Raw genomic sequence first — 72,089 nt, forward strand, 5'->3', positions numbered from 1 at the left:
TCAAAAGCAATCAAATTTGCACAAAGTGAAGTGGTCTTAATGCTTTCTGAATCCACTGTGTATGGTTATATTATCAGAATTTAAAATGGCAGATATCTTGCTCAAACACTGTTGGGACTTTTCAGAATTACCCTTCTCTATCTCTGTTTTCAAAATAAAAAAATGACATATTTTACATGTATATTATTGTTGCCATTGTTCAGAACATGACTTTGTGTACCTTTGCTGTTTGCATTCTTCAGAACTGGTCTTATATTAACATAGCTTTCAGAATTTCAAAATGGCAGAATTCATAAACGCGTGCTGCTGGGTTTGTTATGAGATGAACTAATAAATCTCTGCTTTTAGGAACTGAACACAGTAGACGGTGCATACACATGTTTTGGGGGGTTTCATAGCTGGTCTCTAATGCATTGGATTTCAGTATCTGAAACTGGTTGATGGTGTGTCCAAATGCTGTTGGTTTCTTTTTCAGAACTTAATAACAACAGACGGAATACTGTTCTTCATAGCTGATCTTCTATACTTTTGCTATTCAGCATTCAAAAATCTCAGATGTTTGTACCTCTGCTTTCAACAATTAAACATAGAAGATCATACACACACACAAAAAAAAGGTGCCGGGGTTCATTAGACGTGGCCTCATATTGACTCGGCTTTTACTGGGTTTATGTTAGTTACACATTTGAGGAGATGTCATAAATAAATGCTATCAGTGTTATTAAGAGCTAACCTTATATTCCCATAATTTTAAGAGTTAAACACAGTAGACAGTACATGAATCTTCCATTAGGTTTCTTTGGAACTGGTCTTGTATACATTTAATGTCAGTATTTAAAACTTTCAAATGGAGCATGCAAATGCCATTGGGGTTCGCCATTGACTTCTTTAGAATACCCTTAAATTTAACAAATTAAACAGAGCAGATGCTATGCATGCTTTATAAAGAGAAGTAAGCTTTATCATTTTTGCCTAGGCTTTCGGTGACACAAGAGACATTTTCTATAAAATAACAGATATTAGGTACACATACAATGATCTATTATTAAGAAAGGCATCTTTTTCCCTTTCCTCTTCTCCAATCTGCATTTGTTAATAGGCAAAATAGCTGAAAAATGTTTTTGAGTTGCTTGGCCCAGATCAAATATCTGTAGACTGTTGAATTTCATCAAACAAATATCACCAATATTACCTTGGAGACCAATACATTTCAAGAATATCCATCTTCTGGGTGCCCTCAGGCACCTACAGTATAAACTTCAAAGAAATGAACTTAAACCAGAACCATGGAAGAAAATCACACTCATCGTTGGACTTTGGCTCTATTTTAAGAACTCAGCAGAAAGAATAGTAAAGTAACTTTGTGCCAGAATTATGCAATGTGAAAGATAGATACGTCAATCAGGAGATACAAACAACAGCAGGAAAAACAAATGACACTATTCAGAATGCTGATTTCACATCAAACACTAAAATCTATTGGTCAAACCAAGGTGTCGCTCCACCACATCCATTAGAGCTCTCAATTGAAACCCACATTAAACATCAAGGTGTGATTCCAGAGAACATCACACTTCACACTGTTAGTGCGAATATCATCAAATAATCTATTTTTGCCAAGATAATGCATTTCTATTGGGAAACACATTCAAAAACAGTGCAAGATAGGCTGACTGAAGCCTGAAAATTGGCTCTGTGTGAGTAAGCTGGTGTGTGTGTGTGTGTGTGTGTGTGTGTGTGTGTGTGTGTGCGTGTGTGTGTGTGTGTGTGTGTGTGTGTGAATCTGTCCAGCACTGAACTAGTACCTCATCAAGTATTGCTTCTTGCCTTGCGCCCAATGGTTCTGGGATAGGCAGTGACCCTAAACTATAAAAAAAAAGGTATAAAGATGGATGGGATAGCTTTATAGCTAATAAAACACCCACACAAAATATTATTGTTTTTGTTTTGTTATTATGCCATATTTTATACAGGAAATGACACCCTTATGTTAAAAAATAAACCAGTATTTTCAGCAAAAAGGACTTGAAGTTGTGAATGTTACATCAGCTGACACCAGGGGTTCACCCCCTAATGGGATACTAGGGGTCAAAATTACTCCTTTTTACAAAACTTGGAAAAGTGGAGCATATATGCATTTGGAGTGCCATTTTATGCTATTTCAAAGTTGTTGATCATGTTAATCTTTTTGATATTTGATTCTTTACTTGTGGTAAAAGTCCTTTAAGAGTCACTCTCAGAAAGTTGAAAACATGAACAAATTCAAATATAGGCATATTGTTTATTGTTTTACACTATTTCGTGGTTAGTGATTATGAATATGATGTTATTTTTGATTTGTGGTTCTTTAATAGGGATCTAACTCTCTATGGACCAATAACAAAGGGAGAAAACTGACATATTTCTATTACACTCAAGAATATTTAGACTTTAAACATTTAAATTGAAGCACACATTTTAATAATTCAAATATCTGATGCAACTGTTTCTTTTTTATTCTGTTCTTCTACCTCATGAAATAAATCATTTCATTTCTTATGAACATCCTGAATTAAGGCAGCTTACACTAATTCAGGCTTTTAGAATTGACAACAGGACTCTTAACCAATGAATAGGGGACCAGGTAAGTCTTCAATTTTTAAATTGCTTCAGTTTTATGTTCACAATTTGTGCTGTTTATTCCGGACGTACCTAATGATTATGCATTGCAAGAAACTTGAGATTTTTTTTTATTTTATCCATGGACATTTTTCACATCATTTGCTATTGTCAGTACTGACCACTGTTGGGCCCAGTTCTGTCAAACTTTATGACTTTTCTCAACAAAAACAGCAGAGTAAAAATTTTCCTTGTCCATCAATACAAACAATGGGTAAGTAACTTTTATAAAAAATATTTTTTGTTGGGTATTCCTTAAAAAAATATTTTATGCTATAACACACTATAGGTTTATGTTTAAAAATAGTTATAAATGCAATTAAGTGATAATTCATATATTCATAGTTTATAAGAGTTTTAATTAATAAGTCAACAGCAGAGTTTCATGATGCATACAGTTCCATGCCATGTAAGGATATATGGGGAGCTGGCAAAATGTGTCTTGCCACAGGCAGCATTATTTAACACGCCGGCCCTGGATATAAGCAATTATCCTTGTGTTTACTAACATTATTCTATTTCTTAAAATAAGTGCAGTTTCAATTTCATTGATTTAATTTAAACTAAGAAAGATAAGGAAAAGTATTGCAGGAGCCTTACTGAAAGTCTCATTAATTACAGGCTTTGCCACAGCTGAATGCATGGGCCAATTTCACACTTTGTACATTCACTCATACAGAACCCATACAGGAATACTGATTAATGTAAGAAAAGACTGGAGTAGCTGGCGATAGCGTACACAGACACAGAGAGACTATGCAAACGCAATACAAAAACTGGGAGCTGAAGCTAATTTCCCAGGCCTGTGAGGCAGTAACATCAATCATTGTGCCATGGGGCTTCTAGCAAATTTGGCCAACTTATATTATTTTTCTGACCAATTAATCTTTGGCAGCGCTCCCAGTCATCTTTTGGTGAGTTGAAATTTTCTATCTCAATTGTAATTATTCTCTGTACTCCCTGCAAAATAACACCCGCCTGGGTAATTTAATTAGTTTGGTAAAGATTTTCTGTGCAGTCTCATTTCATAATTAGTAATACTGTACTTTGCACCTTCATAATGCTGGGAATTATTCGAGCGTAGCATACAGAAGATTCAGGACATCCAAATAATGTTTGCTCTTCCCAAAATTCTTAAATGCTCTGCAAAATACTGGCCGCCTGCTTTGGTCATTGCTTTACTATTAATCAGCCATGACTCACTGTCAGTATCTGAAGGAGAAACACGTGGAATTGTTTAGCAGACAATCACTATTTTTTGGCTGGAAATTTTCATATTTTGTAAGCCACTGAAATGGGATCTGGATTCATCCATATTGCTAAATGCTGAAGCAGTGTGTGATGGTGTTTTTATGCTGCTTTACCTACTTGATGATATGTAGTAAGAATGAGAAACTGGTCCTGGTGTGGCTCTAGTTCTTCATATTCTGTAGCAGCCTCTCCACCCCATGTTTTAGTGTGTTTAGTAAGAATTACAGTATGTGTCTGTCAATTGTAACATTTGTAGATGTGAGGAGTTGTGTTTATTGACCCAGCAAGTATTAAGTGCTTATCTACTTTGATCAAAATTCATTTGATAGGTGTCTAACTAAAATGCTTTTATTTACAGGCAACTGACAAGACAAAAAGAAAACACTTGAGGAAATGAAAAATAAATAATGCATTTGAAAGCAAGTACTTCCATACAGATTTAGTTATTTAGGTAATAAAACATTCATTATTTGTGATCATAATTTTATCAAAGAGATTAATAGTAACACATTTTCAGCACACAATGCAAAATAAATAGGTTTTTGGTTAAATATAAAAATATAAGATTTAAGAAGTGCTATGCTGGAAGAAACAGAATAAAGTAGCAAGTACTCACTGCGGCCACTTCCCCCAATCCCAAATCCTGGGGGTGCTGCAAGATTGCAATTTATTTAATAATAATATGAGGATAAGTTACAGCAGAGGAGCAGCTCTTAATGTTTGTTTTGGTTGATCCATTGATTCTCACAGCTGAAAGGGAATTTAGTTTAAAAAAGGTAAAGGAAAGGGTAGATAGGTGGACTTAGGGATTAAAGAATCAAGAAGGTGAATCAATGGAGAGGCAACCCAGCCCCATAATGGATGCAGAATGTAAGCACGATGAAGTCCAAATCATGCTGAGATAAATTTCATTAACTCCATCACAGAGTAATGTGTAATATTTAATGTGTGGGTCTCCAACTATTTCACAAACATGAATGAGAAGAGAATCCATACTTGCCCAGTATTTTCCAATAGGAGGTGGGATCATGGAATTGGTGAAATTTATGCTGGAAACAATTATCTTTTTTTAAAAAATAGCTTAATAGGAAAGAGCGATAATTGGAACCAGTTGGATAGTGAGGATTTCACACTTTTATGAGCATGATTGTAGTTTAAACTAAGTAAATCCTGTATTGAGCTGGAGATGGATTCCAAAGCATATGATTTTATTTTTTAAGAGCTTGAAGGGGCACAAATAACATATTGTCAAAGGTGATTCAAGGAGAGATTTGACGAGTTTACTTTATAAGTTAAGACAGCTTCATTGGATGTTGTAATAAGGACACAAACAATTATGAAAGTTTGGGGTTTTTAGCCCCGCATACTGTAAATCAAAATTCGTCAATCGTTTTCTCCAAAACACAAAAGACATTGAAGGAAGGGAGGACGGACATTTTATGGTGGTGGACCGGACATTAACGTGAGGAATGCTGGGATAGTTGTGGTGGATTCTGGGAGCATGACGTCATCACGGGTCAGCAGAGGGAAAAAATAGACCCAGAAGTGTGTGCTTTCTAGAGCCGTCCGGGCGCTCTTTACGGTTGCGACGTCTCTGCCTTTTTAAGGAAGTAAAGAAAGAAAGATTAGTACACTGCAGTTGTCCCCCCGCGGGAGGTGTTACGAAGCAAACCGGGTCGATCAGCTGTTCCCCAAGCACTCGTGCGTGACAATGTGAGCAAATTAATAATGTAATGAAGATAAGGGCTGCTGTCCTGGCTGAAATTCATTTGTTGTTTATTTTGTCTTTTTGTTGTTAGTTAAATACAAAATTTCATATTCTGTAATTAATTCTTTTAATGGTTTTGTATTCTTTATATTTACTGTATATAATATAAAGATTTATCTATATATCTATATAGTGTTATCTACAGTACTTATTTTTCAATTTCGTATTATGTTAAGTGCTTCATTTCTCTCTATTATAATAAAAAAATCCAGGGACAAGACGAGACTTTTAAGCCTGGGACGAGACGTGACTTTTTCAGAGAGATACTTTCACGTCCCGTGAGACGAGACTTTGTGTCAAGAGATTTAACCAGGCCCGGGTCTGGAAATTAAAAACAAAGAGTAGATGGCAAAGTAGAACATTGTAAAGAATTAAAAAATGTTGGCGTGATACACATGAAGTGCAGGTTAGAGATAATGAAAGTATTAAAATTCGAAAGTCTCAAAAAATGATAGGAAAAATCGCATTAGCACAAACGAGCGAAAATTATTACTCTGTGAAATAACAGAACAGCGAAAAGAGATTGAATATATTATATTAGTCGGAGACTTGTAGATCGTCTAATTCGTGTTGCTATCGGAAAAGTAGTATTTCTTCCCAATGAAGAGGCATATCGGTGAGAATTAAAAGATTTGTTGTTTGGTGAAAGTGAAATCCACATGCGTGAGCGGCAGACGCGAAGTGGCTGGCGCATACCGCAGGCCTGGTGGGTTTGGCGAGTGAAGCGAGGAAGGGGAGTCCTCAATAAATAAATAAATGATCTATAAAATCAAGTAAGTGGTGGATGTTAAAAAGTTCAACGAAACAAAAAATAATCCTTTAAAATGAGGTTAAAATCAGGAGCAATATATCCTTCTTTTAAAATCATGAGCCTCTGTTCGTCTCTCTAAAGACAATATCTTCTCAGCTTACCTTTTCCATATTCCTTAGCATGATGAGACATCTACCAACAGGCACAGACCACCCCTTAAATCCTACTTTGTTCCTGTTGCCAGTCTCTCGCTCTTCACAGGTCACCACAGTCCATGAGCCCTTAGGGTGCTCAGCAGAAGCAACCCCTCTGCCCTCCTCTTGAACGTCTGACCATATGCTCCTCTCATGAAGCTCACTTTCCTGTCTGCCTTCTTCCCCCTTCTTTCCTTTCCTTGAACCTCCGCTCCTTAGTGTTCTCATTCTTTTTTTGACTCTGGATTTCGCGGTGTAGGCTACCTTTATAGCACCAAATGGGTGCAGATGTGGTCCTCCACCTGTTCTAAGGTGTGAATGAAGCATTTGACCGACCCTCTAGCATTTACACGTGACTATACGATCATCCAAGCACCCAAAACAAGGTTCCCACATGTTCCTGCTACTCCTGGATACTGGATGCTCCGGGACTATATTGATAACATTATTTATTTAAAATTGTGCTTTGCCACAAAACTCTCTTATAGGAGGCTTGACCCCACTCTGATGGTGGTGTTATTCCTATAAGTATGATAGATGGAAAAGCAGGGTGGGGTGAGTAGGGGTCCACTATGGAGTTTTCACACAGTTGAAGAGAAGGGGTGGATCACTGTGGAGTTTTGTATGAGTCGCCCATGCATTTCAACACAGAATGGGAGGAAGGGGGAGATTGGGCCCTTGAAGATCATGGGATGGATGCCTTAAATCACAGGATTGGGGTGGGGTCAATCGAAGATCATTGGCTGGACACTAGAGATCCACTACCGACACCACTGGGACTGCTGTATAAAAGGAAACACTTCAGTTGGTGCTGAGGCTTCAGAGTTACAATTGTTTCTGACATTCGGTTTGTGTTTGTGTGTGTATGCTTTTTCTGTATTTTAATATTTCTGGTTTTGAATCCCTGCATGTAATCAAGGACCTTTATCTGGTTCTGCCTTTGGATTTATTTGTTTGAGATTTGCATGTTTGGAAAACATTGATTTTTGTTTTCTTGGAAATTCTTTGAATCCAGTAAAAAAATTAAAGAAATTCAGTTGTGTTCTTTGGGTTAGAGGATTTTAGTAGTTTTCTCTCGCTTAAAAACTTTTTAGTCCATGGCAGATCTAAAGCCTTTCTTTTGAATTAGGGTTAGGCTTCCAGGGAACAGAGCTTATACAATGGGCCAGCCCTGCAAAGAGTGAAGGTCTGGTCTTTTTGTATGGTATTTGGAGGTCTGCTCACCGTTTTTGTGCTTTGTGTGGCAGGATTTCACAACAGATGTGGCTAGATGTCCAAGAGAGTCATAAAGTTGGGATAGAATAGAATAAGTGATGACAGAAGCAGAAGGAGAGGAGTAAAGAGTTATTATATTATATCTAATTATATCTTAATTCCATCCTGTCCAGAACATGCCTATTAAAGTGCCCAGTTGCAGAGTAAAGTGGTCAGAGAAGAATCACAGCAGTATCAATCACATAAAGGAGATGGCAAAATTGTCTGCCACAAACCAGGATTGAATAAAGCCAGTCTAATCTGGATAAAGCAACTTGTGGAGGGCCTGCAATTAACATGGAAGAAATCTGGCTAGGAAGTTGGCCTTAGCATTCATTAGAGATATTGGATGACAGAACATAAGAAATTTGACAAACGAGGGGACACCATTCATTCCCTCAAGCTTGTTTATTTAGTTAATAGCTAAGCTGTCCCAATATCTCATCCAGATACTTCTTTTTCTTTTTCAGCAACATGGCTTGAAAATTCAGAGGAATCTTTATCTTGTTTTTGCAGAAGGGTAATTAAAACTGTATTTATAGATGTAATCATATTGGTGAAAATGGTAGAATTTAATATAAAAAGAGGGGCAGATAGTTGCCTTCAAAACGCAGACATGACCTTAACTGAAAACCCATTGGGGCCTGGTGATTTTCCCATACCCTAAGAGTTTAAAGCCTCCTTTAGCTCTTACAATTAAATGGAAGTAATAATAAAGAAGCTTCTTCCGTGTTGAATTTTTAGGTATTTATCAGATAAGGGCATTTGTGAACTATCAGAAAATAACTCTTAAAAGAATTCATTGAAGCATTTATTTTTTTCCTGAGATTTATTAATAGCGTAGCCAGATTATTTTTCATATTTGAGTCAGTGTTACTTTACTGGAGAGCTATAAGTCTACTGGCTTTTACCTCAGGCACAGAAGTAGTGAGGTCTTGTGTACTAAATCTTAAATTCAGCTTTTTGTAGCAAGACAGAGTTAAACTTAAGTCTAGTTTGGATAAATAGAGTTTCATGCTTAAGATTTACCACATGAGCACATGAACTTTCCAAAGATATGAGACATGACTCAAACACAATAATTTGTTCCTCATTTTAAACTTGTTAAACTGGTTGTGAATGAAATGGAAAAAGTAAATGTGAGTGTAAAAAGAGTTTTAGACAGAAATTTTGAAGAACTATTGAAGCACCACCGAATTGCATGTGAAGAGAATCAAGGAAGTTAGAGAGCTATGATAGCATACATTTATGATCCATTAAACAGTTTGAAATTATAATGCAGTCTATGAAAGCTTAATAATGCTATGTTTGAATACAGAATGGGAGATCTGAAAATCGAAAGTACACCTCATGAGCAGGATATAGAAGTTGTAATGGACTCATCACTGTCAACTACAAGACAGTGTTCAGAAGAAAGCTAACAGAGCAGAGCACCAGTCCAAGGAGGTTATGCTCAAGCTGCATAATGCACTGGTTAGACCTCATCTGGAGTACTGGTTTTGGTGTCCATGCTACAAAAAGATGCAGAAGCGCTAGAAAAAGTGGACTGAGACAGTTACTTTAAAATGAGTTCATCAAGAACACAGGGACACTGCTGGAACTTGTAAAGCAGAGGTGTCCAATTCCAGTCCTGGAGGGCCACAGAGGCTGCAGGTTTTGATTCTAACCATCTTCTTAATTAGTGACCATTTTTTGCTGATAATTAATTTATTTTGCCTTAATTTTAATTGACTTGACTCACAGTGCACACCTGAATCATTTCTTTTTTCCTTAATTAGCAGCCAAACAATAATGAGACACAAAAGAAGCCAAAACATGATGCTAAACTGTGTCCATCACACAATAACTGTAAATAAAGAAAGGTGTAAGTCTTAGTAAGGTTGATCTGCATGGGTCACCAAAACATTTTGATGGTATCCTTAGGAAAGAAAAGAAAATCAACACTTTTAGAAATGTCTGCTGTGGCAGATTAAGAGTACCAACAAGCCATGGAATTAAATAACGGGTTTAATTAACAACACGAGTCTGCTTCTAATTAAGAAACTGGTTGGAGTTAAATTTGTTGGAGTTTGAAGCTCCGTTTTAGCTGATTATCTGTTGGCTCACTTCACATCTCATTTCTGTTTTGCTGCCATTTAATGAAGAAAAGAATCAATTCAGTGGACTTGACTCCTTAAAAACGTGCCTATTAAAATGAAGGGAAAAGGAGTTAATTAGCGGTGAAATTGGTCACTGATTAGGAAAAGGGTTAGAATGAAAATCTGCGGCCCTCCAGGACCGGAGTTGGACACCCCTGTTGTAAAGTGTCAATTTTGCACAAACATTAGGAAGTTTTTCTTTACATAGAGAACCATAGACACTTGGAATAAGCAACCAAGTAGTGTGGTAGATAATAGGACTTTAGGGATTTTCAATGATGTTATTTTGGAAGAATTAAGTATATAGGACTGGTGAGCTTTGTTGGGCTGAATGGCCTGTTCTCATCTAGATTGCTCTGATGAACATCTTAGAAGTGAATATTTAATCGCATCAGGATCGAGTATGATAATAGAGTAACAAGTATTTTTTAAACACTGGGATTTATAAGGTGAAATATATTGAATAAACGTAAATCAAATGCAAATTTACAAAAGGCGCAAGTACACTGAGGGATGCATTGATTTAGATGTGCATGGAATTAATGTAATAAAATTGTTTATGATAGCATATTTGTGGCAGTGCCAATGATTATTGTATTGCCTGTAAATTTTCAAAGTTGTTGGGTAATTACAGGCCATAATGCAGATTGGAAGGAAGAGAGCTGCATACATAATAAAAATGTGAACCTCTGTCAGAGATTCTAAGGGTTGAGTTTCATCTCACTGTTAATAGCACATCAAATTTATGTGAGCTGGCTAATACAGTAATGTGGTAGTGTTTATTCAAGAAACGTATCTTTCTAAAAGCTTAGATTCTTGTATGACAAAAAGAGATAACTGAGCTGATGTGAAAAGATAATTTCTATCTCATTTATCCCTTCACGTATATGTTAAAAAGCACTCACAGGAAACCAGCTGCAAACCCCAAAATGCCTAAAAGTCTAACAACAAACTTAGGACAAGTTCTCCACAAGACCTATCATCTCATCCTGACAAACTGGGAAGAAAAATTCAGAAATACAATGAACAAATAATGCTTTGCCCCACAGTGCTCACAGATACAAATCTCACCCTTACTGTTTCTGGATTCACATTGAAAACAAGGCTCTGCAGAGTGTCAAGGGGAGTGAAATCCATACAATTATAAACAACTTAGCTGATCTGTTATACAAGAGTACAGCAGACCCCCCAAGTAGAAACACAATCTGAATTAAAGAGAGAAGGGCAACCAGGGCACCCCACAGACATAAACAAAAATTCAAGTAAAATAATAAAATTGTCAAGTAAAGTTAGTCAAAATTCTGCACTAATCACTGTTTGGCGAATTCATTCCTTCATTTGGAAAATGAAGAAGCAAGAGTCTCAACCCAGTGGGAATACACCTGTGGATATAGAGTTATCAATAGCCATCACAGCTTGCTTATCAAGCTGTGATGGCTATTGATTATCAAGCGTTCTTGCTTATCAAAGGACATGTTTACAGAGCCTTAATAGAGCTTTAGACATGGCGGGTAAATGTCTGCAAACCCACTTCACAACCTTCTTCCATGAATGCGTAAAAATCAGGAATATGATAAATTCGGTGACCTTCATTTGATAAATTGCAGATTTGATCCCAGAAGCACAATTTGGTGATCCAGATAATTAACTCTTTCAGGGCGGATGTCAACTTTTGTGGAAATTCAGGGGTAGAGAACTGTAATCAGCTGTAATCTACCACACAATCTCGCTGTTTTGTTTTAGTTTGACTCTTTTTGCGAGAAGATAAAGTTAGCTTTGTTCATTTGACCTGAGTTGCCTGCATGTGCATGAATAACAAAGAGCAAACAACCTTTAAAATGGCATCGACAACTGGAGAGTGACCAAAGTGAATATGCAAAGCAAAATACTCCGTGGATGACGTTTTGTGTGTTATCGCTGAATTGGACCATGACTTGCCGGACTCAGATTTTGATGCAAGTGATCTGGAGATGGAAATTGAGAACAAAAGTGAGGTACTGGCAGCAACTGATCATGGTGATCGTGAACACATTTGTGTAGCTGATCTCCCACCGCAACATTTGCCTGGGAGGACAGCCACTTACAATGACAAGAGGTAGAAATCAGATTCGTCACACTGTGACTGCCACCGCTGCACACCTGCCATACAAAGACAGCCAGGCAACCAGCCCGCCGTGCGTTTCTGCTAGCCATTGAGCCGCCCACCACCCTCCCACTGCTGCCAGGTGCGCCAAACAGGTGCCAACACCAGCCATAGCACACAGCAGCAGATGTTTTATGTTGATTTTGATTTATGGGTGACACCACTGCTTTGTGTGCTTTTAAGAAAACTGAGTTTTTTAGAAAAAATATTCAGCCCTCAAAGAGTTAAGAAAGTGCATTATCAAAGGTCTAGGATGCGCAGATCTATGACATCTTTCAGTTATGACCAAAACGTCCAGCAGTCTAGCAAAAACTGCTGGCCAGAGAATCTACATGGAACTGTATGGGGTCTCCACATTCAGAATTCTCCCTGATGTCCACAAGGCACACAGTATTTCTGCTATTTCTAACTTTTAATTTGGTTATCTTATATGAGAGATTCTTCTCCAATGTTTGAATCCTTTTGTCTGTTGGCTGCCCTAAGTAGAGGAAAACATATCTGTTCATAATTTTATCTATACTAATAAAAGGCAAAGCCCTCACTGACTCACTGACTCACTCATTACTAATTCTCCAACTTCCCGTGTAGGTAGAAGGCTGAAATTTGGCAGGCTCATTCCTTACAGGTTACTTACAAAAGTTAAGCAGGTTTCATTTTGAAATTCTACTCGTAAACGTCATAACTGGATCCTACTTACATACATATATACGTCCATAGCCTGCAGCTCGGTCGCCGTATGAGGCGGCGTTGCGTCCCCCATCCCCACACCTCCCACGTAGTTGGCTGCCTGCCTATATAAGGCCGTCCATCGCTCCGGTCTCTTCATTTCCTTCCTTGCTTCACCATGGTATTCACGTCTCCCTGCTGATAACTGCAGCCTTTTTATTTAATCCACAGCTTCTCTGCTGTTTTATTGTTCGTTTATTACGATTATAGTTATTGTGTAGGTCTTTTAGACTTTGTTCAGGTACCCATTTCCTTTATCGTTCCAACCGTACCCCCATTAACATGTCTATCGAGGTGATCATCATCGATCAAAGAACTGTCACTTACCGAGTGGTTTCCATGCCCGGAGATGGCGACTGCCTTTTCCATTCTCTGTGTTACATATTGCACAGCCATATCAGGCTCACTCTTGACATCCAGAAGAACATTGTGTCTTATGTATTGAATAACTGGGACAGGTTCAAGGTGTGGACTGATGATGGTACAGGAGATATTTATACTACACAGGAGCACTATAAGAGTGAAATGCTTAAGCCCTTCACCTATGGTTCTGCATGTGAGTTGATGGCTGCCGCTGAATTGTTCGGTTGTCGCTTTCAAGTGTACCGAAATGGCCAAATATTTTACACCTTTGAACAACCGCCAATGCCTCTTAAACATCTTATATTCACAGGTGACAATTTGAGTAGTGGACACTTTGAAGATTATGAATGTTTCAACTCTCAAAAGCTGGATGCGAAGTTATCAATGAAACCGGTTGTATGCTTACAACGCTTGACAGATGCCGAATGTCACTTCAACACAATAAGTCCTGCAAATACTAACGTAATTGAAACAAACCATGAAACTCAAACCGATTATGACAGCAGCAATCCAAGCTATGAGAAAACAGTAAAAAGGAGGCGTGTCAGACTTTGTGGTACATTTTCTGATGCAGCTAGACGGAAACAACTTTGTGACGCTGCCGCCAAATACTCGCAGAAAAATCCACAAGTTTATAGAGATGCTGCCGCTAAATACTCGCAGGCAAATCCACAAGTTCATAGAGACGCTGTCGCTAAATACTCGCAGTCACATCCACAAGTTAATAGAGCTTCTGTTTCTATGTATGATCCCAATAATGAAAGCAGTTCATACGAAAACAACAGGTTTAGCTCAAAAAAGCCGATTGTGGATTTGCGTACGACCCAAACATACATTATGAATCTGACAAAACAGTACACATTGGATCCATGGATGTTCACTGTGAGTATTGTCGTGCTCATAGGTGGAAATGCGAGTCTCCTGGTTTGTGCTGTAATGGTGGTAAAGTCTCTCTCACTCCTTTACATAAGCTTGCTTCGCTACTGCGAAGCGCGGGTATTTTGCTAGTATGTAATAAAATGTGAAAAAGTAAGAACATAAGAGATTTGCAAATGTGAAAAGAAAATTTAGTGTACCAAACTTATTTTATTTAGTTGGGTATAACTTAGATGCCCCAATATCTCATCCAGGTGCTTTTTAAAGCTATCAACCACACAAGTCTGTAGCATGATGAAGAGCTTCTCAGATTCCATTTTGAGTAAATATTAACTTGTACCAGTGCCTTTGAGCATGTAATCCACTGTTTAACTTGGAGAAGTCTGCTGGATAAGCTTTATTGATACCATTGAGAATTTCAAAGTGCTGAATCAGGCTCTCATGTAGTCATTTTCTTTCTCTCCAATTGTGAGTGCATTTCACAATTTTACTAACTATATCTGCATATGTATGAAGTATAGCAAAATATGTCTGCTGGCCTGAACAGGTTTTGCTGGCTATCCTATACATAAAATGCTTCCCTATGAGCACTAAGACAACCGAGGTAAAGGTACTTGACAATAAATATAAACAACGTTAGATTTAGCATGTTAACCTTACAGCAAGGTATTCTAATCTTACTGGAATGGTAATGTACTCAGCCACAGAGATCAAAAGGTCAATAAAATGAGCAAGACAAGAACAATCCATGCACCCATGGCAAGCCTGGTCACTAGAGCGCAACCCTATGGAGCACGTCTGAAGCACTAATGGAAGCATAGTTTTCCACAATCTTCATACCATCCCTTTTTTGAAGCCTGCTTAACTCTTTTAGGGATAATTTTTTTTTTGTTTCTTTTCTCCCAGGGCTGAATATTTTTCCAAAAACTAACATTTTTTAAAAAAGAACACAAAGCAATTGTTTAACATATCAAATCAACAAAAAATATTTACTTTTGACAAATGTTACTGTCTTGCATGTTGTATGAGCCTGAATTCTCTATGATTTCACATACATATCACATACATTTTACACAGCAAAGTCTGATCTCGCTCAAAGCAGCCAGTCTCAGTCATTGCCACATTGCACTCCTTACAATATGTGTTGTTTTGATGCCTATTTTTCAATTGTCTGTTGCTGCACTTTCTAACATATATTGTTAGTGTGTACTGTAGAGAGACAAGTCACCCATTTGCCATCGTGCCATGCCACTGCCACCAAGTTTTCTGCCTGCATGAAAACCGTATTGTCACCTCTTTTCATCTTCTGAAACTTTATGAACTTTATGTATGGCATTATAGCCTGGCTCACCCCATGGGATTTGCTTCTGTTTATTACAGAAGTGAATAAAACTTTGCAGCAGCACGTACCTAAGCCACCAGGGGACAAAACACGTTTGGACCAATGCTCCCTGAAGTTATATCACCAGTTCTGTCCCATCTCTATTTGTAATGCCACAGCGCGCTTCATCTCGTCTTTCGTTGTGGGTTTCCACTTTGAAAAACGAGAATGCGATGCAAACGCAGCCTGCGATTCAAAAAAAATCTCTGCCTACCTGTTTGTCTCGTCTGACAGTAGCTGAAAAGCAGCATCAGGAGAGAGCAGCCTGAAGTACAGCAGCTGGTGATCTGTCGTGTCCAACAGCATGCCATGCCGTCTTGTAAACTCCGGTAGCCAGATCGGCTCTCAACGGTTCAATGTATGTGTATTTATCCCATGCGAACCTTGCCGTAGATGCATCGGCTGCGCGAAGGCACTCAACTGGCAGCAGATCCGCTCACGCGGCATCGGCTGGTGTCTGATCAGCTGATGCCTGCTTCTAACTCTCTTGCTCGATCTCCTGATCACTGCCAATAAAGTCCGATTCTGAAAAATCAAGAGTCCGACTCCGCAATAATGCGCAAAACAACGTCTGCCATGTGTTTTCTTTTCTGCACTTGCTTCGCTGCCTTTTCACATGTCGGTGCCATCTTGCCTTTGTTTACATTTCGCAACTCACGCACACGCAATGTTTATTTGCAGAGTCAACGAGTCTAGCATTCCTCCAAGCACAGAGGGAATGCCTGTGACGTGACAGTGAGATTTGTCGCCATTAACAGCTGATTGTCGCCCTTTATCCCTGGATGTCGACTTTTGTCGACATTCGCCTTCAACCCCTCCTGTCGACAAAAGTCGACATCCGCCTAAGATCGAACAGGATCATGGAGGATCTGGAGCCTAACCCAGGAAGCACAGTGTTCAAGGCAGTAGCAATCCTTGGACAGGGCACCAGTCCTTTGTAGAGAATAATCTTTAAAACACCAAATGATGGAATTTGGTATGTTAGAATGGTGTGGCACCCCTTCAATATCAATCCAGACTCTTGTAGAATTCCAAGGCACATTGCAGGCTTGAGGTGGTCCAGCCTCTTATAAAGACAACTTACATAGGGGTTTCTTACATTTTGTTTTCTTCCCTATTCAGGTGGAATTAGTTTTACACCAGGAGGTAGGGTAAAGTAATTGTTACTGGAAGACCTCTATAATTTTAGTCCCGTTCAAATTGGTCATGTGAGTATGTTCTCATGAGCTGCACAGTTAAAACTTAGTAAAATTTACAGAGTTGTTTTCCTTCCAATAAAAGTCCGTAAAAATAACCCCAGACTAAACTAGTCCTGTGTGATTTGACGTAAGTAAAATGCTCTCATTTCCTCTGTAAATGGCATTTCCCCCAGATCACAGGTTTTTGTGGAAAAAATGAAGGCAATCAAAAGAACTTTGTGTGATCCACATCAAACCACTTCAGACTGATTTATACCACATCATTCAAGTGGAAGAGTCTGCAAACAAAATTCTTATCAGAAGACTCTGCTTGTGGCATTGTTCAGTAAACAACCCACTTGAGCCTTCTAGATCTAGACATATGGCTGAAAGTTTATCTCTCCAGAATAGGGCTTTAGTTACCTGAAATATTGGTATACTCACCACAGAGTTGGAGGTGTTGGCAGCCAGGTGGTGGACACAGCGCTGTTAAATATTTTTAATGATCTGAGGTTTTTTTTGTGAACATTCTATCTTTTAGTTGGCATATTTTTTAAATAGTTTACACAAATGTAACTCTTAACAATGGTTTAAGAGCTTACCCACGTAAACTTACTCTTCATGTTGAGAACTGAAAGCATTATGGTCGACTGTTTGCTGGGATGTAACCATTTCATCCCCTTCAAAACCTCATTCTGCAACTCTGAGCATGCCACTTAATCTGCCAGCACTGTAATGATAGGAATTTGGAAATGATGGTGGTGCAAACTTGTGAATTATAAAGGACTTTAGATGACAAGGCCATTGACAACAACATTTATTTTTATAGCACATTTTCATACAAGCAATGTAGCTCAAAGTGCTTTACAAGATGACAAAAGCAATGTTATATGAAATGAAAAACAAAAAAGATTAGGTAATAATATTAAAGAATAAATAACAAAGAAAAAGAAAAAAACACCTTATCAGATGGTTGGGAGGACAGAAAAAGCAAAAAAAAAAAACTCCAGTTAGGCATGAGAGAAAAACAAAATCTGCAGGGGTTTCAAGGCCAAAAACCCTGCCCAGTCCCCACTCTGCATTCTACTTAACATAAATGTTCTTAAATCAGTCTTCTTGGTTTTCAAGCTTCACATAATTATATTTGATGACGTTGGCCTTGTGGACAAATACACATTGACAAAAGTGTAAAATGTGTGAGTCAGGTACACGATAGAGTCGGCTGGTTTTTAACGCAACTAGATATTTTGGTCTGACAGAGGCATTCAGAATTCAGTTATGATGGTTTCAGATCCAAGTAATATGACTGCTTTGCCAACGTATCATTTAAGGTTCAAGAGGAACATTTAGTGAGACAGCATGTCTTCTGAGTACACTGATGACAACATCCTCTGGGTTTCTCTTCTTCACACATCATTTTCCAGTTTACCTGAATTAAGTTTTTACTTTCCATAAGTGCCTCATATACTGTATATTCCACCGACTTTCACTCGTACAACTAAAGTTAATTGATTCATTGATTCTGCTCACTTACGCAAAGCAGGATTCCCTGCTGACAATGGATCTGCTCTCATCACATCATTCATCCAACCATCCTGGCTTACTTCTCCTGCTCCAGGCATCTAACACACTGAATTAATTAGGTTTGGAGTATATTTTATCTAACAAGATGCTGGGTGAGTACATTTTCATTTTTTTTAATCAGCTGCTGCACAGCTCAACGCCCTTATCTGTCCAAACTGGAAGAAATTGAGTGATTCTGATTTCCTGGCTCAGGTTACCACATCACCATTAGATAATTGTTTGCCCTTCAGATAATGGAGCAGAGGGGTGATATGACAATGATTGATGTCTCTTTCCCTGCTGGTGTGCTAAAAGGCAAACATTGACACTTATCGACAGAAAGAAAAGAGAAATGTGTCCGACATGCCCGGGTGGGCAGGAGGCCAGCAATGCATCACCAATCATCATACTGCTCGGCGGTCCTCTTAAAGAACCCCTCAGCTGACTCTTTCATAAATATTGACTGAGATTTCCACTAATCACAGCACCATTATCACCAAGGCTGGCAGGCAAAGTGGACAGAATCTAAGTGATAATTAAACATCTCCAAATCAGTGCAGAAGAGTGCTGCCCTTTTTTAGTCATCATGTAGGTTTCAAAATGTAATTCTTCCTTGGATAACATACAGTTGTTAATTACATCAAAGTAAATTGAATAGATATCAGAATCAGAATCAGAATCAGAATCAGCTTTATTGGCCAAGTATATGTACACATACAAGGAATTGGACTCCGGTTTTACCTAGTATTGTCCCTGATGCTGTGAGATTGACTTGTGTTCATGAGAGTGATGGCCTGAGGAAAGAAACTGTTCACATGTCTGGTAGTTTTGGCGTACAGTACTCTGTAGCACCTACCAGAGGGAAAAAGTTGAAAAAGGTTGTAACCAAGGTGTGATGGGTCTGCAATGATGTTTTCTGCCCGTTTCCTGACTCAAGATCTGTATAAGTCTTGAATGGAGGGCAGATCAACACCAATGATTTTTTCTGCAATCCTGACTGTCCGTTGAAGTCTGTTCCTGTTCTGTTTTGTGGCTGAGCCAAACCAGACTGTGATAGATGAACAGAGAACAGACTGGATTACTGCAGAGTAAAATTGGATGAGCAGCTCCTGAGGCAGGTTGAACTTCCTGAGCTGGCGCAGGAAGTACAACCTCTGCTGGGCCTTTTTAACAATTGTGTTTATGTTTAGTTCCCACTTTAGGTCCTGGGAAATTGTGGATCCCAGAAACCTAAAGTTTTCCACAGCAGACACAATGCTGTGGAGTAGTGTGAGAGGGGGCAGCACTGGGGGGCTCCTCCTGAAGTCCACTGTCATCTCCACAGTTTTAAGCTTGTTCAGCTCCAGGTTGTTTTGACCACACCAGAGGGCCAGCTGTTCGACCTCTCGTCTGTATACAGACTCGTCACTGTCCTTGATGAGGCCAATGACTGTCATATCATCTGCGAACTTCAGGATTTTAACAGACGGGTCTCTTGAGGTGCAGTCATTTGTGTAGAGGGAGAAGAGCAGAGGAGAGAGGACACATCCCTGGGGGGCGCCAGTGCTGACTGTTCGTGTGCTGGATGTGATTTTTCCCAGTCTCACTTGCTGCTTCCTATCTGTCAGGAAGTTTGTGATCCACTGGGAGATGGGAGCTGGTACAGTGAGCCAAGTGAGTTTGGTGTGGAGGACTTCTGGAATGATAGTATTGAACACCGAGCTGAAGTCAACAAACAGGATCCTAGCATATGTCCCTGAAGAGTCGAGATGTTGCAGGATGTAGTGCAGTCCCATGTTGATTGCATCATCCACTGACCTGTTTGCTCGGTAAGCAAACTGTAGGGGGTCAAGCAGGGGGCCTGTAATGTCCTTCAGGTAGGTCAACACCAGTCTTTCAAAGGATTTCATTACCACAGACGTCAGGGCGACTGGCCTGTAGTCATTTAACCCTGCGATGGAAGTTTTCTTTGGAACCGGGATAATTGTGGAACGCTTAAGGCAGGAGGGAACTTCACATAGCTCTAGGGATCTGTTGAAGATCTGTGTAAATATGGGGGCCAGCTGATCAGCACAGACTTTAAGACAGGAGGGTGACACACCATCTGGACCTGGTGCCTTCCTGATCTTCTGTCTCCTGAAGAGCTGACTCACGTCCCCTTCACAGATCCTGAGTGCAGGTATGGTGTCAGGGGGGAGGTGCAGGGGCTTGGTAGTGAGTGCTGTGAGTGTATTTTGATTGGCGTGGGTGAGAGGTGTGAAAGAGGGATTATCAAACCTGCAGTAGAACAAATTCAGCTCGTTGGCCAGTTGATGGTTCTCTTCAGTATGGGGGGATGGTTTCCTGTAGTTGGTGATGTCTTTCAAACCTCTCCCCACTGATGCAGGGTCATTGGCTGTAAACCTATTTTCCAGCTTTTCAGTGTAGCACTTCTTTGCTACTCTGATCTCCTTTGTCAATGTGTTTCTGGCCTGATTATACAGGATTCTTAGCCTGACGAAGCTGCCTGAGTTTTGTAGTAAACCAGGGTTTGTTGTTGTAGTATGTGTGAAAAGTTTTCATGGGCACACACATATCCTCACAAAAACTGACATAGGATGTCACAATGTCAGTAAGCTCATCCAGGTCTGTCGCTGCAGACTCAAAAACACTGTTTAATTTTTTAATATAAATAATAAGCATCATAGTATTTTGCACAGTTTTTTATGTGAGCAACAGTGAGGGCAAATAATGATGGAAATGTCAAGTTCATGTTGTACCTACTGTACCATATGTAACCAGGAAATCCTCATTGGGTGAAAAAGTGGTACTATAGCAATCTATAAGGTTTTTAAAGTAACATGGCTAACTTTAAATACTGCACTTACAGCTCTAGAAGACTGTCGCTAGTCTCTATCTACATGCAGATTCTTCTTCTCTACAGATTCTCTAGTTTCCTCCCACATCCCATATACTGGCATGTATGAGTGAGTGTGCCCTGCAAGTTTCTATCGCCCCTTCCAGGGTCTTGTACCTTTTGTAGCCTCCTACAACCTTGATTTGGATTAGACTGATTGATAAACATTAATCCCACTCCCCAAAAATTGACGATGCTGTAAACTAACCTGGTATGCCATTTCTGTGCCACTTTTATAGGAAAATGTGCAAGCTTTTCAGGCAGTTCAGGCCCCTTCTAGCGAATAAAAGGTGTCATTTTGCTTGATTTCTTCATAATGGCTAACACAATACAACACCCTAGTACTATAGGAAAATGTGCAAAGAAATAAATGTTGTTGTTTTGACCTACAGTATTTCCTGTGATGAGCAGGTTTCAGACTTATGCCCGACTCTGCCAGGGTAGACTCCTCCATCCAAGAACCTCTTCTCCATTAAGAAGTTTTACTATAGAGATTACTACATTTATTTAAACAACACTTCTAATCAACAATATGCAATAGGCCAAAAGGCAGACACCTCTTCACCTAATGACTACAGACCAGTGGCAGTTACATCTCACAACATGAAGACCTTTGAGAGACGCCCTGGACTATTTGAGTCCTCTTGTGGTGGACTACCTTGACCCACAGCAGTTTGCATATTGAACAAAGATTAAAGTGTAAGATGCAATTATCTATCTGCTATACACGGCTTATTCTCACCTAGACAAAGTTGGCAACTCTTTGAGGATTCTTATGTTTTTGATTTCTCCAATGATTTGAATAACATCTGTTCATTTCTGTTAAAGGGGAAATGTGCAGGTGGATGCGCCTGTGCTGTCCTAGATAATGGACTACCTGTCAGGCAGACTCAAGGAGTGTGTTTCTTAGCAATACTAGAGCACTACAAGGAACAGTCCTGTTTCCTTTTATCTGTACACATTGTACACCTCAGACTATAAATATAACATCAGGTCATGACACTTGCAGAAATTCTCAGATGACTCTGCATTTATGGGGTGTATTGATAAAGTGGATGAGACAGAGTATAGGAGTAAGATGGAAAACTTTGTTTCTTGGTGCAAAGAGAATTGTCTGCATCTTAACATCAGCAAAACCTCTTTTGCCACACCAAAGAGCCTCTATGTCCAGTCAGTATTCAGGGAGTGGATGTAGAGGTGGCCACTCTTACAAATACTTCAGGGTCCACATCAATGACAGGTTGGACTGGTCTTGGAACACATAGGAACTATAGCACAGCTGGCTCTTTTTCCTCTAGTAGACTGTATTTCTTTAATGTGGGAAGTGACATCCTTCACGTCTTTTAAAGCTCTACGATGGCCAATGTTATTTTCTATGCTGTGGTGTGCTGGGCTAAAAAAACATCACTTCAAGGGAAGCCCACAAAATTAACAAACTCTTTAAAAGGGCAGGCTCAGTTATGGGACACACTCTGGACCTGTGGAGGTAGAAGTAAAGGAGATAATTAAAACAAAACTGAGTACCGTTATGAACATTGCTGCACATCCTCTGTCAAACACACAAACACTGAGGACTTTCATAGAAAAAAAAATCATTCAGCAGAAGTGTGTCAGGAAAAGCTGCTGGAGCTCCTTTATATGAACAGTAATACACCTTAATGAGAGTGGGACTGAAAACTAAGAAGTAAGAAGGCTCCTGTAGGAAACCATTGATTCCTGGGAGACATTGTGGTACATCATGTAGCATTGTGGTTTCAAATTGTTCAAACTATTTAGTTGTGGTGGTTTGCTTGCTTTCTTCTTGTTTGAACAAGTCTCCTTTTGCTCTGAGATTTATGCAATTGGAGAAACAGAAAATGAAATATGGTTGGCATGGTGGCACTTTGCTTAGCACTGATATTTCACAATGACCAGGATTGACTGCCATCTTGATTAACTGCCAGTATGAAATTCTCATATTGTTGGTAAGCCTTGCCTCATTTATCTTGTCTTATCTTGTTTATCTTCACCATAATGGTATCAAAAATCTATTCTATTCCTTTTTCCATATAGTTGTCTTCCATACATTAATAACAACAAAAACATTTATTTAAATAGCACATTTTCATACAATGTATTTCTCAAAGAACTTTGCAAAATATCAAAGAGAAAGATACAAGAATAAGATTATCAAAGAATATTAAAGAATAAGTAAGAAAGAAAAACATATCTATACGATCTTATAAAACATATAACTTATAGAAGAGTGGCATCCTTATATACAATATCATTAAGTAAATCTTCAAAGATGAGTCTTGTGATAAGGTCAGAAGGCTGGGATGACAGAATAAACAAAATAAAGTAACTCCAGTTAAGAGAAAAAAAAACAACAAACAAACATAATCTGCAGGGGTTCCAAGGCCAAAAAACCACCAGACCCCACTGGACATTCTACCTAACATAAATGTTTTTAATTCATTCCTGTTTGTTTCCAAGCGTCATATGAGAGGATTCGATTATGTCAGTCTTGTGGACAGCTGAGGCACCCGCCTTCATTCCAGCATCTCAGGTGGCTGCATGGTGCCTCGATCAGGTGATGGTGCCACCATAAAGGAACTGGAAAAGACAATAGAGAAAAGTAGAGGTTAATAAAGATAGCAGATCCCTGATAGAATGATAATTCTGCCTATGTATTCTATTACGAGTACAATTAATATGTAACTACAAAAAAAGCCAAATTAAAATAATGGATATAAAATAATATCTGGAAAGGGAAGGGTGATCACCTGGATTGCAGCAACTACAGGGAGATAACACTGCTCTCGGTGCCGGGTAAGGTCCTTGCTAGGGTCATCCTCAATAGGATCCGTGATCACTTGCTCACCTACCAGTGACCGGAACAGTCTTGTTTTACGCCTAAGAAGTCTATCATCGACCGCATCCTGGCACTGAGGGTTCTCATGGAGCGCAAACGCGAATATTGGCAGAGTTTCTTTGCAGCCTTTGTTGATTTTCTCAAAGTGTTCAATTCAGTTGATCGAGCTGCCCTGTGGGACATCCTGAGGATTCGCGGGATCCCCTCAAGGTTGCTGGATATCACGGCCGGCCTGTACACTGGTACTGTGAGTGCTGTGCAGAGTGAGGCAGGGCCTCTGTGTTTTTCCCAGTTGATTCTGGGGTTCGTCAGGGGTGTGTTGTTGCTCCTACTCTGTTCAGTGCTTGTATGGACTGGGTGTTGGGCAAGGTCGTGGGGTCCAGCGGCTGTGGGGCATCTGTTGGTGAAGAAAGGTTCACGGATCTTAACTTTGCTGACGATGCTGTGATCTACGCGGAGTCAATGGAGGCTCTGATCGGGGCGCTTGAGAGACTAAGCGAAGAGTCTAAGTGTCTGGGCTTGCGAGTGTCCTGAATGAAAACCAAGATCCAGGCCTTTAATAACCACTTGGACACGGCCATCAGCAGTGTGTCTGTTTGTGGAGAGAGTGTCGACCTTGTCGAGAGGTTTACTTACCTTGGCAGTGACATTCATGTCTCTGGTGCTTCTTCCTATGAAGTCAGTAGACGGATTGGGACAGCATGGGGTGTGATGAGGTTGCTGGAAAGGGGTGTGTGGCGGTCCCGATATCTATGCAAAAGGACCAAGGTCCAAGTCTTTAGAGTCCTGGTTACGAGACATGGACGCTATCCAGTGATGTGAGACGAAGACTGGACTCCTTTGGTACTGTGTCTCTCTGGAAAATCCTTGGGTACCATTGGTTTGACTTTGTGTCGAATGAGCGGTTGCTCATGGAGTCCCGAATGAAGCACATTACCTGCATTGTGAGGGAGCATCAGTTACGGCACTACGGCCATGTGGTGCGTTTCCCCGAGGGTGATCCATCTCATAAGATCCTCATTGTTGGGGACCCGAGTGGATGGACCAGACCAAGGGGTCGCCCGTGTAACACCTGGCTGCAGCAGATAGATCATTTCTGGAGGGTGGGACTGGACTGCGTGTCTGCCTGGGCGGTTGCAAACTGGGATCCCGAGTTGTTTCATTGTGTAGTGGGTGCAGCAATGCACTATACAAGTGCATGCTCCCCAACTTGACTTGACTTGTTTTTATCAGTTTTTTAAATGTTCCACAGTATTAGACTGGTGAATTTCTACTGGTAAAGTATTCCAGATTTTAGCTAAAAGGCCACCTGACCAGTTCTTATAAGCCTGGCTCTTGAAATTATAAGCAGATCACCATCAGAAGATGTAAAGTCTTACGTTTGCAATGTAAGGGGACTGGCATTCCATAATATAGGAAGGGGCAAGATTATTTAAGGCTTTATTAACCATTAGTATCATTTTAAAGTTAATTCTAAAGGATACGGGTATCCAATGTAACAATACTAAGACTGGTAAGATGTGCTCAGATTTTATTTTTCTAGTTAAGATTCTTGCTGCTGCATTCTACAGTAATTGCAGCTGATTGATGACTTTCTTAGGCAGTCAGTTTTTAGTCAACTAAAAGCAAAAGTGTGAATTAATTTTTCAGCATCTTGTAAAATTATAAGAGGTCTAACTTTTGCTATATTCCTTAAGTGAAAAAATGCCACCCTAGAGTCAATGATTACCCTTAAATTCTTTATCTCCACCCGGACTTTTAAACCTAAGGGATCAAGTTTATTTCTAATACCCTCACTATTTTCATATTTGCCAATCACTAAGATTTTTTAGTTTGAGAAAGTAGCTTGCCTTGTGTTTTGAGATAATCTGACCTAGTGGAAGCATGTAAATTGAAAAAAGCAGCAGACCCAGAATCCTTGTGGAACACCATATACAGTATCCTAGTCAGGAGTTGAAGGGTGACTGCAGCTCAGCAGGGTCTCCTCCTAATACAAGATCCGACCAGGATCAGTGGAGGAGACAGCAGGTTTTAGAAGGGAGGATTGGGGCTCATATTGTGAAGAAAGAACTGACTCTAAATTTTAACCTTGTTTTTACTGGATTTCTTTTTTTACCTCCACTGGATACAATGACTACACAAATTTTATGGATTATTTACTGATTTATTAGAAGAACATTTTCAGGCAGTGCACTTTTTGAAAATTGTTTAGTTTTAATGGTTTTTAATAGATACACTTGACACTTTTGCTCCTATCCCTTGCTGTAAGTGTGTGTCCTCATTTGCCCAGTTAATTTTGGTTCAGGACTACCAACAGTTCAGGTTCAAGAGGCTCCTGAATGCAGCAGGGAGCATGGAGCTGACCCAGACTGTCACAGGTCTATATTTTGCACAGATATAGCAATGACGCTATTGTTAACAAGAGCTCATACACCTTATAGCAAGTCATTGCAGTAAATGCTGTGTACACTAAAATGAAGATCAATGTTATTAATGACAGATACACATATAAGTTGTGTCATTATTTACAATGGCCACACACAAAATTATTGCAAGACCCTGTGTCATGCATATGTGCATCAGAATCATCGCGTCTGGTAACTCCGCAAGTACACCTCAGGGCAAGAGCGAAAGTGATCACTAACAGTATCTCCTACTTTCTCCACAACTCCAAGCAGTTGCCAGGAGTGAAGGCATAGCCTCACCCCTAATAGGCTGTGTCGATCCCACCCTCTGTGGACTGGGGCCTATAAATAGGGAAGGATGAAATGGGAAGTTCGTCTTTTTTGACCCTGGAAAACCCGAAAGAGAGAGAATGAGAGACATTTTTTTAGAGGTGTGTCACCCAGCTAGCACTTGCACATTTACATTTCGTTCTGTACATTTTTGTTTTGAAAATACCAGTTAACAGTGGAATTGCTGGCTTGGCACCCCTACAATTGCACTAGTGTCCAGAAACTTTATAACACCTCATTTATGATAATTCCAATCCTAAGCATGTGTCACAAGTTTATTGATCCTGGTTTGCTGAATAACTTTGCATACATACACATTTCTTGGCCTTCAGTAGTGAATATGAGGAGAAACTACGGGTCTTCAGTTTCAAAGCTCAACCCCACGTGAACACATTCCCTCCACATGTACTGCTCTTATTTTCCAGTAGTATTCATTTAAAGAAATTTTAGAAAAAGAAATGACTGTGATTGTCCATTGTGAGCTTACGACTGGATGACTTAAGCATATAGATTATGTGACACAAGTCATGTAAGATTTTTTTCTTGGGCCAAGGTCTCCACAGACACCCTGTGGCATGTCACACCACTGAATTAGTAGTTATATTGGAAATGCCTATTTGAGAAAGAATAACTATTATGAAATACTTTAAAGGAAGACACACCTTTGAAAACATTAAGTGCTTCTGCAAGTGAAAATCAGCAGTGTGGTGGGTATGTGTTGCAATGCATGGGGCTCCAGGGAACACATGACGTAAATGGGAGTCTAAGTAGCTTCATGTGTCTTGTCGAAGGGAACAGCCCGGACACAGACAGGCATACACGTTGCAGTCCATCACCACACGTTTATTTCACTACTCACTATTTACAGTTACTAAGTGCACCGCCACCAAACACCCCCCACAGTCTTTTCACAATCCTGGCTTCTCCTCCAAGCCGTCTCTTCACTGCACACACACTCAGGGCCTCTCCTTGCTGCCTCCTCTGACCTCGTCCACCTCCTCACCCGACTCCAGCAATTGATTGTCGGGAGGCGGACCCTTTTATACGCAGCTGATTGAGGGCCACACCCGGCCACCTGCCATAGTCTCAAAGGTTCATGTTCCGACATCCCCACAATGGTCTGCCACTATCAGAGAGTGATTAGATAGCATGTCGACATAATTTAGTTGAAAGGGACACACAAAGACAGTGTTTCAAACTTACTACAAAGATGGGATGAGTCGGCATGCTCATACACTACAGTTCCACACACACATGTGCATGAGGAAAAGAGCTGAAATAACAGCGGCCTCACTCTGATGTACTGTGTGAGCATAACATCTGTCGCTATTGGTCAGAGGGAATAGATGCAGTAGGGGATTGGCTGTATAATCCTCAATTTAATATAATGTGGGTTTGTATCCAGTAGAGGTCATCTTTTGATCAAATGAGTCTGAACTATTGCATTTTTGTAAGAATAGTAAGGGGCATTAGGCTTGTGCTGTATTTATATAAAACCTTCCTAGTGTTAGTTTTACTGAAGGTATTTTTGAGATGGTGCTTCCATTCATCCATCCATCCATTGTCCACCGCTTATCCGAAGTCGGGTCATGGGGGCAGTATCCTAAGCAGGGAAGCCCAGACCTCCCTCACCCCAGCCACCTCCTCCAGCTCCTCTGGGGAGACCTCCAGTGTGTCCTGGGTCTGCCCCATGGCCTTCTCCCAGTGGGATATGCCCAGAACACCCCCCTAGGGAGGCGTTCAGGGAGCATCCTGACCAGATGCCCAAACCACTTCAACTGACTCCTCTCAATGCGGAGGAGCAGCAACTCTACTCCGAGTCTCTCCCGGATAACTGAACTCCTTACCCTATCTCTAAGGGAAAGTACAGCCACCCCATGGAGAAAACTCATTTCGGCTGCTTATATCTGCAATCTTGCTCTTTCAGTCACTACCCAAAGCTCATGGCCATAGGTGAGGGTAAGAACGTAGAACGACTGGTAAATCAACAGGTAAATTGCTAGCCTTTTTGGCTCAGCTCTCTCCACCACGAAGGACCATTGCAGAGCCACCATTACAGCAGATGCCGCACCAATCCGTCTGTCAACCTCCCGCTCCATTTTTCCCTCACTCGTGAACAAGACCCCAAGATACTTGAACTCCTCCACTTGAGGCAGTAATGTGTTCCCAAACCGGAGAGAGAATTCCATCCTTTTCCGGCAGAGAACCATGGCCTCGGATTTAGAGGTGCTGACTCTCATCCCCGCCGCTTCACACTTGGCTGCAAACCGGTCCAGTGAAAGCTGGAGGTCACTGTCTGTTGAAGCCAACAGAACCACGTCATTCGCAAATAGCAGAGACGAGATTCTGAGGTCACCGAACCAGACCCTCTCCACTCCTTGGCTGCATCTAGAAATTCTGTCCATAAAACTTATGAACAGAATCGGTAACAAAGGGCAGCCCTGGCGGAGTCCAACCTCAACAGGAAACGAGTCCGACTTATTACCGGCAATGCGGACCAAGCTCCTGCTCCTCTTGTACAGGGACTGAATGGATCGTAACAACGAGCCTTGTACCCCGTACTCTTGTAGCACACCCCACAGGATGCTTCGAGGGACACGGTCGACTGCCTTCTCCAAATCCATAAAGCACATGTGGACTGGTTGGGCAAATTCCCATGCCCCCTCCAGGATCTTGGCCAGGGGTGTAGAGCTGGTCCAGTGTTCCACAGCCGGGACAGAATCCGCATTGTTCCTCTTGAATCCGAGATTCGACTATCAACTGAACTCTCTTCTTCAGCACCCCTGAATAGACCTTACCAGGGAGGCTGAGGAGTGTGATCCCCTTATAGTTGGAGCACATCCTCTTGTCACCCTTCTTAAAAAGGGGGACCACCACCCCGGTTTGCCAATCCCGAGGCACTGCCCCTGATGTTCATACGATGCTGCAGTGATGTGTCAACCATGACAGCCCCACAACATCCAGAGCCTAGAGGAACCCAGGGTGGACCTTGTCCACCCCAGGGGCCCCGCCACCTTGGAGCTTTTTAACTACCTCGGTGACCTCAGCCCCTGATATGGACAGGCCCCTGCCGGAGTCCTCCAGCTCTGCTTCCTCTAAAGAAGACATGCTGGTGGGATTGAGAAGATCCTCGAAGTATTCCTTCCACCGGTCAATAACGTCTACAGTTGAAGTCAGCAGGGACCCATCTCCACTGTACACAGTGTTGGTGGAGCACCGATTTCCCCTAATGAGGCGCTTGACGGTTTGCCAGAACCTTCTTGGTGCCAACTGAAAGTCGTTTTCCATGGCTTCCCCAAACTCCTCCCATGCCCGAGTTTTTGTCTCTGCAACAGCCAATGCCGCCACACGCTTGGCCCGCCAGTACCCCTCAGCTGCCCACTGGTCAACCAGACCCGATAGGACTCTTTCTTCAACTTAACGGCCTCCCGAACCTTAGGTGTCCAACACCGGGTTTGTGGATTGCCGCCACAAAAGGCACCAACAACCTTGCGGCCATATCTCCGTTCTGCTGCTTCGACAATGGATGCTCGGAACATGGCCCATGCAGACTCAATGTCCTTCGCCTCCCTCGGAATGAAGTTCTGCCGGAAGTGGCAGTTAAAGATCTTTCTGACTGGTTCCTCTGCCAGACGTTTCCAGCAAACCCTCACTATATGTTTGGGTCTGCCAGGTCTATCCGGCAGCCTCTCCCGCCATCTGATCCAACTTACCACCATGTGGTGATCAGTTCACAGCTTAGCCCCTCTCTTCACCCGAGTGTCCAAGACATAAGATCGCAGATCCAATGACACGATTACAAAGTCGATCATCGAGCTGTGACCTCAGGCATCCTGGCGCCAAGTGCACTTATGGACACCCTTTTGCTCGAACATGGTGTTCGTTATGGACAATCCATGACCAGCACAGAAGTCCAACAACTGAATACCACTCGAGTTTAGATCGGGGAGGCTGTTCATCCTAATTGCACCATGGTGATTCATTTTTGTATATTCCCTTTTCCTTTTCAAGTATTTTTACATTATTTTTGTTTACAGGAAATCTTTTCCTGAACTGTATTGCCAATAGAAGAAGATTGTCTTTTGTGTTTCTTTGTATCATTTTTGGATTTGTGGGAGTGCACTGTAAATATTGTACATAGTTAATATTCTTGCTTTTTGTCCTTATTTATTTTTGTAACACTGTCCTAAGAACTTAAGGAATAGGAATTACCCTTACTTCTGTAAATCTGTAAATAAACTGCACCATTCTTTTTGTCTGTGTCTGAGTCTCTCTCTTGAATTGCAAGATGCCCAGAGTCTATTTTGGATTTAATATAGACTCAGACACTGATTTAATCAGAAACTTTGCTATCTACATTCTCCATGAAAAGTGTGATTACATTTTTTTCTCAACCATCACATAGAAATCACTTGGATTTAGTAACATGTATCAAAAATACATTTTTATGATGTTGTATTCCTTGAACATAATATCAATGAATATAATTTGAGACCCTAGTATTATTATTTACTTATTTCAGTTCAAATACTGCAGTAGCTGCTGGAAGGTAAGGCAGGATCAAGCAAGGGTCAAACGCATGCCGAAAGAAACTTCTCAGTCCAAAAGTTCATTTTAAAAGGTTTAGTGAAAATTCAAGCAAACAATCCACACAAGAATAGAGATGAGTTGTTACACATCTTATATATAAACATCTACGCGTGGAAGTGTGTGTGTGTCTGTCTGGCCCAAATCCACCTCAGAGGAAACAGAAACAGAAACTTGCTTAGCTGCTAATACAGAAGCGAGGCGAGCACATCTGTGAAATGATATTCCTTTTACTTTTCCTTCCACCGCTAATACACAAGCAAGGCGAGCACATCGGCAAAATGAACCCTCTGAAAAAAGAGTCACTTGCTTAGCCGTTAATACAGAAGCGAGGCAAGCACATTGGTAAAACGATATTCCTTTTACTTTTCCTCCCGCCGGTAATACACAAGTGAGGCGAGCATGTCAGCAAAACGAAACCTCAGAAGAAAAAGACACTCGCTTAGCCGCTAATACAGAAGCGAGGCGAGCACATCGGTAAAACGATATCCCTTTTACTTTTCCTCCCACTGCTAATACACAAGCGAGGTGAGCATGTCAGCACAATGAATCCTCCGAAGAAAGACAAAGTCGCTTAGCTGCTAATGCACAAGTGAAGTGAGCATGTTGGCAAAACGAAACTTCCTATGAGGGAAATGCCCAGAGTGGTTCCTTTCAATTACCTGACATCTCTACATTTCAGTTTTTTTTCTGACAATTTCAATAGTTTCTAGGGCCACAGGCTTTTTACAGCATGGGCTAATGTAGAATTAAAGGCAATAAAAAGAAAAATGTTTCTTCTTGTTAAACCTCAATTGTTCCTATACTTAAGGATGAATTGTTTCACTATGGTTTACTTCACATTCAGTACGTTCTAAACGTACAGCTCTGTACATACATCTGGCAAGGCAAGTCACTAACTGAGTCTAACCTATGGTCAGAAGGACAAGAAATAATTAGAATATACCGATTCAATTCAGCTTGTGTGGGTTATAAGACACCTCCCATAGACTATCCACTAATTTATAGGCAAACATTTAATATAACTTAATTAATTAGTAAATGGCTCTTGTAGGCTCACCTACAATAGTAAGAGGACAAGGAGAAGAAACTTCTCTGTCCAGCTCACCTCAATGCTAGGCTCACCTGATGTGAGCACTACTTATATATTTTTCTTCTCTTATCAAGATGAAATTCTCTGTTGTATACTTTTAACAGCTGGCACACCACAAATGTTGGCACTGCTACACAGATTCCTATTCCAAATGCCACACAGTTGAGGATACAAAAAAAAAAAAAACAAATAAATAACAATAGAGCTTAATAAACGTTAAATGTAACGATTAGCCAAGTGTCATTTAGAACGTGACAGAGAGCTAGAACAGAGACATTGGAAAGTGTTTTTAATACCAGGTCCGACCTCTGATATGATCCTTTAAAGCAAATCACAAACATTTTCTTCATGATTTCAGTGGAGGTCATTGCTAAGTCATTGATTGAAAATGCACCTCTCATTTATGTTTGCACAAGCCCTTACAGCATGGAGAGATCTTAGTAAGCTGTCCACCTCCTTGGAAATATAATTTATCTGTCGTTAAAAATATAACATCTATAGGTGAGATAAGAAAAAAAAACTCCATTCTAAGTTTAGGTGGATGGTGTCAGGGGAGATGGGTGCATGTTCACTAAGGTCACTCGCAGGTGTAGGAAAGTTGAATGAAGGCAGAGAAACCAAATCACTCACATAAGAAGCTCCAGGCGTCAGAAATATATTGCTGTTCGCTTATGTTTGACACGTTCTGACAGAATCTCATTTTGATACAAAATCCATTACCTGCTCCTGACATGAATAATGAAGCTTGCATTTGTTCTTTATTTTTAAGTGCAAACAGGCATACTAAATATTTCACTCCTTTCACTCCTTTTTTTTTTTTTTGCGGTGGGTTAACTTTCTTTTTTAACTCTAGAAACTCAAAGAAAGGAAAGAAAAGCAGCACCATACCCTCATCTTGACATCACACTCTTCAAGTTAAAGGACCTCAGGGAAATTGGCTCTCACCGTATCTTAAGACAAGTGAGCCATACAAAATCGTAAGCCAGGCAGAGTTCTCTGTGCTCATAGCTGCTGAGCAGAGCCTCTGAAAGGAAGTCTCAGATAAAAAAGATTTCTTTCATTTTGTGCCCAGCTGTGAAACACTGCAGGCATTTCCATGGCTTGCTAACTAAAGAGATTTCAGACCTCATACCTGCAAAGTGTTCATGGGATAAGAAAGCTTAGCAAGATCAGGGGTTTAACAATTTTTAAAATGAAAAAAGGCTCACTCAGATCAAGACAGTTACAATACTTTTACAATGACAGTGTTCAGGATCAACACTGCTTTTTCAGTGTGAGTAATAAAATGAGAGCCCAGTAGGATGAAAGCACTCCAAAGGTGATCTCAGAGCTAATCTGATCGCATATGTCGGAAGGAGAAAGGAGATTTAATCCATATTCAGGAGAAGAGGCGCACGATAATGAAGAAAGCTGGAGAATTTGAAAGAAAAGATTATGACATCAAGAGATGTTGAGCATCCAGATTTTCCTGATGAACCAAAGAGAGCTCATGCAGTACGAAACCAGTTCTACTCTTAAAAGAAAAATGAGCACTCAATACACCATTGAGTTTTAGAGAAATGGATAAGTAAATAATGAAGCTTTAAAACTGAAGTAGAGCTGTTGAAGTTCTATCATCACCATACATTAACTTAAATCAATAGGCGTGGGAAGGTCACCTGTCAGCAGATAAGACTAATCTGAAGGAATACTCTACCCAAAAATAATATTTTTTTAATCTGTTACTTACCCCATGTTGTTTGTAATGATAGTAGTGCAAAAAAAGTGAAGAGCATTCGAGTGAATTCGAGTTTTTGAATTAAAGACAAGACAGTAAAGGCAAATCTTCCTTTCAAAGGCTCAATCCATTTCTCCTCTCTTTCACTCAGAACAGTGTTGAATTTGGTTTTGTTTTTTCAATTTTTTTTAACAGACTGATTTTTTTTTTTATTTTTGTTTTTCTAGCTTTAGCCATCTTGTGTTTATGTGTGATGAATTCATTTATCGTATAGTTCAACCTGATTATACGCAGTTATTTTGTTCAAAACAATTTAAAAAAAAAAGGTTGATCTGTTTGAACATGTGTCATTTTTGTGAATATAATTTTCCAGAAGTATTTATTTAATAATATTTTAGCAAAAAATACAAGTGTTTTGTACATTGTGAGCATACAACTGGATAACATGATATGTGGATTATGCCACACAAACTTGATCTATCAAATTGACACAAGTATTCCGACATTTTACGCAGTACTTAATTGAGTCACCTTTGGCAATGATTACATCCTGAACTCTTCTTGGGTATGATGCCACAAGCTTCACACACCTGGATTTGGACATTTTCAGCCATTCTTCTCTGCAGATCCTTTCAAGCACTGTCATGTTGGATGGAGGCCGTCAGTAGACAGCTATTTTCAGGTCTCTCCATAGACGTTCTAATGGGATAGGGTCTAGGTTCTGGCTGGCCACTCAAGAACATTCAAAAAGTTGTCCCTGAGCCACTGCAGTGTTACCTTTGCTTTCTCATTGTCCTGTTGGAAGTTGAACCATCTCCCTAGTCTGAGGTCCAGAGAACTATAGAGCAGGTTTTCATTAAGGATATCTCTGTACTTTTCTGAATTCAGCTTTTTCTTTTCGCTATTTTGCATCCTACATTTTTCCTGTTCCAAAGAATGCAGGCACCTCTTCACCAAGCACTTATGTCACACATCATTAAGATCTTTCAGAGAGCTGGTCCTGGACTGTTGAGTCCTCTTGTGGTAGACCACCTGGAAACACTGCAGTTTGTCTATCAGACAAACATTGAAGTGGAGGATACAATTATCTATCTGTTCCACAAGAATTACATTTACCTGGACAAAGCTGGCTGTGCTGTGAGAATTATGTTTTTTGATTTCTCAAATGCCTTCGGTACCATCCAGCCATTCCTGCTAAGGGGTAAACTCAAAAATATGCAGGTGGATGACCCCAGTTTGTGAGACTCAAAGACAGTTTCTCTGATATGGATGTAAGCAACACTGGAGCACCACAAGGAGCAGTCCTGTCTCCTTTTCTATTCAGTCCATACACCTCCAACTATAAATATAACACCAGACTGTGTCACTTGCAGAAATTCTCAAATGATTCTGCACTTATGGGGTGTACAGTACAGTACAGTATGGAGGACATGTGGAGAACTTTATTTCTTATGCAAAGAGAATTGTCTGCATCTCAGCATCAGCAAAACCAAGGAACCAGTCAGTATTCAGGGAGTGGATGCAGAGGTTGTGCTCTCCTACAAGTACTTGGGGTCCACATTAATGACAGGTTAGACTGAGAGGAACTATATAAGAAAGGGCAGAGCAGGCTCTTCCTTAGGAGACTGTGTTCCTTTAAATGTGGGAAACGACATCCTTCACATATTCTACAACTCTGTGATGACCACTGTGGTGTGCTGGACTGGTAACATCACTTCAAGAGAGGCCCACCAATTCAACACACTAATTAAAAGACCAAGCTCAGTTATAGGACACTCTCTGGACCCCCTGGAGGTAGTAGAGGAATTGAGAATTAAAACAAACCTGGGTGCTATTATGAACAATACTTCTCTCTGACAAACTGACACTGAGGACTTTCAGACAAAAAATCATTCAGCAGAAGTGTGTCAAGAAACAGTACAGGAGCTCCTTTATACCAAAATCAATAAGCCTTAATGGGACTGGGACTGCTAGGTACGGAGTTTTCTTTTCTTTCTTTTTATATTTTCTTCCTTTATAGTCATCCTGGTGTGTGTTCAGATCATTATTTGTGCATATGTGTGTATACATATTTATCTATTTATTTATTTATTTATTTATTTAAAGATATTCTGTAAAAAGCTAAACCTCCCCAAATAAAGATCTATCTATCAATGTTGACACTTAAAACTGAAACCAGACTGTTCAATGTTGGTTTCAACACCAGGGAAACTTGTTTGTCATATTTTGAGAGACTTTTTGCCATCTCCCAAAGGACTCTATGTGTTGTCTGGCCACTCTGCAATAAAGCCCAGATTAATGGAGTATTGCAGTAGCAGTTGTCATTCTGGAAGTTTCTTCAGTCTCCACACAGGTTCTGTTGAGCTCAGCCAGATGGCCCTTCTCCCTCAGTTGCTCAGTTCTAGTAAGAGTCATAGTTGTTCCCAGCTTCTTCAGTTTAAGAATTACAGGAGCTTTTGTCCTCTTGGGAACCTTTAATGCTGCAGATTTGTTTTTTAAACCTTCCCAGATCTGTGGCTCAACACAATCCTGTCTCTATGCACTGCTGGCAGTTCCTTTGACATCATGGCTTTGTTTTTTGGTCTGATAGACATTTTCAGCTGTGGGACCTTCTATAGACAATCAGTCGAATTGACCAATGGCGGACTCCAAACAAGGTGAAGAAACATCTTAACAATAATCAATAGAATGGGATGAGGCTGAGCAAAATTTCAAGTGGCATAGCAAAGGGTCTGAATACTTGTGCAGATGTGATATTTCAGTGTTTTATTTTTAAGTTAGTTTGCAAAAAAATGATAAACTCCTGTTTTGCTTTGTCATTCTTGGGTACTGAGTGTTAAAAAATTAATTTAAACAATTTTAGCATAAGGCTAAAAAATGTGTAAAAAGTAAAGGTGTCTGAATACTTTCTGAAGGCACTGTATGTGAACAGCACTATATAGTAATTTTTGGGTTTTTTAAAATCTGTATTAATTTAAAATAAATAATATTAGGAACTCAAAAATATAAAAAAATACATAAATAAGACACTCTATTAGATAGAAAGATAGATAACTGATCACACAGCAAGAACTAAAAGGAGACACAGCCTTTTTGTAACCACAGAAAACACAGTTGTCTTCTACAACACATCGCGGTCTTTGACGGAAAGCAATTGTTGCCGTGACTGTATAAAAAATCTTTCAAAGATCACACACTCTGAAGCGATTTGGAGGTTTATACAATTCTCTCCAAGAAATTTTTTTTTATCTCATCAACTACCTGAAATATATTTTATCAATATTATACCAAAGTTCATACTTTCTTTTCTCTTAAACTATAATATACAACTCTTCTCCAGAGAAAATAAAAGCAACATTTGTTAAGACCATCAAGCCAAAAACTTAAAAACTATTTTTATTGAGGTGTATTTTCAGTTAAAGTGGATGCCTTTTAGAGACATTCATTGCTTTTTTGAATAAACTCGATGAATGATTCTAAAAGATCTTATTCCTAGCATAGAGGCTAATGATGTGGCCTCCTTAAAACGTCATTTTGGCCTCATCAGAAATTTGTGAAAAGACAATTATTTTATGTTTATTCAAAAGAGCTAGAAATCAGCTTTAAAAAGCCTGGACAAGTGAAAATTGAATTATAAAGTAAAGGCTCATCCATCATCCAGGAGAATTTAGCAGCTACAGTTGTAAAAAAATAATTCCAAGTAATTAACAGCTTGGCAAGGAAAAAAGTAGGGTTTCTCAAATCCATCACTAGCAGTTATTTATCAAAACCAAAATTATCAAGCAGATAAAGAAAGAAAAATCCAGATTCTGATTGTTGTAAAACATGGAACCTGGAACGTACTCCTTGGGTTACAGATCTCAATCAGAATTTACCCTGCTTCACCCATTTCACACTATTCCAAAAAGATCCAATAGCACTTTCTGTATTTTATGTAAAAATCCTTTAGGTAGATCTGCACACATTAATCTGTGCCATAACATACAGACTTTTAAATTATTGATCACCAGTACTCGCTGAGGACATTAAAAAATTCTACACAGTCTACCACCATTTGCTTAGTCTATGTTAATCTTAAGTATTCCATCTATCAATCCCAATTATGACGTGATTCCCCGAAGGTGATCTGGCTCGCAGGATCCTCATTGTTGAGTGGCTGGACCAGGCTAAGGGGACACCCACGTAACACCTGGCTCCGTCTGATAGATGATCATTTCCAGGAGAGTGGGACTGGACCGCGTGTCTGCCCTGGGGGCATTGCTAACCGGGATCCTGAGCTGTTTAATCATGTGGTGGGTACTGCAACACACTGTATAAGTGTATGCTCCCCAAGCTAACCTGACCTGTCCTGACCAGCCAGAAAAACACACAAGTACTACTAAGCTCTCCTGTTTAATATTGGCCTTAGGTGGCCAGTGGTGATGGGCCTTCTGACCATTTTCTTAATTGTGCTTCTTCAAATTTGATAAATTCCCAACTGAAAATGGAACCCTCAATACACTCTTGATTTGTGTACAACAGAAATTGTCCCAAAACCATGCACAGGCACAAAAAACTGTCAATATGTCAAATACTTTAGCAAGAAGCTGGAAGAGACTGAAGACAGAAATAAATTTTAACAGTGTTCATATTCCAAGTATACTGAAGAACGTTGATGGCATCACTACCATTGAATTTGTTTCTTAATTATATGGCCGGTGTTCTGCTTGTCTCCCAACAACTTTGCTCCCACAGTGGAAAGCTGCCATTTTATTCACACTATGGTGGGTCTGCATCCTATCTTTTATATCCAGCTTATGTTAAATTCACACATGATGATAGTTATGTCTCTTACGATGATCCTAAACCTGCTTTGTAGACTTTCAATAATTTCTTTTCTGCCAGTGTCTTCTCAATGTAATGATGTTTTCCAGCTTCACCTTCCCAAGGTGCATTTTGGTTTTATGGAATGTTCTTCTTTCTGAATATGCAGTAATACCCTTATTAAGGTGTTGATTTACTAGCTGTACTTATATGTAACCGTTCTTTGACCTTTAATTACCTATTCTGTTGGATTTTGCCAGCTTCTTGCACATAGGATTTTTCTTCTGGTTTTGTTATATTGGACTTATTTGTTTAAATGTTGGAGTGGTAGGTATTTTAGATTTCTTCACATTTGGACCCTGCAGATTTATAAACTGCAGTTTAAACTATTATTGTACATTTATAATGATTCTGTGTTATTTCCTGTGTGTTCACGTGCAGCACAGTGGATGAGATAGGATTATGTCACGTCTGCGCGTGTTTTCTCTGTATTCTCACTGGCTGTTTTTTACTTTTGTTATATGCACACTTGGCAGCTTCTATTAGGAATGTTGCTGTTGTTGGATCATTGGGGGTTTATGCCCTTCTATTTTTCTCATTTCCCTGTAAACTCTAGGAGGCCAGCAGGTGGCGCACTCATATGGCATTGCCTCATTTTCTCTCTTTTTTTATAGGCTTTTATTTCAGCTAATGTTAGATTTTGTTTTTGATTATAGTTGATATAGCAGTTGTCTCTTGGAATGTTTATGCTCTGGGTTCAATTCTGCGTAATAAGGTAGATTTCACTTTACTACAAAAGACAATTCTGCTGGAGTGTGGAGTGTCTAGGATGTGTAACAGAAACTAAATTGAGTTGGCTTCTGTGTTCGCACTGCTAAGAGGGAAACATGGGTTAGCAAGTTAAAATCCTAGATTCAGAATCTGATGATTTTTGGAAATTTTGCAATGCTGTAACAAAACTCAGTGGGAGGTAAATTACAGTATGTTTTAATCTCTATGTGATACTACCCATTATCAGCCAAACTTCCTTCTTTTTTTTAATAACCTAATTTTACAGTTAAAGGATTTTGAGATTATTCTGAGTATAGTCACTAGCATGTACTTGAAGCCCCTTTTTGATTGTCCGCACTTCACCAATGTGTGGCCGATTTATTCAGCTCCCTTTAATATTTAGTTTTTTCAAATTTAAACCTAAATGATTTTCACAGATGACATTAAATGGAGGAATGGCAGACACTGTGAATGCATCAAAAAGAGTTAAAAAAACTCAGACAAGCTTGGAAACACCTGGAAAAAAACAGTTTAATATAGAAAAGTGCAAAGTGCTATACGTGGCCATTGAGGTTTATACTGACACATTTACTTGGTCTGAGCAATGTGCAGAAGCTATTAAAAAGGCAAATAAAATGTTATATCATAAAAACCATTGAATATAAGTCAAGGGACTATATGACAGGGCTGTATCAAACTCCAACTCCCATGAAGCCCTGCGGAAGTCCAAGTCATTGCTGAAACCCAGCGGGGCTGCCATCTAACACTCTGGATAGGCTGGAACCCCCGGTCCTTACAGTGTGGACGTGTCCTGGCCGGGCAAATGTCCCAGCAATATATATATATATATACAGTATACATTCTCACACAATTAGTTAATTGATATTCACAATTAAATGCTACTTAAATGTAAATATACATGCACTTATATGTTTTTTTTAATCATTAATTTCACTACTTCTTTTTGTTGTTAAAATATACATTTACTACATTTATACAGGTGTTTTTTTTTTTCTTCAATGTATCAATTAAACATCCGTAATTCTTGAGGTGTAATTATAAAATGTGGATTACCATTTTACTTATGTAGTACTTGTTTCTTACCAAATCTTAAGCTGTATGACACACAGCAACAAGTAATGAACAGAGCATAAATCTCAGTATAAAAAAGCCTACTGTTTAGTAAGCAGCAATCTCAATTAAAAGCGTATGGTGCTGCATTTTAAACAAACTCACTGTCCAAACTCAAGCGGTGTCCATTTTAACTTAAAGGATAGAATAAAAAGGTCTAAATTCCTTAAAGTAGCATTTCTTGCCATGTGTCTATTTGCATAGGATGACTTCTCCAATTATTACTCCACTTCCTTTAACCCAAAGGCTAATATGCCAATCGCCTCCCACTTCCTGATAAAACAAGCTTCCAGTCACTGCTCTTTGTTTACACTGCAGGAAGTTTGCTACAAAAGAAAAAAAAGCTGGCTCAACTATCATATTACCTTGCGTAATGGAGAACTGCCTGCACCTAAATTACAGTAAAGCTTATAAAAGAAGAGGTTGAAAATATTTTTTGTGATCGGCCTTTTTACTGATCACCAATCGAGTATTTTATAGTGAAAACCAGTTGATTTTGATGAGTGGCAGATCGATCTGAGTATCCCTAATAAAAACAATAGCTGCAGCACTCTGTCGAGAGTCTACTCACTCTCCTCCCTCCTCTCTACACATCCTCTAGTGATTTAAATATCCCAGCTTTGCATACGCACACCGAGAAAAAGTTAACCACCTTCAGCTATTCGTAGTTGTCTTAGTCCAATCTGTTGCCTCTCTGCAGTGCACTCACCTCAGTATGTAATGCCCAAATCAGCTTAACAATCTCTCCCATGTGTGCTTGAATGCTAGAGCCTCATTACGCCCTCTGTAGTGGATTCCAGTTACCTTTCTCAACTCAAACCCCTCTCTCCTTAGACAGCATTTCTCTTCCTGGCTTCCGTCTCCCATGGCAGGACTGAACAGTGCTGGAAAGATGACTTGTGCTCACACACTCTGTGTTATTCACAGCACAGTACCTGTAGCATGTCCTCACTAGGTTCATGCAAGGTACACCAAAAACTGATTAGAAAAGAAATTATCTGCGGCATGACTTGCCACTCTTCTTGGTTATCCAAGTTGTGAACACAAACTTTGATTGTTAGAAGCACATTTTTGTTTAATGATTTTATTACTCTGCGGTGGGTTGGCACCCTGCCCAGGATTGGTTCCTGCCTTGTGCCCTGTGTTGGCTGGGATTGGCTCCAGCAGACCCCCGTGACCCTGTGTTCGGATTCAGCGGGTTGGAAAATGGATGGGTGGATGGATTTTATTACTTTTACTGGCTAAAATTCCATTCTTGAATTTTGGGTATAGGTTTCAGGTTGACAACAGATTGTTTTTGATTTTTGGTTAATGAAATCTACAGAACTTTTGACAATGTTTCTTTTCCCCTTTTCATAAAAACCTGTTTCAGTTCTCATTGTGGCAGAATACCTTTGGATCACTTCAAGAAAAGTGAAAATTCTTTAACTATAAACTTAAGATTAATCATTCTCATTGCCTCCATGTGAGTCTTTTCACTTCCTTATGCATTTGCAAGTTCAAGATTGATTGGTGATTCTAAATTGGGATTGTGGGAGTGAGTGTAGTTGTGTCATTGGGTGTCCCCTACCCTGTTCATGTGAGATTTCTACCTTCTGTCCTGTCCCACTGGAATAGGCCCAGGCATCTCATGAAGTTCTGTTGGATCAAGTGGGTTCAGAATATGAAATGACTTGTGACTTGTAAGTCAACAAAATCATTAAATGTTTTGAAACGTGACTGTTCTTATTATATTCAGGAATTCAGAAGTCCACTCCTTCGTCTGCCAATGCCTGCCAATCACAGATGGCTTACTTGGAATTGCCTGTTATTTAATCATTTCTCTGAATTTCTAACCAATTCCTTTTCATCTTAAATTCAATTTGCTGTTACAAGAAATGCACACAAAGAGTGTGAAATGGCCTGATTACAAAATGGCAGTAAATTCTGCTCTCAGTTCCAATTTTGGTATTTGCTTGGGGCAGTGTCCAGCAATTTATGTGGGAGGTGATGGCTGTAAAATCTGTTTGAGTCCTCTCTAGTCACAGAAATTTGTTTGAAAAGTGATGGCCACTATAGCAAAGCAAAGCTTTAGCTGTCAAAGCATGTGTTTCATTAGCATCTTTCTACAATAAGCTCAGCATAACCACATCAGGCTTTTGTTTCTTAACTACTGAAAAGGAGGGTATTTTCAGCAGTGTTTCAAAAGCACAAAATAAATAAATATGCACAATGAATGTTCCAAGAAGTGCCTGACTGATAGTCTGTATAGACGGTCTAACCTTGCAAGAGTGCAATAAAAGCGTCCATGTAAGGAACAACAGCGTGACCTTGTAAGGCTTTAAAGATGGTTATTAAGCCTGACCATTTACAAAATGATACATCCAAGACTGTGTGCTAAACTTTCAGCTGTAAAAATGTGAAGCAAAGCGTTACCACTGCAGCTGTGCTGAAGATGAAAAATAAGAAAAAAATGATGAAATTCTAAATTTTCATTTTAAATTATTAACATTTTGCTAAGTGTTGAAGCTCTTTGCATAGGCATTTCCAGATGCTGACTTCTCAGTCTCATTCTAACTGTGCCCTTGGTTGCTAAAAAATACCTTATTCACCTTGAGCCCAGTGTCGATAGGATAAATGTTGCTTATCTATGATCATTAAATGGATTAGAAAATTATAAAATGGTTTGAACTGAACCTTGGATAATGACTCTCACTGAATATTATAAATGGACTCATCTGGTGTAATGGTAAGGCTTTGGGCTTCAAATCCTAAGGATGTGGGTTCAAATCCTTCCTGCAGAACTTATGGAATGGTCTGTCTGCTATTATAAGAGGTGCCCCTTCACTCTTAGCATTTAAATCCAGGCTGAAGACTCACTACTTCAGTTTAGCATACCCCGACTAGAGCTGCTAATTAGCTGTGCACACTGCTCTCTGTTGTTAGTCATTACTGCTAAAATATAAATAATACAGTATGTATAATCTGTTACTAACTCCCCCATATTCAATTTCTCTTCTCCGTATCCTCATGTGGCACTTGGTGCCCCTGTTCTACTGCCAAGTTCTTTGCCTGTCTATGGAAAAGTCATTTCTAATAAAGGAGCACTGGAATGGATAGAAGGATCCTTAAATCAGACTGGCTGGCCCAGAATGAATTTAGCTGTAGAATGGCCAAGGTTTCTGGGACTCTGACTGTGTCTGCCTTGCTTGACTCCTTTTCTACAATCTGGCTGTAGCGCTATAATTAATTGATGTACAGATATTGTTGTTTTTCATTTATGTGAATGTTTCTATTTGGTTTTTGATGTATTTGAACAATCATATAGAAAAAAGGAAACAAAAAACTATATGCTATATGATTGTGAGATATATACACTATCCAGTGACCTAAAAAAAAGACTAGACTCCTTCAGTACTGTGTCTCTTCAGAGAATCCTTGGGTAGCACTGGTTTGACTTTAACTTTGTATCAAACAAGCGGTTGCTCACAGAATCCCGAATGAGGTACATTACCGGCATTGTGAGGGAGCGTCAGTTACAACACTGGGGCCATGTGGCTTAATTCTCCGAGGGTGATCCGGCTCACAGGATTCAATCGACTGGATCAGGCCAAGGGGATGTACACGTCACACCTGGTTACGGTAGACAGATTGTCATTTTTGGGGGGTGTGAATGAACTCTGTGTCTGCCTTGGGGGTTGCCAACCAGGTTCCTGAGCTGTTTTGTCATGTAGTAGGTGCGGCAACGTGCTGTACCAGTGCATGCTCCCCAACCTGACCTGACCTGTGCGCACGGGAGACAGCTTAAAGGCTGAGCCCAGAGTTGGCACTGTTAGGCTGCAGGTTTGACAGGGCGAGTGGCAGTAAGAAAGCCATTCCTTAAAGGACAAAATATGGCCTTGATTGGTTGGCCATCTAGCTCTGTGAAAAGGATTACTTGTGTACTATTTTGTGTATTGTATTTACCATTTTTGACACCCATTGCACACCCAACCTACCTAGAAGGGAGTCTCTCTTTAAATTTCCTTTCCCAAGATTTCTTCCATTTTTTTCCTTACAAGGTTTTTTTTTGAGATTTTTTCCTTTCCTTCTTAGGGAGTCAAGACTGGGGGAGACTGTCAAGAAACAGGGCCTGTTAAAGCTCGTTGAGGTTTTCCTTGTGCAATAACAATAAACTGTTGTTGTTGTTACTGACACTGTGAACAAATCACTTCACCTGCCTGTGCTCTTATTGGTAAAAAACACACACAAATATAACCAGTTGCATTTTAAGTGTTGTAAGTAACCTTGGATAAAGGTGTTGGCCAAATAAAAATGAATTAATTAACCTGTTGGGGCTGAACAGTAACACTGTGATGGAGATGACATAAACAATTAGAAATATTTGAGGCCACTGAACTGGGACTTCGAAGCTGATGGCCTCAGTACTTTCATATAACATCTGAGACTTTGGAATTGATTCATAGGGCTTACTCACAGGTGCTCACTGACAAGGGCTCAAGTACCCTTTCTGTCATTGGGTTACTTGAAGTTAGGAGGTGAATGTTTGTTAGGGGCTTAAATGGTAGGAGTGTGGAGACAGAATTTGGAGGAAGGTGTACAGGGATTGCTTCCAAAGTTTTGCTTCATCTTTGGTTTTAGGGAAAATTCATCAGTTCCCAATAGACTGATTCAAGGATGGACCAATCTGTTTGAACAGAGCATTAAAGCTGTCAATTTCTAAAAGTTAATACACAATATGTTTTGTTTGTAGTTGATTTATTGCAGTTTCCTTTAGCACATTAATTGGCAAGGTGGTAATGGACAAAAAACACCTTTGTGTGGAAAAAATTGCAGCGTACATTAATTTGTTTCTTCCTTAGTAGACTGCATTCCTTCAATGTGGGAAGTAACATCCTTCATATCTTCTATAATTCTGTGATGGGGGTGAAAATGTCTACGTAGTGGTCTGCTAAACTGGTCACATCACTTCAAGAGAAACCCACCTAATCAACAAGATAATTAAAAGGGCAAGCTCAGTTATAGGACACACTCTGAACACCTTGGAGGTATTAGTGACACCAAACTGAGTGCCATGATGAACAATTCTGCACATCCTTTCTAAGACACATGAACACTGAGGACTTTCAGCCAACAAATTATTCAGCAGAAGTGTCTCAAGAAATGCTACGGGGACTCCTGCATACAAATAGGAATACGTCTGCTTAATGCCTCACTGGGACTGTGACAGGCAAGTCAGAAGTTTTCTTTCTTTTCATTTTTCTTCATTTTTTAGTCATTTTAGTGATGACTTTTTTGAAAAATGGTTCAGACCATAGTGTGTGTGTATATTTATTTATTTATTAGCAAAATACCCGCACTTTGCAGCAGCGAAGTACTGCTTTAAAATATTTTATTAAGAAGAAAAGTAAACCTGTTTTAAACTGAGGGAAAATATACCAATACTTATTTGTTAAGGATCTCTTTGTATGCCACGTTGTCAGTTGTAATATGACCAAGCTGTGCACTGAGCTTACTCTTGAGCATGCAACGTATAGTTGGCTATATGAAAAGCAATCTTGGCTCAAATCAATGCCAACCTTTTGTAGGGTCTGTCCCTGAGACTTACTTAATTGTCATTGCGAAGCAGAGCCCTACTGGAAATTGGAGGCGTTTGAATTGAAATGGGTTTCATCGATAACTTCGCATCCAGCTTTTGAGAGTTTAAACATTCATAAACATCAAAGTGTCCACTACTCAAATCGTCACCTGTGAATCTAAGATGTTTAAGAGGCATTGGCGGTTGTCCAAAGGTGTAAAATATTTGGCCATTTCGGTACACTTAAAAGCGACAACCGAACAATTCAGTGGCAGCCATCAACTCACATGCAGAACCATAGGTGAAGGGCTTAAGCATTTCACTCTTATAGTGCTCCTGTGTAGTATAAATATCTCCTGTACCGTCATCAGTCCACACCTTGAACCTGTCCCAGTCATTCAATACATAAGACACAGTGTTCCTCCGGATATCAAGAGTTAGCCTGATATGGCCGTGCAATATGTAACACAGAGAATGGAAAAGGCAGGTGCCATCTCCGGGCATGGAAACCACTCTGTAAGTGGCAGTTCTTTGATTGATGGTGATCACCTCGATAGACATGTTAATGGGGGAACGGTTGGAACGATAAAGGAAATGAGTACCTGAACAATGTAAACTAAGTCTAAAATACCTACACAATAACTATAATCGTAATAAACGAACAATAAAACAGCGGAGAAGCTGTGGATTAAATAAAAAGGCTGCAGTTATCAGCAGGGAGACGTGAATACCATGGCGAAGCAAGGAAGGGAATGAAGAGACTGGAGTGACGGACGGCCTTATATAGGCAGGCAGCCAACTACGTGGGAGGTGTGGGGATGGGGGACCCAACGGCGCCTCACACGGCAACTGAGCTGCAGGCTATGGACATATATATGTACGTAAGTAGAATTCAGTTAGCGTTGGGAACCCACGTACCAAATTTCTTGAAGATGGGCCCATAAGTAACAAAGACCATTGGAAAGTTACATACATCGGTTTCGGTTAGCGCAGGGAATCCGCCTACCAAATTTCATGAAGATGGGGTCATAAATAACAAAGTTTAACATGGTGGACGTTGTCGACCGTTATGACCATTACACATAGAATTTCGAAATGAAACCTGCTTAACTTTTGTAAGTAAGCTGTAAGGAATGAGCCTGCCAAATTTCAGCCTTCTACCTACACGGGAAGTTGGAGAATTAGTGATGAGTGAGTCAGTGAGAGCTTTGCCTTTTATTAGTATAGATATATTTATATATCTCTTTATGTATATATTTCTTTAAAGAGCTTCTGTAAAGTGCCACATTTCCCAAATAAAGTTCTATCTATCTATCTAGTAAAAGTTTTAACATTATCATCACCATCATCTAAATAATGCAAAGAAACTATTAAAAAGGCAAATGAAATGTTAGTTTATATTGTAAAAACTTTGGAATAGTGTTGATCTGTAAAATTCACCTAAGCATTTTTCTCAGCAAATACTGGCGACCTTGTTTCACAAATATTTTCCTGTAAGATCATTGCTGATCTGCTTTGAGCATGCATGATGTCACCACCCAATCAGTACTGCAGCTGACTATAATAAGAATATTATGAGTACTAACTCCAGGTTTATAACACTGATCCCTGGCAGCGCAGCACCGCATGGCTAATTTCCATACATAATTAGTAATATGTCAGAGCTACCCAGCCAAAACAAGGGTAGGGGAACAGCCCCTTCCCTGAGAAAGAATACATGTGAAACCCTGTGAAATAATCATAATAAAAATGAAAGCTGTATTACTATTTGCAAAGCTACCCAGCCAAAACAAGGGTAGGGGAACAGCCCCTTCCCTGAGAAAGAATACATGTGAAACCCTGTGAAATAATCATAATAAAAATGAAAGATGTATTACTATTTGCAAGACATGCTTATCTTCTTCATGAAAAAAAAGTGCAAAGCATCTGCAAAGAAATAAAAAAAAAGAAAGAAACGGACCAGCGGTACCCAATGCCATGACTTCAAGCAATGCAACAACTCTGACTCATGCTGATGCTTTGTGGCATGGCTAATGTGTGCAGCAAGATTTGAACTCAGTGAGCACAATGATATTTATTTCTTTTTTATATATTGCTCATTTGTGACCTATTTGTTGTATTTTCTTTGTGGTATTCATTCAGTCTGCATCTTAAGTCATTTGAGGCATGATGGATAACATGCACACTCCACAAGAAAAACAACTCGACATGGAATTCAAGCTCAGAATGTCAAATCATTATGGGAGTTGTGTATCTCCAACATCACTATGCCATTCAAGGTCCAGAAGATTAAAATTACAAAATGAAATTAAAGGTTTAGCCAATCAAGTATCCAACACTTTATCCTCTAGAATGTGCTTTCTGCTTTACAATTAAACAGGTTGTTAACAGTTGATCAATTATTCTTTATTATATATATTGTCTTTTATAGTTACTTTAGCAAAACAATTCACATATATATACAATACAGTGGTTTCCATTTTTCTGCATTCTGAACACAGGCAGGTTAAGTGCTTCACTAAGGGTCACCCAGTGAGTCGAACAGCAGCCTTGTGCTTTACAGTCGAGGGGTCTCATTTATCATTTGTGTACATGAAGTGTGCATACCTACAGCAAACATCAGAATTCATCATTTTTGTTTGCAATGGCGAATTGTTATTAAGCACAAATATATTTTAGTTGTACTCCCGACCACTTCTATCACATAAGGCAAAAAAAGTAGACAAAAGTATGGATTTGATTTTACTAAATTATCAAAAGCACATTATTATATTATATTATATTATATTATATTATATTATATTATATTATATTATATTATATTATATTATATTATATCTTCCAATGATGAACATCATCCAAAGATGCTTTACAAAAATGATTTTCTCATTGGTATGTTTTAAAACTGGAGTCCAGACACCAAGAATCTTTTGACTTAGAGCCCATCTTCTTAAACATTGCATTTATAAGTTCTGAGTAAGAAAGAATCAGAATCACTTTTATTTGCTAGTGTGTGATATATAGGGATTTAACTTGGTAGCTTTGGAGCTTCTTGTACACAAAAAACATAAGCTAAACAATTTACATTATAAACAGGTGCAGAATATTGCAATTATAAAGCAAATGTGGAAATGATGTGTAAATGAAAGCGTGTGTGTGTGTGTATAGTTTGTGTGGTCATGTACATACTGTATACTCAACATACTCACCCACATGTTCATGCAGCATATGGTTAATGAGGACTATGGTTCTGGGAATAAAACTGTTTAGGGGTCTAAAAGTTTTAGTTTTAATTCACCTAAGTGGAGTTTTTGGGCAGAACAGTTCAATCTTGGTTTGATCAGAACAGAAGATCTTGTTTCTCACATTCTGAGAGTCCTTTACATGTCTTTTTGCAAACTTGGTAACCTCTCTTACCAAGACTCTTCCTCCCCACAGTTTGACCAGGCAGGCAACTCTAGGATGAGTCATGGTGGTTCTAAGTGTATTCTGTTTAAGAATTATGGAGGCCACTGTGCTTTTGGTAATTTTCAGTGCTGCAGGAATCTTTTTTGTAGGCTTCCCTAAATGTGTGCATCGACACAATCCTGTCTCTAAGCTCTGGATGGGAACTCCTTCAGCCTCAATGCATGTTCTGACACACATTGTCAACTGTGGGACCCTCTATAAACAGGTGTGTGCCTTTTCCAATGATGTCCAATCAACTGAACTGACCACAAGTAGATTCCAAATTAGGTGCAGAAACTTCTCAAGGATGAGCAATAGAATGGGAACGGCCTGAGACAAATTCCAAATGTTATAGCAAAAAGTATGAATGCTTGTGTCAATGTGATTGTTTTTTTTTTATTTCTAACTAAATCAGTAAAACATTCTAAAACTCTGGGGTATTAAGTATTGTTTGATGTGGGGAAAAGTAAAATGAAAAGTAAGTTAAATGATTTTAGCATAAGGCTCCAACATAGGACATGTGTAAGAATCAAACGAGCCTGGATACTTTCTAAAGGCCCTGTGACTTGTTTTGATGCTGATGATAAATATGAACAATAGAAAGAAACCCATGCAAAAACAGAAGAAGTCTTTAGTTTTATTCAGTTGATTCACAAAGTCACTGGAGACTGAAATAGCAAATAGAAAATGAACTGAACAAATATTTCACCCAAGTATTTACAAAGGAAGAAACAAGTGGAAGGTCTCATGCAGAAGTAATAAGTTCAAAGATTTTAAAATAGAAGAGCCAGATGTGTTTAAGCCCTCAGTACTCTGAAGACTAATAAAACCCCTGGACCTGATGGGATCTTACCAGTTGTATTGAAAGAAATGAAAGATGTCATTTATAAACCATTATTAGGCATATTTCAGCAATCACTTCAGCAAGGAGAGATACCTGAGGACTGAAAACTTGTAAGTTTGACTCCAGTCTTCAGGAGGGGAGACAAACTGGATCCAAGTAATTACAGACTAATTACTCTTACTTCTGTGTCATGCATAATTATGGAAATTATACTAAGAAATAATTTAGAAAATGACCTAAATGAAAATAATATTCTAAATAGCAGCCAGCATGGGTTTATGAGAGGAAGGTTCTGCCAAACCAATCTTTTAGAGTTTGTTGAAGAAGCAACTGGAATAGTTTACAACAATAAAGCATACAACATAATTTACTCAGACTTTCAAAAAGCCTTTGGTACAGTGCCACACCAAAGATTAATACTGAAACTAGAAGCTGTAGGCATCAGAGGTAACCAAAAAAACTGGATCTCTAGTTAGTAACAAAAGACCAAAATTACAAATAAGGAGGAGACTGTTCCACATGGAGCAAGGTCATCAGTGGAGTCCATCAGGGGTCTGTCCTTGGAACGTTACTTTTTCTGATTTATATTAATGACATTGAATCTGGTCTAGTTGACACTAAAATTGGAGAGATAACAGACACAGAAGAGACAGCAAAAAGAATTCAAAAAGACTTGCACAACCTTCAGAACTGGGGAATAATGTAGAAAAGTGCAAAGTGCTACATGTGGGCAAAAGGAACATCAATTCTAAATACAAGATGAGAGACACTGTCATACAGGCCTCTGAAAAGGACTTAAAGGACTAACACGCTACAACACCCTAGTACTAAGGACTTATGGGTTAATGTTGACACGATATTTTTAGAGACTAAGTAATGCACAGAAACAATTAAAAAGGCAAATAAAATGTTAGGCTATGTCATAAAAACTGTTAAATTTAGTCAAAGGACATTATGCTCAAATTATATAATGAACTTGTGAAGATCACATATGGAGTGCTGTGTGCAGTTCTGGTCGCCACACCACAAGAAAGACATGGCAATACTTGAAATTGTGCAGTGGAAAGCAACCAAGTGCATCACAGGACTTAAGGACATGTCCTAATGTGACAGACTCAGAGAATTAAACCTGTTGAGACTCAAGCAGAGAAGACTATGTGGGGACCTAATCCAAGTATTTAAAACCCTCAAAGGTGTTGATAAAGTAGATCCAACAATATTCTTTCAACTTAAGGGTGAATCACATAATCGAGGATATCAGTGGAAATTAAGGGGAAGTGCATTTAAAACTGAAGCCAGAAAGCAGTTCTTTACGTAAAGAATGAGAGATATGTAGTTTAAGCAGAACCTTGAAAAACTTTAAGAAGACTCTGGATGAGATATTGGGACAGCCTAGCTATTGGCTAATCAAACAGCCTTGATGGACTGAATGATCTCCTCTTGTTTGTCAAATTTTATGTTCTTATAAGTCAGCCTTTTGATCCCAAGTTCGAAGCTCATATGAAGGACAGTCAAGGTGAGTCAGCCCCTTCGTTTGTGATGAATGCAGATCATTGGTAACTTTAAAATCCATTTATCCAATTTTTAATGGCTACTATCAGAGACAAGCCAGATCAATTCTAATCTTAAATAAGACTAGTAAAACAAGTTCAGAAACAAAAAGAAAAACAGAGAGAACACAACGCTTGTGTAAAAAGGCCATTGCTTGGTCAGTGTCCAGAAGATGCCATTATATTGCGTTAAATGCATTTTCACCCATCTTTCATATGTGACATAACACCGATGTCCTTACTGTCTATGGTCATAAAAGGGCGTCCTTCCTAAAGAGTTGGGTGTATCCCAATGTTCTGGCTAAATTGCCCACCATGACCTTGTCCATTCTGGCACCCAACCATTCCCTTTCTCTAATTGGCTATCTGTCTCTCCTCTTCACCACCTAATAGTTAATGTGTAGTGAGCATACTGGCACCATTGTATCAACAATGTGCATGCTACACATTAGTGGTGGTTAGTACTGGCTGGCTTGAGTGTCTAACAAAGCATTATCTAAATGTAACTATTCTGTCTAAGTTTAGAGGATGTTTATAAAATATGCAATAACATTTCCTCCAGAGGACATGATACTTCATTGATTAGCTCTGCTGCTTTATGGCTGTATCTTGGCTTTAAATTTCACACTTATTCATTCTCCATGTGGAGTTTATGTATTCTACTGATGTCTGTGTTAGCATGAGATTCTGTACCACATCCCCAAAGACATGCAGGTTAGATTAACTGCCAGCTCTAAACTGTCCTGTGTGTGTGAGTGTGTGTATGTGTGTGTGTGTGTGGGTGGGTGTGCGTGTGTGAGTGCGTGTGTGTGCGTGTGTGTGCGTGTGCATAGGCCCTGTGATGAACACATGTCCTGTTCAGGTATCTATCAACCTGCTATCAATGCTATCACCCAGTTCCACTTCCAGTGCTGGTGGGATAGGCTCTGTGACCCAGAATTGGATTAAGTGGGTTGTGGAATGGTTGGATACATTTATCCCAAAACTGTAGATTCTTGTCAGGCATTGATATTTCTCAATGTAAGGAAATTAATGGGAAGTGTAGAATCGTGGGTCTTATTACTAGACACAAGTTCTCATTTACAATTCCATAAAATGACAGAACAGTGGTAAAAACGTTAACATTTTTATGCATATATCTATGGACTGGACTTGAAGCCCCATCTGCATTTTATTTTCTTTAGGCAGTCTGATTTTCCTGTCACATTCCAAAAAATATGTGTGGTAAGTTAATTTCACACTAAATTGTCTCAGTGTGAGCCCATGTGTGATTGAATGACATCTTTTCTAGAGTTGCTTCTTGCATTGTTCCATTTGCTTTCCACAATCCTAACATTAGATTAGGGAGGTTATGGATATTATGAGGGGAATTCTATGACTACGTGCTATTTTTTTCAATTTTCCAATCAAGTGAATTATTATGTTCTACCAGTTATCTCAGATCATCTGCATAAATATTTAACAATAAATCAAGCAGCAGAATGATGAAGGCAGACAAAGTGACATTTGTACTCAGCAATGAAAACATCCATCCGTGACGAGACCATGCCTTGTGCCACTTGTTTATGGCCAGCTTAGACGAGGCTGAGGCTCTGTCTGGGACTGTGTAGTTCGGACCTTTAACACTACTGGACTAAGCTACTCTATTCAGAACATTACACTTTAACCTGGTTCTGGCTGTAAAAGGTATGATTTGTCAATGTGGTGTATGACATTACTTTTATTCTAAAATAATTTACCTGTATCCATCCACAATTAAACCAATGTCATCCAGTTCAGGGTCACATTAGCCAGAATCTATGAGAGCAGCATTGTGACTCATGACTCCAGAGGTGTGTGGCAGCTCTATAAACCATACTGCCACCATTATTCATTTCCATGTTACAGGAAATAATAAACAGGGACAACAGTAGTAAGTACAAAAGGGGTTAATAAGAATAGAAATATCCTAAAATCCACAGAATTAGCTGCATGTAGCCCTTTGCTCACGGACAGTTCTGATTTATGGCTTTTATTCCAGTGCGGGGGTGTATCTCCTCTATTGCATTTCACTAAACGGCTTGTAGTTCCGACTTACAGATAGCTACAGAAATAAATCAACCATGGGAAGATAAGAATTCAAGAAGATAAAATACTGTTGGATTGCATGGAAAAATATTTTAATATCTTTGAGCAGAAATGGGAAAGTAAAAAAAAAAAAAGGGGACTGGTTGTAGAGCTCTTTACCAAAGGCCATTTCCAGTTTGTTGGCTGAATTTATTTGTTGCACTTGTGTTAAAAAGCAATTGAAGACTGATATATTTTTGATGTGTGAATTGAATTGAGCCTTTCCTTCTCCAGGCTCCCCAGTACCAGAGACAAGCTTGAGAATTCTGGAGTATCATCACCGAAATTACTGAATATTCTGAGAAAGCATCAAGATCAGGCACAAATTCTGGGTTTCATAAAAAGGCTTTGTGAGTGTCACTAATCTTCATTGTGTAATGGGAAAGGATTGATAATTTAATGCAGTAACAAAAATAGCAATAGTAGTCATGGAATTAATGCATTTCTATTTATTAGACAATTGGGCAAAAATGTATGGGGCATGAGCAAAAAACAAAAAAAAAAAAGATTTCTCGTATGCACATGAAAATATCTCATACTCAAAAGATCTTTTTGCTTGTGCACGAGAAAGTTTCACATGCTCATGAGATCTTTTTGCGTGTGCACGCGATAGTGTTTCTGGGATACGCGTATCCCTTTAGGGGCTCTGTATATTTCTGTAACACCTATTCTCCTAAGAGTTTCTCGTGTACATGTGAAAAGATCTCATGAGCATGCAAAACTTTCTCATACGCATGAGAAATAAGATATTTTTTATTTTGGCTATGTCCCTTTAGGACCTTCGTAGAAATGTAAATGATACAATATTTTTAAACCATTACTAACCCTCCTCTATTCTGTTTCTCTTCTCGGTATCAGGATGTGCCACATCTCTACTACTAGGCTGCTTTCCTGTGAATGGAAAAGTCATCTCAGATAAAGGGATGTTGGAATCATTGAATCGACAGATTCTCTCATCAGATTGGACTGCCAGTATAGACTCCACTATACAGGTAGATGGGTAGGCAGCTAATTGGTCAGTGATCTCCAAGACTGTGACTTTCTCTTGTCTGATTTTATTCCCCACTGTTGTCAACTGCCCATAGTTTACCAATTTATCAATTAATTAATCCACATTGCCACCAACCTTCAAAGTCATGATGGACAGATAATGCTGGTTTCCATTTACTACCTTGTTCTTTCTGTGTTTTAAGAAATCCTTAATAATTTCTTCGTTTAATAATTCGTTTAATCTATACCTTTCTTTTGACTGAGAATTGTTCACAGCATTCTGCGTCTGCACTAAGTGAAAAGCGCTATACAAAAAATAAGTTTTGTTGTAATTAGTGGACAATAATTAGTCATGGGATGAAAATTTCATGCGATAACAACAGAAATTCTTCATCAAACTGGAATGATTTAAAGAGAAGACTAATGAGCAAATTGTATTGTTGCCAACCTCCTCACAAAAACAGATGATGGTCTGCTGCTGAGCTAAGAGGACCTCGCTATAGAATGTCATCATACCTCATTTAATACGCTGAATAACTTGAACACCTCTACTTTACCAGGCAAAGAAAATGGTTAATACAAATGGCAGAAAATATTTCTTCAAAGAAAGGAGTATATACAGCATGCAGGGTAATGTAGGCAGTAGTTTCTAATTCATTTTCAATAATCAGTCAATTTAAGTACTCTTTGAATGTTTGACATGTTAGTCCTTCTGCAGTAGACCTTCTGAGAATCCAGGTTTCCCCCGGAACAATAAAAACTGAATGTAAAATTTTGAACAATACTGATACTGATGTTTTATATTTTAATTTAGCTGAACCTATCATCATATTTTGAAGAAGCAATTTTTATTATTGGTATGGTCACACTATCTGCACAATATGACTGTCGATATACAGTATGTATTATTTGGTGGAAGTTAATTAAAATGTCAACAAAAATTTTCTTGTACAAACTTCATAGTGAATAGAATGATTTTTCTGAAAAATATTAGTACTGGGATTTTTGGGTAATGCATCATAAAACCCTTTTCTGTCATTCCTCAAGCATCCATTCAAATATGTTTATGTCGAATTTCTTTCTTAAACTCGCTTTCTATAACTGAGCAAGAAGTACTAAACTTTAGAGACTTTATATAAAAAAAATGTAACCTGATAATATATTTAAAAATAATACCCTGGGTATCTTCATATCATGACTTAACAATATTTTTAGCAAAACGGGTAAACAATAAGCTGTGCTGAGTTAAGTTTTGTACAATTAGGCAACTAGTAAGGTGTGTTGAGTTAAATTAACTTAGAACATTAGAAAACTTTTTGATGAGAACAGGCCACTCAGCCAACAAATCTCAACCAAACCTGTTCACTCAATTCTTCTAAAATAACGAGTTTTAAAGGCCTACTGTCTACCACACTACTTTCTAACTTATCTCTGTCTGGGACCTTTAACACTACTGGACTAAGCTACTCTATTCAGAACATTACACTTTAACCTGGTTCTGGCTGTAAAAGGTATGATTTGTCAATGTGGTGTATGATATTACTTTTATTCTAAAATAATTTACCTGTATCCATCCACAATTAAACCAATGTCATCCAGTTCAGGGTCACATCAGCCAGAATCTATGAGAGCAGCATTGTGACTCATGACTCCAGAGGTGTGTGGCAGCTCTACGAACCATACTGCCACCATTATCCATTTCCATGTTACAGGAAATAATAAACAGGGACAACAGTAGTAAGTACAAAAGGGGTTAATAAGAATAGAAATATCCTAAAATATATTAGGATATGGGATATATATCCCAAATATCTATAGTTCTCTGTGTGGAAAGAAAAACATCCAAACATTTGTACAAAATTTACCCGTAACGTGTTTCCAGCTGTGTTCCTGTGTTCTTGTTGAACTCATTTTAAAATAACAGTCCCAATCCACCATACAAATTCTTTTTATAATTCTAAATATTTAATCATGTCATATCTTTATCTCCATTTGTTTAAATTGTCTTATCCCCAGTAAACCTTAACATGAGCATCTGTCACAAGGCATCACCTGTGGACTTACCCAGTTTGTTTCCATTCCTCTGGGACAATAAGATTGCGCCAGTGTGTCTGTCAACTTGCTGTCTGCATCTGCTTCTGTTATATGTTTTATTAATGTTTATATTTCTGGGGATGTTTCTGATTTTTTACTGTGCATTCCTACTACGCTATCAGTTGTCAGACTGTCATTGATATTCATATTTCATTTGAATTGTGTAATAAATTTGTAGATAGCCTTTATTCTTACTACTCTCCTTTACTCTCATTGCTGTCAACAGGCGTATGCCACCTGCTCTGGACCGGGAACTGGAGGAAGTTCTACAGAAGAAAGGGTAAAAGCAGAAGTGTCATGGTGAGTATCAAGACATGCACTGTTACATTCTAAGGACATTTTGCCTCATGCTTTCTGGAGGATTGCATGTGGAGAAAAGTCTTTGTCATTAGTCAATCTCTAGAGTTTAGGGATGACAGGGTTCACTGGTGCTACCAGCTGCAGTTCCCAGATGTGTCTTTAGGCCTCTGTGGTCTCATAGTGGCTTATAGAAATCTTATCAAACTTGACATGCAGTTGTTCATTGGTTTATATGGTGTTTTGTCTTGGTAGAGTGCTGTATTACTCCACATTCCCCTTTTGTATTATTAATGTGTAGCCTTTGTCAGAATGCCTCAAATCTTACAGACTTACCACTGTTTATAAAGTATTGAAGTGTATAACTTATCCCCACTTTCCCTTCTACATTTACAACCTCAGGAAATTAGATGTAGTAAAAGAGAAGAAGGAGTTAAGCTACACTTTAAATAATGAATTATTGATAATATTCATAAATAATAACAATAAGCAAAGTGAATTCTGGCAAATATTCAACCTGAGAAATGCTGATGTGTAGTTTCAGGTGGCACACAAACTTGTTTTTTACTTGAAATGTCTCTAGCTAAGGCTTTATTTTTGGTCAACTTTCTTCAGAACAGGCTGAGTGCCTATCTCAATATGGCTGCTGAGCTGTGCTCTTCATTTTGTCCTTTTCATGGAAATTGTGAGAGATGCTCCTTCATGATGATGATGTAAGAGAGAGAGGCAGGGATAAAGCAAGCAAATTTATAGACTTTGTCCAAAACCTACAGCCAATAGGGCATCATGGTATTTAACACTAGAATTGCCAAAGCCTACAACAAACGCATAAACTCAGCCCACCTTAAATCCCGTTGCACCTCTCTGTCAGGATCTTTTGTATTGTAAATGTGTCGATCAGCAAAAGCAGCCTGCTATCAAACTACCCCACTAACGCAGAAATGGCAGAAAGTTCTTTCAGCTCAAGTCTGTTTACCTGCGTGTGAGTTGCCTGGAGTGTAAAGGGTAAATAATATATTGTTATTTGGAACACATGCATTTCATGTGTGTTCTGTGTCTACAACAATCTATGTAAAAGAATCGCTAAAATAGAAACATTTTTCATGTTTTAGTAATAATTGACAAATTGCAGACATGAAGTATATAATGTGTGAAGCCTGAAGTTCAAATATCAAATAAACACTTTCATAAAAGGTACAAGTATAACAAAACAAGTGTGCTTTTATTCAAGAATATAACTGCAGAAAAGGAACTTGCGTTAGCGTGCAACATTGACACACCCTTAATACGACTGCTTTGGTGGCTCAGCAGTAAGAACTACTGACTCTTAATCACGACATTCGTGGTTTGATCCCAGATGCCTACGTTTTGAGTAGTGAGCTGCACATATTCTTACTATTATACAATAAAAACATACATTAGATTTAACACTAGAATTACCAGAGCCTACGAAAAGACTCATATATCCGGCCCACCTTAAATCGCTTTTTAAATCCATTCACACCTCTCCGCCAGCATCCTTTGTCCTCTAAATGTGCTGATAAAAGACAAGCTGCCAGCAGCTGGCTATTCCATCCCCCCACCGAGTTAGAACGTGAGCGAACTTTTCCCAGCTCACGCCTTGATTGTTTACCTGGGAGTGAAGTGCAGTTTTACAGTGGAAATGATAGATCGTTATTTGGAAGACTTCCGTTTCTAAAGTAATCTGTGTAAACACATTGTTAAAACAGAAACTTTTTCATATTTTAGTAATAAATGTTACAAAATGTAGTAGGCATAAACAATAGAATATATAAAGCCCGAGTTCCAAAGATCAAATAAACACTTTCACAAAAGCTTCAAGAATGATTCAACAGCTTCTGTGGTGTAGTGTGCTAAGGTTTGCCTCTTAGCGCAGAGCAGCTTTTCCTTGCCTCACAGACCTGAGTTCGATTCCCCGCTGGGGATGAAGTGTTGCTTTTTTTTCTTTTCTTTTACACCTCAAACGGACATAAAATTTATACATTGGTATGCACTGTCAATTACTGAGATCGTTATATTTTCATGTGGGATGCTCCTTTTAAAATATTTTTTTAACAATTGAGACTGCAATTAACAGGAACAACTGTCCTTATAACTTATTTTTAAGATCCATAACACACAGACAGACAGAGCACTGCGTAATAGAGAGACAGACAGGCAGAGAAGTCACTAGATATATAAATAAACAGGGAAGCCACGTGTACTGAAAGAAAAAAAGAACAACATGTGCGTTGTCCCTGCTGCACTGAATAAGCTCAGGCGCTCTAACATCACCCCTCCCCCCATCTGACTCTCTAAGTAACGATCTCAGTAACTGACAGTGCATACCAATGTATAAATTTTATGTCCGTTTGAGGTGTAAAAGAAAAGAAAAAAAAGCAACACTTCATCCCCAGCGGGGAATCGAACTCAGGTCTGTGAGGCAAGGAAAAGCTGCTCTGCGCTAAGAGACAAACCTTAGCACGCTACGCCACAGAAGCATTCTTGAAGCTTTTGTGAAAGTGTTTATTTGATCTTTGGAACTCGGGCTTTACATATTCTATAGTTTATGCCTACTACATTTTGTAACATTTATTACTAAAATATGAAAAAGTTTCTGTTTTAACAATGTGTTTACACAGATTACTTTAGAAACGGAACACGCATTTCATGCGTGTCTTCCAAATAACGATCTATCATTTCCACTGTAAAACTCCACTTCACTCCCAGGTAAACAATCAAGTCGTGAGCTGGGAAAAGTTCGCTCACGTTCTAAGTCGGTGGGGGGATGGAATAGCCGGCTGCTGGCAGCTTGTCTTTTATCAGCACATTTAGAGGACAAAGGATGCTGGCGGAGAGGTGTGAACGGATTTAAGAAGCGATTTAAGGTGGGCCGGATATACAAGTTTTTTCGTAAGCTCTGGTAATTCTAGTGTCAAGTCTGTAACAGCCGGTGGAAATTTATGGTACGTTTTTCTTTTTCAGTGTTATTCTCTCAGTCACGTTCACGCTCCCCCTGATCTGACAATGCTGTTTTCAAATAAAGATGTGCTATAACAGAGTTGAACTCAGATGAGGACGAGGGTTCTACATCAGAGAAAGAGAACAGAAGCCCTCCCCGGAAGAAACGTCCACTCACATATAAGAATAATGCAGCTGCACCAGGCATAAAGGCGAAAGATGGCACTGTTTGGATGCAGCAACAGGTCGGGCATCATCCTGCCAGTCAGTCTGACCTGCATGTGTCCTTCAAAGAAAAAGCAGGGCTTACAGAGCTCTCCAAGGTATCGTGCAAAGTCCTGTTTGTGATTATGTTTTGTGATGGTCTTTATATAAAAAACATTTATATGTTACTTATATAAAAAAGACAGATTGAATGGTATTTACCTTGATTCATTTACAGCGTAAAGTCACAAGTAGACTGCAGAGCTTCCTCTGTTTGATCGACATGGGCATGCTGATAAACTACATGTGTACTGAAGTGATTTTAGCTGACGGAGAGGTGCGAAGGGATTTAAGGTGGGCCGGGATTACGAGTTTTTTCATAGGCTTTTTTAATTCTAGTGTTAATGGCTTCTGATTTAAAACCAAACAGGCAACTTGAGACCAACAGAATTCTGGTGTGACCCAATGGTTTCACACCTGCCCCCAATACCATTTGTTAAGGTAATGCTTGCCAGCTAGGTAGTTGGCTTCCATGTGGGGGTTGAATGAGAGAGACCTGCAGAGAATTACTTGCCAAACTGGTTTTAGATAGATAGATAGATAGATAGATAGATAGATAGATAGATAGATAGATAGATAGATAGATAGATAGATAGATAGATAGATAGATAGATAGATAGATAGATAGATAGATAGATAGATAGATAGATAGATAGATAGATAGATAGATAGATAGATTTTTTAGGCACTTCCCCTGACCCTGCCATAAAATTTTAAAGACTCAGCCCTAAAGACTTGTTTCTTAACCATTGCTGTTCTTATCAATAATGTAACACTAATATTACATTGCTTTGTCTAAGTTACAAATAAAGACATACAAAATATTTATGAACTTATATACAAAATTTCACACCACAACAGATGGCCTTACTTAATGCTAGATGTTTACATAATCATCTTAAACACCTTTGTGTCATGTCATTTGGACTTTCTGTATATGATGAAAACTTGGCTAAATTTTGTTGCGCTTTCCCCATTTGTTGACTGCCAATAATTACAAAATTTACAATACAATAAAATACAAAATTTGACAATATAATACAAAGGTACTTATTACACTTACAATTACTTAAAAATACTTACAAAATTTACAACACAATACAATAGAAAATTTAACAATGCAATGCAAAATCTGAGATACAGCTGTTTAAGGTGGACATAGCTCAGCCAGTAATTTGTTCTTTCTGTACAGGCCCCATAGTTCATTTAAGTTTTATTCAAGGATATTCTGACTTTCTGTTGTCAATTATGAGATGATCTTATTATCTCTTAATCCTTAGAGTCTTCAACATTTATGTGTGCTGTCCACCAAAGGCTTTGTTCCAAGAATTTTATATCTTACTGAATGTATTAATCTTTCTTGGTTTATTACAGGTCCTACTCAGCACGTGGACAGACTCTGAATCTTGCTTTTTTCTTATAGATTTTCTGTTTGTAATGTAAAAATGACAAGCACTTGCTTCTCAAATCACAGGTTTTGTTGTGTTTCATGCTAACCTGCAATGCCTACTTCCCATGGCAATCATCATCATATACCATATCCTTTTTTTTTTTTTTACTTCTTCTACATCCAGTCACTTTTCTAATGAATTTCTGGTTGTTTTCCACAATATTTTGGTTTGTGTCAATCCGCCACATTTTAGCACTAAGGATCTGGATCTCTATGTGCAATTGTTCACATATTCTGAATTCTGTAGCTCCTCTGCAGATGAGAAAACAAAAGAAAAATATACAGCAATGGTATAATGATACTACCCAGACTTCCAGGACGGCAGAGAGGAAGTGGAGGAAAGACAGAGTTCTTCACATATCTTATAACATTCTGACAGACCGTGTGACCAAATATCAGGAGGCTGTTAAGACTTCAAGAGCAAAATGTTTCTCTGACATTATTTCCGATTACTGTCACAGCGCTCAAGTTTTATTTAGTATTATATTGTTGATCTGCGGTGGACTGGTGCACTGCTCGGGGTTTGCTTTCCTGCCTTGTGCCCTGTGTTGGCTGGGATTGGCTCCAGCAGACCCCCGTGACCCTGTAGTTAGGATATAGCGGGTTGGATAATGGATGGATGGATACATTGTTGATGCTGCACTTAATCAGTCAATGAGTCTTATGTCTTTTCTGACCTGAGACGATTTGTTACATTTTTTCATTAAAAAGGTTGACAATATTAGGGCTAATAATCTGATCTCAGGATCCATCCACCTCTGTCACACTCACCGCTGTCTTCAGTTAGTTTCTGCTAGTATCCCTTGCCTATCTTGTCTCTCATGTAAAGCAGACTTTTTGCCCTGTTGATATTAGGCCTGCTCGCATTTGAAGTAATTGGGCCTTTTGTTTTATCTATTATAAACAGTTACTTAATGACAGGTTCTATTTCAGCTTATTTCAAACATTCAGTAATTCAACCTCTGATCAAAAAGGCTAATTGTGACTCCTATGTTCTCTACAGTTTCCATCCTATCTTTAAATTATTAGTTTTTCCCTGTAATTTGCTTTCGGTTACAGATGAAGGAATCCCACAACTACGACAATATGTTTTGGGCACAAGTTTACTATGTATTATAAGTTTATAACACTGAATAAGATGTAAATAGTTGTGAGTAACACAAGATAAAATGATCACTGCGCAAGCAAATCACGTGAGTGATACTATGTGTGGCATCCCCCAGACAAAGTGTGTAGCTTTTTACACAATTTGAAATATTGTTACAAATGTGTGTGTATATTCCATCCATCCATCCATCCATTGTCCAACCCGCTGAATCCGAACACAGGGTCACGGGGGTCTGCTGGAGCCAATCCCAGCCAACACAGGGCACAAGGCAGGAAACAATCCTGGGCAGGGTGCCAACCCACCGCAGGACACACACAAACACACCCACACACCAAGCACACACTAGGGCCAATTTAGAATCGCCAATCCACCTAACCTGCATGTCTTTGGACTGTGGGAGGAAACCGGAGCGCCCGGAGGAAACCCACACAGACACGGGGAGAACATGCAAACTCCACGCAGGGAGGGCCCGGGAATCGAACCCAGGTCCCCAGATCTCCCAACTGCGAGGCAGCAGCATTACCCACTGCGCCACCGTGCCGCCCTGTGTGTATATTTTTATAGTAAATGACAAAAATGATTAATATTACAGATACTAAAGAAATCCAACAAAACACTAAGCACAAAACGATAAATATGACACAGTCTCACTTCGCAAATGCAGGTGAAGGCAGTGTGGTTATGAAGTACAATCCTCTGTGAACAGCCTCCTAAAATGTATATAAAAATTGTACTACTGTGATGCTGATGTTATGAAGAGTTATAAAAGCTAGGAATGCTTCCAGATGAAATCACACAATCAAGCGGCACAGGAAAAGAATATAAATCCAGAGAAAACTGTAATCCGATGGGTGTAAAGACATCACTGATTAGCAACTTCTTAAGACTCACTTTTAAAACCAGCACCTTTCACCCAGCAGCCCTAGCGACAACTGCCAAAGCTATCAAATGATGCAGTACTCCTAGCGTTACTGGGTCTTGAAGTCAATTTATGTACCACCGCTACAACATGGTCTGCAGTTATCACAAAATAATTTCCCACGAATAACCCAAATGACAAACCCACGAATAGGCATAGTCGCAAATAGTAAACCCGTGAACCGCAAGGGCATACTTATATTTCTTTCTAAAATCCTTGAAAAAGTTGTTTTGTCTCAGTTTCATCCCTTTCCACCTCAAAACTGTTACTTTGATAAGTTTCAGTGTGGATTCAGACCATTTCATAGCACTGAATCTGCCCTTCTGAGAGTGACAAATGATCTCCTGTTAGCACATTATTTTCCTGAGCTGAGCTATGTTACTTCTGCTGAGTGCTGACTTAAACATGATTGATTATGATATTCTTATTGATTGACTTCAACATTGGGATGGCATATGGAGTAGTTTGTAGATGACCTTAGGGGTAGGACCTTTAGTGGCAGCTTTAGTAACTTGTCACTGTTGCCTGCTGGGTACCACAAAGATCTGGTCTGAGATCAGTCCATTTTTCTTTGTTTATGCTACTACTTTGTACTTTTCTAAATAAGAATTACATTCCTTATTACTGTTACACAGATGATACCCAAATCTACCTGCCTCTGAAACCCAGTGATAAGGATACTCTCATGACTTTTTTAGCTGCCTTGAGGATATTACATGTAGGATGGCATCAAACTTTCTTGAATTTAACAAATCAAAAACAGACATTATTCTATAGCAATTTTGGTCCAATAACTCCACTCATAAATGTTTAATTTGATAAACAGCTACTTGCTTTGGTCAAACGTAGTTTTTTTCCAGCTTAGGACCATTCACTAAGGTTAAGCCATTCTTGTCATTTAATAATCTGCAAAAGGTTATTCATACTATATCCCACTTAAATTAAAATAATTCCCTCTATACTGGTGTTTGCCATTCATGTCTATCCTGACTACAATTATCGTAAAAAACTACTGCCAGAGACTTGACCGACTCTAAATAAGACACCAAATTTCACCTGTGTTGTCATCTCTTAATTGGCTCCCTATGAAATTCAGGGTGGATTTGAAGATTTTATTGTTTGTATTGTGACACGAGTCTCTGTCTTGCTCTCCAAAAATGAGGCTGAGTCTCAATACTTTAGAAAAACCAGCTTTATTTAACTTGAAAAAGGAACAGCAAAGTTATTTATTGCAGCAGGAGCTACTACTCTCTCATACAAAGACACAGCAAATGGGCATAGTCGGAGCCAGGTCAGTGGCCAAGTTATACTGTTGTCTGCATTTCTAATGTTCCTTGCATCACACATCGGCGACAGGTGCTTATAGTGCGACTGCGGTCGGCTCGTATTTGTTTCCGCACCACTATGCTGCTGCGCTGTGAATCTGCGGTTGCCTTGGCAATGGACAAGTACCCCTCCACAGATGCACCAATCACGCTTTGGCGACTCGTCCCATTGGGTCAGAAACCTCATAGTATTCAAAGTTTTACAACAGTCTGCTCCAGCTTATCCTGCTCATCTCCTCCATCTACTCATTTACCAAGCATCTCAGATTTTCCAATTATTTTAAATTATTTCCACACACAAGCTTGAAGCTGAGAGCTGACCATACTTTTGCAGTAGTAATAATAATAATTCTTTGCATTTATATAGCGCTTTTCTCACTACTCAAAGCGCTTAGCAATTCCAGGTTAAGGGCCTTGCTCAAGGGCCCAACAGAGCAGAGTCCCTATTGGCATTTTATGGGATTTGACCCGGCAACCTTCCGATTGCCAGTGCAGATCCCTAGCCTCAGAGCCACCACTCCACCTTAGTAGTGGGCACTCAGCTTTGGAAACACCTTATGCTCACAATAAGACTGGCTCCTACAAACGATTATTTTAAATCTTAGCTAAAAATCTATTTTTATTTACTTTCCTTTAGGTTGCAGTGACAGACTAATTTAACTTTGTAGCTTTAAATTTTTTTGTTTTTACTCTCTAATTGTAAGAGCCAATTTTAGAAAGTTAAAGTTTTGAGTTAAACTCATATTAATGTTTGCTTAATTTGAATAGAGTATAATTTCTTCTATAGTCATAGACAATGGTATAGTCTTTTCCTCCTATAAGTTCCTCCTCGGTTATCGTCCCCTCAAAAACGGCAAGAAGTCTTGGTGTCACTCTAGATGAAGAATTGTCTTTTTCTCCACACATCAGCAACCTCTCCAGGTCCTGCAGATATCTTCTTTACAACATCAGGAGAATCCGCCCCTTTCTCACTACAGAGGCTACTCAGCTTCTCGTCCAGACCTTGGTCATCTCTAAGCTGGACTACTGCAACTCTCTGATGTCTGGACTTTCACTAAAGGCAACACGACCACTTCAATTGATCCAGAATGCAGCTGCAAGACTCATTTTTAATATTCCCAAATTCTCACACACTACACCTCTGCTGCGGAACCTGCACTGGCTCCCTGTGGCTGCCCGCATCAGGTTCAAAACCCTAACCCTGGCCTTTAAGGCCAAAACTGGAACTGCACCACCTTACATATCAGCACTGGTTAAGCAGCGTGTCACTTCTCGCTGTCTCAGAACATCAAGCACTGCTCGTCTCGAACCACCCTTACTTAAAAGAAGAGGACAACATGCATCAAGACTCTTTGCAGTGTTGGCTCCTCAGTGGTGGAACGAACTTCCTCTTGCTGTACGAACAGCGGAGACCCTCACTGTCTTCAAACGTCGTCTGAAGACACACTTCTTTCAACAGCACTTGGACTAAAGTCCCCATACTTTTTTCTACCCTTTTTCTCAAAAAAAAAAAAATTTTTTTTAATTTTTGTACTAACAACTTACTATTTTCTTCTAGCATGGTTTAGTGTACAACTTGGTCAGCGGTAACTTGTTTAATGACAGTAGATTTAATCCTAGCCTTAAAGACTGAAGAACAGTGGTAGACTACTAAGCACTGTTGTAAGTTGCTCTGGATAAGAGCATCTGCTAAATAATGTAAATGTAAATGTAAGTTAGTAAGAGATAGAACCTTCTTGCTATAACTGAGAAACAGTGTGGTAATAAGCTCTTGTTGTGTTTAGAGCAGGTCCCAGTAAACAGGGACTTGAAAGACCCATTTTCAACTTAGAAATGAGATAAGCATACAGTTTTCTGACCGCTTTGAAATGGTTCAGAAACGTTTTGAAATGGTTCAGAAATTATAAGTGGTTAGTAACGATTTAAGATGTAACAAGATTAAGCTTAGAACTAAATTTTTCTTATTATAATTTTTCCCTTTTTTTTGCTATTTTAATTTTCTTTTTTGTGTGAACTGTTTTACTTTGAAACTTAACTAAACTTTTAAAAACGAAAATATTTTGTCTGTGGAATCATTTCTGCACGTCAGGCCTTTGTTGAATCCCATTTTTTGAGTTAGAGCTGCTGAACTTTGGAAACTTTGGGAAAACGCAGCTACACTAATTTAGTTTCACAGTTCTTTTTCTCAGTTGTACATTGCTTCATCCCTGTTTTATCCTTTTATTCTAACATATCATGCTTCTGTTCTTTGTTTTACATCTGTTGTTGATTTTATTGTCGTAAAGCATTTTGATCAACTTTTAGTTTATATTCTTATCTAGATCATTTCATGTGTTTTGTCTTCTTTGTTATTTATTTAGTAATGGGCATCTTGTTTAAAGTACTGTGCTATGTTAATATTATTTATTCCTCATGTTGTGCACCCTATGTACTTACAGTTGAGCCTGGGGGTGCAGGGCCACCTGACGCTGTTGCTGTGGATCTGTACTCAGTGCTATTTAAAAAGTAGCAGCACATGAAAGTGTTGCTTCAGCATTGCATACATCTTGTCTTTTGGTCTTCGATTTTGCAGCCATTATTTTGATTCCTGTCTTTTGGCTTGTGTTTGGTTTCAGTTTTGGTTTTTGCTTTCTTTTGTTTTCTTTTTCTTGCCAGTATTCTTATATTTTCTTCTTATATTTTTCTTGATTTCAAAATAAATCTTAAATATACAAAGACATTTGTTTGATTTTCTTGCTTATTTCTTTCTCCATTTAAAGATATTTTTAGATTTTTAAATAATTACCACACTGTGTAGGCCATAATGTTGCTTCTTGAGTTTGGAACTAGGTTGCTTGAAGGGGAAATAACTACTGTTTCAGTGCAGAATTTTCCTGATGTTTGTTTTTTGAGTCCTGTCAATTTTTTTTTTAATTTTGAATTGTCAGGATCACAATATTTAACATCTGCGGTGGGCTGGCGCCCTGCCCGGGATTTGTTCCTGCCTTGCACCCTGTGTTGGCTGGGATTGGCTCCGGCAGACCCCCGTGACCCTGTGTTAGGACATATAGCGGGTTGGACAATGACTGACTGACTGACTGACAATATTTAAAATCCTCTTGGTTCTGTTTTTTTTCTTTTTTTAAGGAAAGGGATAGATCCCTTTGCAAAGATTGTAGTGATTTGTACAAAAATATGGTGAAGAATACTTGCCCATTGCCTTTGAGTTGTTCACTACTTGACCAAATTAAGGGACCCACCATTTTTTTCAAAGTTTGAATCTCAGGAAAGCATATCATTTGGCATGCATACAAGAAGGCAATTAATAGTAGGCCACAAAGTTTTCAATAGGTTGCAAAACATATGGCCACAGTGCATGTACCACATGCTTAAAAAGTGCAGCATCATAGGGACTAAAATTGACGAAAAGAGAGCTTCTTGAAAAAGACACACACAAAATAACAGTATCCATGAGACATACAAACCTAAAGTGGTGTTGATTGTTATATCACCATAGAAATTGTAAATATATAAACAAAGAAACTAAACAATTGAGTATATTTACATAGTCCTGACATGCACTGGATGAAAATTGCTGTATGGTGTTATGTGCCCACTCATCCACAATGCTACATAGCTATGCCTTGTGTGACATCACCACTCTATAGTTGTCTTACATACCTGAAATGATGTAGAAGTGCCAGACAAACAGTATAAAACGAAAAACAGTAAACTAATTAAAATCTCTCAACAACTACCCATCCTTAATGGGTAGTAGAACAGTATCATAACAGTAGATTAATAGTACTTATTGTGATTAACTGCTATGAAGTCTTTCTTGTTCCCTGTGATGGACTAGCACCCTTTCCAAGAATTGTTCCTGCCTTGCATTCTATGCCTGCTGGGAAAGGCTCCAGCTTCCCCATGACCCTGCTCAGGATAAAGCACATTTGGTAGATTGATGGAACTCTCTTTCTCTCCTTGATGTCCTGCTCTAGCAATTGGTGTTACTGCCATTTTGATTCCTGGAACTTAACTTCACAGTAGCTGAAAGACAGTGCTTATAACCTTACTATACCAATCCAGAACTTGTTTATGTTTAATAATAATACATGGGAGTATAGCAATTAGCATTGTTGATTCACAGCTCCAGGAGATTGCATTCTCTGGCTACTCCATTTTTCGTCCAGCATTAAAAGTTGGGCATGTTAAAAAAGCCGGTGGCTCTTCAATTGAAAACTTTTGATGAGAATCTGCCATTTATTCCAATATTTCTTGTTAATCCTTACTCACTTAATATTTGCAAAATATCACCAAGTCAAGATTAAAAGGTCCTCATAACTCTATCATACTGTATGGTAACTTATTTCACATGTCTGTTCTTCTTCACCCAGTGTGGGGTCATACATGAATGTGCCCTGAGACTTGTGCTCCTGTAGTTGGCTCACATCTTTTGTCCATCCATCCATCCATCCATTGTCTCCCGCTTATCCGAGGTCGGGTCGCGGGGGCAGCAGCTTGAGCAGAGATGCCCAGACTTCCCTCTCCCCGGCCACTTCTTCTAGCTCTTCCGGGAGAATCCCAAGGCGTTCCCAGGCCAGTCGAGAGACATAGTCCCTCCAGCGTGTCCTGGGTCTTCCTCGGGGCCTCCTCCCGGTTGGATGTGCCCGGAACACCTCACCAGGGAGGCGTCCAGGAGGCATCCTGATCAGATGCCCGAGCCACCTCATCTGACTCCTCTCGATGCGGAGGAGCAGCGGCTCTACTCTGAGCCCCTCCCGGATGACTGAGCTTCTCACCCTGTCTTTAAGGGAAAGCCCAGACACCCTGCGGAGGAAACTCATTTCAGCCGCTTGTATTCGCGATCTCGTTCTTTCGGTCACTACCCATAGCTCATGACCATAGGTGAGGGTAGGAACATAGATCGACTGGTAAATTGAGAGCTTCGCCTTGCGGCTCAGCTCCTTTTTCACTACGACAGACCGATGCAGAGCCCTCATCACTGTGGACGCCGCACCGATCCGCCTGTCGATCTCACGCTCCATTCTTCCCTCACTCGTGAACAAGACCCCGAGATACTTGAACTCCTCCACTTGGGGCAGGATCTCGCTACCAACCCTGAGAGGGCACTCCACCCTTTTCCGGTTGAGGACCATGGTCTCGGATTTGGAGGTGCTGATTCTCATCCCAGCCGCTTCACACTCGGCTGCGAACCGATCCAGAGAGAGCTGAAGATCACGGCCTGATGAAGCAAACAGGACAACATCATCTGCAAAAAGCAGTGACCCAATCCTGAGCCCACCAAACTGGACCCCCTCAACACCCTGGCTGCGCCTAGAAATTCTGTCCATAAAAGATATGAACAGAATCGGTGACAAAGGGCAGCCCTGGCGGAGTCCAGCTCTCACTGGAAACGGGTTCGACTTACTGCCGGCAATGCGGACCAAGCTCTGGCACCGATCGTACAGGGACCGAACAGCCCTTATCAGGGGGGCCGGTACCCCCATACTCTCGGAGTACCCCCCACAGGATTCCCCGAGGGACACGGTCGAATGCCTTTTCTAAGTCCACAAAACACATGTAGACTGGTTGGGCAAACTCCCATGCACCCTCCAGGACCCTGCTAAGGGTATAGAGCTGGTCCACTGTTCCGCGACCAGGACGAAAACCACACTGTTCCTCCTGAATCCGAGGCTCGACTATCCGACAGACCCTCCTCTCCAGGACCCCTGAATAGACTTTTCCAGGGAGGCTGAGGAGTGTGATCCCTCTGTAGTTGGAACACACTCTCCGATCCCCCTTCTTAAAGAGGGGGACCACCACCCCGGTCTGCCAATCCAGAGGCACTGTCCCTGATGTCCATGCGATGTTGCAGAGGCGTGTCAGCCAAGACAGTCCTACAACATCCAGAGCCTTGAGGAACTCCGGGCGTATCTCATCCACCCCCCGGGGCCCTACCACCAAGGAGTTTTTTGACCACCTCGGTGACCTCAGTCCCAGAGATGGGGGAGCCCACCTCTGAGTCCCCAGGCTCTGCTTCCTCATTGGAAGGCATGTTAATGGGATTGAGGAGGTCTTCGAAGTATTCCCCCCACCGACCCACAACATCCCGAGTCGAGGTCAGCAGCGCACCATCCCCACCATATACAGTGTTGACACTGCACTGCTTCCCCTTCCTGAGACGCCGGATGGTGGACCAGAATCTCCTCGAAGCCGTCCGAAAGTCATTCTCCATGGCCTCCCCCAAACTCCTCCCACGCCCGAGTTTTTGCCTCAGCAACCACCAAAGCCGCATTCCGCTTGGCCTGCCGGTACCTATCAGCTGCCTCCGGGGTCCCACAGGACAAAAGGGTCCTGTAGGACTCCTTCTTCAGCTTGACGTAACGCT

The sequence above is a fragment of the Erpetoichthys calabaricus genome, chromosome 5, assembly GCF_900747795.2.
Source record: "Erpetoichthys calabaricus chromosome 5, fErpCal1.3, whole genome shotgun sequence".
Classification (NCBI taxonomy): domain Eukaryota; kingdom Metazoa; phylum Chordata; class Cladistia; order Polypteriformes; family Polypteridae; genus Erpetoichthys; species Erpetoichthys calabaricus.